At 37.1% G+C, this 72,089-nt stretch overlaps 1 protein-coding gene and 1 pseudogene across 8 annotated transcripts; both read left to right on the plus strand.

The window, feature by feature from the left end:
- The first annotated feature begins 4,849 nt into the window (after positions 1-4,849).
- LOC123834267 (histone acetyltransferase type B catalytic subunit-like) lies at positions 4,850-6,293 on the plus strand (annotated as a pseudogene).
- A 10,139-nt stretch (positions 6,294-16,432) lies between these two features.
- PWWP3B (PWWP domain containing 3B) lies at positions 16,433-42,277 on the plus strand. Of its 8 annotated transcripts, XM_064574446.1 has the most exons (7): positions 16,433-16,572; positions 19,084-19,272; positions 23,074-23,202; positions 23,937-24,035; positions 25,412-25,597; positions 35,894-36,028; positions 38,504-42,277. In XM_064574446.1, exon 7 carries the CDS (start codon positions 38,724-38,726, stop codon positions 40,824-40,826), a length of 2,103 nt encoding a protein of 700 aa, XP_064430516.1. In that variant the 5' UTR covers positions 16,433-16,572; positions 19,084-19,272; positions 23,074-23,202; positions 23,937-24,035; positions 25,412-25,597; positions 35,894-36,028; positions 38,504-38,723; the 3' UTR covers positions 40,827-42,277. The 8 variants fall into 8 exon arrangements, with proteins under 8 accessions (XP_064430516.1, XP_064430513.1, XP_064430514.1 ...); XM_064574443.1 differs by lacking the exon at positions 23,937-24,035 and having other exon boundaries at positions 23,026-23,202; XM_064574444.1 differs by lacking the exon at positions 23,937-24,035 and having other exon boundaries at positions 23,068-23,202.
- Positions 42,278-72,089: the final 29,812 nt, after the last annotated feature.

The following is a 72,089-nucleotide window of genomic DNA, read 5'->3' on the forward strand; positions in this document are numbered from 1 at the left end:
TCAAAAGGAATGAAATCTTGCCATTTGCAACAATGACGTGGATTGAACTGTAGGGTATTATGCTGAGTGAAATAAGTCAATCAGAGAAAGATGTGTATCATATGATCTTAGTGATATGAGGAATTCTTAATCTCAGGAAACATACTGAGGGGTGCCTGAGTGGTGGTGGGTGGGAGCGATGGTGTGGCTGGGTGAAAGACATTGGGGAGGGTATGTGCTATGGTGTGCGCTGTGAATTTTGTGAGACTGTTGAATCAAAGACCTGTACCTCTGAAACAAATAATACATTATATGTTAAAAGAAAAAGAAGAAGATAGCAAGAAGGGAAAAATGAATGGGGGTGGAAACAGAGGGGCTGAAGAACCATGAGAGATTATGGACTCTGAGAAACAAAATGATGGTTCTATAGGGGATGGGCTGGGGGGATGTGTTAGCCTGGTGATGGGTGTTAAAGAGGGCACATACTGAATAGAGCACTGGGTGTTATATGCAAACAATGAATCATGGAACACTACATCAAAAACTAATGATGTAATGTATGGTGATTAACATAACATAATAAAATTTAAAAAAATTGCAGGAGACCTCAATATTCCACTCTCAGCAATAGACAGATCATCTAAGCAGAAAATCAACAAAGAAACAAGAGCTTTGAATGACACACTGCACTAGATGGACCTCATAGATAGAACATTCCACCAAAAACAACAGAATACTCATTCTTCTTGAGCACACATGGAACTTTCTCCAGAATAGACCACATACTGGGTCACAAATCTGGTCTCAACCGATAACAAAAGATTGATATTTTTCCCAGCATATTCTCAGACCATAATGCTTTAAAACTGGAACTCAATCACAAGAAAAAATTTGGGAGAAATTCAAACACTTGGAAGCTAAAGACCACTCTGCTGAAGAATGTTTGGGTCAACCAGGAAATCAAAGAAGAACTTAAATAATTCAAGGAAACCAGTAAGAACAAAAACACATCGGTCCAAAACCTATGGGATACTGCAAAGGTGGTCCTAAGTGGGAAATATATAGCCATCCAAGCTTCACTCAAAAAAAGAGAAAAATCCCAAATTCACCAATTAACTCTACACCTTAAAGAACCAGAGAAAAAGCAATAAACGATGCCTAAGCCATGCATTAGAATAGAAATAATTCAGATTAGAGCAGAGATCAATGAATTAGAAACCAGAAACACAGTAGATCAGATCAACGAAACTAGAAGCTGGTTCTTTGAAAGAATTAATGCAATGATAAACCGCTAGCCAGACTTATCCAAAAGAAAAGAGAAAGGGCCCAAATTAATAAAATTATGAATGAAAGGGGAGAGATCATGACTAACACCAAGGAAATAGAAACAATTATTAGAAATTATTATCAACAACTATACGCCAATAAACTCAGCAATCTGGATGAAATGGAGGCCTTCCTGGAAACCTATAAACTGCCAAGACTGAAACAGGAAGAAATTGACAACCTGAATAGGCCAATAACCAGTAACGAGATTGAAGCAGTGATCAAAAACCTCCCAAAAAACAAGAGTCCAGGGCCTGATGGATTCCCTGGGGAATTCTACCAAACATTCAAAGAAGAAATAATACATATTCTCCTGAAGCTGTTTCAAAAAATAGAAACAGAAGGAAAGCTTCCAGGCTCATTCTATGAGGCCAGCATTACCTTAATCCCCAAACCAGGCAAAGACCCCAACAAAAAGGAGAATTTCAGACCGATATCCCTGATGAATATGGATTCCAAAATCCTCAACAAAATCCTAGCTAATAGGATCCAACAATACATTAAAAGGATCATCCACCACGACCAAGTGGGATTTATCCCCGGGATCCAAGTGTGGTTCAACATTTGCAAATCAATCAATGTGATAGAACACATTAATAAGAGGAGAGAGGGGAACCATAGGGTCCTCTCAATTGATGCAGAAAAAGCATTTGACAAACTATAGCATCCTGGGGCGCCTGGGTGGCTCAGTTGGTTAAACAACTGCCTTCGGCTCAGGTCATGATCCTGGAGTCCTGGGATTGAGTCCCGCATCGGGCTCTCTGCTCAGCAAGGGGTCTGCTTCTCCCTCTGACCCTCTTCCCTCTCGTGCTCTCTGTCTCTCATTCTCTCTCTCTCAAATAAATAAATAAAATCTTAAAAAAAAAAAAAACTACAGCATCCTTTCCTGATTAAAACTCTTCAGAGTATAGGGATAGAGGGAACATTCCTCAAGTTCATAAAATCCATCTATGAAAAACTCACAGCGAATATCATCTTCAATGTGGAAAAGCTGAGAGCCCTTCCCTTAAGATCAGAAACACGTCCAGGATGCCCACTCTTGCCACTATTGTTCAACATAGTACTAGAAGTCCTAGCAACAGCAATCAGACAACAAAAAGAAATAAAAGGTATTCAAATTGGCAAAGAAGACGTCAAACTCTCCCTTTTTGCAGATGACATGATACTTTATGTGGAAAACCCAAAAGACTCCACCCCCAAATTACTAGAACTCATATAGCAATTCAGTAATGTGGCAGGATACAAACTCAATGCACAGAAATCAGTTGCTTTCTTATACACTAACAATGCAACTGTAGAAAGAGAAATTAGAGAAAGGATTCCATTTACAATAGCACTGAAAACCATAAGATACCCTAGAATAAACCTAACCAAAGAGGTAAAGGATCTATACTCTAGGAACTACAGAACATTCATGAAAGAAATTGAAGATGCAAAAAGATGGAAAAACATTCCATGCTCATGGATCAGAAGAATAAACATTGTAAAAATGTCTATGCTGCCCAGAGCAATCTATACCTTCAATGCCATCCCGATCAAAATTCCAATGACATTTTTTAAAGTGCTGGAACAAACAATATTAAAATTTGTATGGAATCAGAAAAGACCCCAAATCACCAAGAAAATGTTGAAAAAGAAAAACAAATCTGGGGGCATCACGTTGCCCAATTTTAAGCTATATTACAAAGCTGTGATCACCAAGACAGCATGGTACTGGCACAAAAACAGACATATTGACCAATGGAACAGAATAGAGAGCCCGGATATGGACCCTCAACTCTATGGTCACATAATCTGCGGCAAAGCAGGAAAAAATATGCAATGGAAAAAAGACAGTCTTTTCAATAAATGGTGCTGGGAAAATTGGACAGCCACATGCAGAAGAATGAAACTCAACCATTCTCTAACACCATACACAAAGATAAACTCAAAATGGATGAAAGACCTGAATGTGAGACAGGAATCCATCAAAATCCTAGAGGAGAACATAGGCAGTAACCTCTTTGACATCGGCCACAGCAACTTCTTTCAAGATACATCTCCAAAGGCTAGTGAAACAGAAGCAAAAATGAAATTTGGGGACTTCATCAAAATCAAAAGCTTCTGCACAGCAAAGGAAACAGTCAATAAAACCAAGAGGCAACCCACAGAATGGGAGAAGATATTTGCAAATGACACTACAGATAAAGGGCTGGTATCCAAGATCTATAAAGAACTTCTCAAACTCAACACCCAAAAAACAAATAATCAAGTCAAAAAATGGGCAGAAGACATGAACAGACACTTCTCTGAAGAAGACATACAAATGGCTAACAGACACATGAAAAAATGTTCATCATCATTAGCCATCAGGGAAATTCAAATCACAACCACACTGAGATACCACCTTACACCAGTTAGAATGGCAAAAATGGACAGGGCAAGAAACAACAAATGTTAGAGAGGTTGTGGAGAAAGGGGAACCCTCTTACACTGTTGGTGGGAATGCAAGTTGGTACAGCCACTTTGGTAAACAGTGTGGAGGTGCTTCAGAAATTTCAAAATAGAGCTACCCTATGACCTAGCAATTGCACGCCTGGGTATTTACCCCAAAGACACAGATGTAGTGAAAAGAAGGGCCATATGCACCCCAATGTTCATAGCAGCAATGTCCACAATAGCCAAACTGTGGAAAGAGCCCAGATGCCCTTCAACAGATGAATGTATAAAGAAGATGTGGTCCATATATACAATGGAATATTACTCAGCCATCAGAAAGCGTGAATACCCAACTTTTACATCAACATGGATGGGACTGGAGGAGATTATGCTAAGTGAAATAAGTCAAGCAGAGAAAGTCAATTATCATATGGTTTCACTTATTTGTGGAACATAAGGAATAGCATGGAGGATGTTAGGAGAAGGAAGGGAAAAATGAAGGGGGGGGGGGAATCAGAGGGACAAATGGACCATGAGAGACTATGGACTCTGAGAAATAAACTGAGGGTTTTAGAGGGAAGGGGGTGGGGGGATGGGTTAGCCCGGTTATAGGTATTAAGGAGGGCATGTACTGTATGGAGCACTGGGTGTTATACGAAAACAATAAATCGTGGATTACCACATCAAAAACTAATGATGTTTTGTATGGTGAGTAACATAACATAATAAAATAAAATTTTAAAAAATCATAGGAAACAAACTGAGGGTTGGTGAATGTGAGGGGGTGGGGGATGGGATAACTGGGTGATGGACATTAAGGAAAGCACTTGTTGTAATGAGCACTGGGTATTATATCAGACTGATGAATCATTGACCTCCACCTCTGAAACTAATAATACATTATATGTTAATAAATTGACTTTAAATTAGAAAATAAAACAATATAGGAGTAAAAAAAGAAAAAGCTTTTGCACAGTGAAGGAAACAGTCAACAAAACTAAAAGGCAACCTACAGACTGGGAAAAGATATTTTCAAATGACATATCTGATAAAGGGTTAGTATCCAAAATATATAAAGAACTTATAGATTCATCCTTCTTCAGCCATAAGTGCTTGTAGCTCAGAAATGGTCAGATATGGTAGTATGGAGAATTTGTTTTTATACGAGAGTATAGTGAAAAAACTGGCAGAATTCAAATGTGACACCAACTAAAATTAATTCATTTTCTTGAAGATCTTGAGAATGACATTAGAACTTTCCTTCTTGAATATACCCATCAACTCTTTGGAGATGACGAAACTGCTTTCGGTTACAAGAGTCTAAAGATCCGGGGCACCTGGGTGGCTCAGTCGTTAAGCATCTGCCTTCGGCTCAGGTCATGATCCCAGGGTCCTGGGATCGAGCCCCTCATTGGACTTCCTCCTCAGCAGGAAGCCTGCTTCTCCCTCTCCCACTCATCCTGCTTGTGTTCCCTCTCTCACTATGTCTCTGTCAAATAAATAAAACCTTAATAAAAAAAAAAAAGTCTAAAGATCCTGTTAAACTCTAATGCTGGTAGCCTGTCAACAATGTTCTGTGTTGAGTGTGCATCTAAAGTTGATGAAAACTTTGATCGTGTAGAAGCTAATGATGTAGAGGGCAAAACTAGACAAATAATTCTACCTGGGTTTTGTACAAACATGAATGATTTTTCTCTCTTTACTGGAAAAAGAAGTTGATTTCACGCCATTTGGAACTTTACGCCATATATATTCTGTTCTCAGTCCAACAGGAGGGGAAATTTACCTTTCAGATATACAAGGCTGACATGACATGTAGAGGCTTCTGAGAATATCATGAAAGGCCTCAGACCTTTTTGATGTGGTTTATTGAAACTGCCAGTTTTATTGACATGGTTGATGAAAGACGGCACTACTTTCTAGTATTTGAGAAGTATAATAAGGATGGAGCTATTCTCTTTGTGACCATAGGCTACATGAGTCTGTAAGTACTATGTGTACCCAGACAAAACTCAACCCAGTGTAAGTTAGATGCTGGTACTGACTCCATTTCAAGGTCTAGGTCATGGTGTTCAACTTTTTGAAACAGTTCATAGATACACAATTGCATCTTCTTCTCTTCTTGATATTACAGAGGAAGATCCATCCAAAAAGTATGTGAAATTAAGAGACTTTGTGCTTGTGAAGCTTTGTCAAGATTTGCCCTGTTTTTCTCAGGAAAAGTTGATGCAAGGGTTCAACAAACATATGGCAATAGAGGCACAACAGAAGTTCAAAATAAAGAAGCAACATGCTAGACGGGTTTATGAAATTCTTTTGACTACTGTTAACTGACATGAGTGATGCTGAACAATACAGAAGCTATAGACTGGACTTTAAAAGAAGACTAATTAGCCCATATAAGAAAAAGCAGAGATCTTGCTAAAATGAGAAAATGTCTCAGACCAGAAGAACTGACAAACCAGATGAACCAAATAGAAATAAGCATGCAACATGAACAGCTGGAAGAAAGCTTTCAGGAACTTGTGAAAGATTACCAATGTGTTATTGAATACCTCATTCAAGAGTAAAGATTATCCTGCTCTGTACAGGAAGTTTGCAAATTTCTGTACATTGTGTTGTGGAAAAGCTAATGATGACTTTAATTTTAAAATCTTCTTTTTTATTATGTTATGTTAGTCACCATACAGTACATCATTAGTTTTTGAGGTAGTGATCCACGATTCATTGTTTGCATATAACACCCAGTGTTACGTGCAATACATGCCCTCCTTAATACCCATCACTGGGCTAACGCATTCCCCCACCCCCCACCCCTCTAAAACATTCAGTTTGTTTCTCAGAGTCCATAGTCTCTCATGGTTATCTCCCCCTCTGATTTTCCCCTCTTCATTTTCCCCTTCCTTCTCTTAATGTCATCCATGCTATTCCTTATATTCCACAAATAAGTGAAACCATATGATAATTGACTTTCTCTGCTTTACTTATTTCACTTAACATAATCTCCTCCAGTCCCATCCATGTTGATGCAAAAGTTGGGTGTTCATCTTTTCTGATGGCTGAGTAATATTCCGTTGTATATATAGACCACATCTTCTTTATCCATTCATGTATTGAAGGGCATCTTGGTTCTTTCCACAGTTTGGCCATTTAAAATCTTGTAACATTTACTTATATTAAAAGTTATCTATCTTATCTTTGGTTGAATATTTTCTTTTGGAGAGATTGTATATTTAAAATACTGCTTAGAGTCTATGCACATATATTACATTTAAAAATATATATAGCTTCTGATATATCAGTGTAATTGCTTTCCTTCTTAATGGTATAATAAATGTTTAGTTGTGATAAAAAGAACTTATAGAATTCAACACCAAAAAATGAATTATCCACTTAAAAAATGGGCAGACGTCATGAATAGATATTTTTCCAAAGAAGACATCCAGATGGCCAACAGACACATGAAAAGATGCTCAACATCACTCATCATCAGGGAAATACAAATCAAAACCACAATGAGGTATCACGTCACAGAATGGCTAAAATCAATAACGCAAGAAACAAGTGTTGGTGAGGATGTGGAGAAGAAGGAATCCTCTTGCACTGTTGGTGGGAATACAAACTGGTGCAGCCACTCTGGAAAACAGTATGGAGGTTCCTCAAAAAGTTAAAAATAGAACTACCCTACAATCCAGCAATTGCACTACTAAGTACCTACCCAAAGAATAAAAAAATATTAATTCAAAGGGATACACACACTGCAATGTTTATAGAAGTATTATCTACAATAGCCAAATTATGGATACAGCTCAAGTGTCCATTGACTGATGAATGGATTAAAAAATGTGGTATCATGGAATATTACTCAGCCAATAAAAAAGAATGGAACCTTGACATTTGCAATGATGTGAATGGAGCCAGAGAGTGTTATGCTAAGTGAAATAAGTCAGTCAGAGAAAGACAAATATCATATGATTTCACTCATATACAGAATTTAAGAAACAAAAGAAATGAACAAAGGGGGGAAAAAGAGAGAGAGGCAAAGCAAGAAACAGACTCTTAACTATAGGGAACAAACTGATTGTTACCAGAGGGGAGGTGGGTGGGGAGGATGGGTGAAATAGGTCATAGAGATTAAGGAGTGCACTTACTGTGATGAGCACCCACTGTTGTATGCAAGTGTTGAATCACTAAATTGTACACCTGAAACTAATATTATGCTGTGTGTTAACTAACTGGAATTTAAATAAAAACTTTTTAAAAAATTCCTTCTTTGATATAAACATTTCTTTGCTGATTCTTCTGCTCTGTCCTGTCCTTAATCCAGTATCTTCAAATATTGCCCATTCAAAACAAAGTTTCAAGCCTCCTTGGAGTTATAGGAGGAAATGACAAGGCCACCAAAGGTGAGAGCAATTAGTAATCCTGAAACAAAAGAGTCTTATTAAAAGCACTGCTTTAGTAGAAAACCAGGAATTAAGCACAGACAAATACCCCAAGGACTTTTTCCAGAGCATAGAAAATCCATGCTGGATTTCTCATCTCTATTCACATTCATTAATAAACTATGTGTACCTTCAGATACCCTGTAGTTCATTTGGGGCTTTGTTTTCTCTTTCTTCTACTCTTGTTATGCCTTCATTAGCCTCTTACTATATACCTAGGTAGGTTAGTACTAAACACTTTTAATCATTGTCACTTTGTTTATATGGCTTCATATATGATGGCATTAGTCTTCCCCACTTCTTTTTCAGAAGTTTCCTGGAAATTCTCAGATGTTTTCATTTCAAGTGAACTACAATATTGTTTTGATTACTTGTATCAACCCTAGAGGTAGATATTAAGATTACTCACATTTTATATTTATGTATTCAGGAAACTAAGGTAATATACAAGTTAAGGAACTTACTTACAATCACATGACTAATATGTGGCAGAGCTGAGAAATAAATTCTTATCTATCAAATTGCCTATTATATTGAGAATATCAAATATGTAACCATCCTGGAATAAACCTCCTTGACAATTTATAAAGGCTTGACAGTGGGCCTTGTGAATAGTCTCACACATATATTTTTATGAGAAAATGATGATAACCTCTATTTAATGTACATATAAGAATAATTCTGATACGACCTAGTCCTTCTTTTATGGGTCTCCTAGAGAGTCAGATGGCTCCTTGTCACTTTAGAGTCCTCAAGAAAGACCACAAAGGGTCCCGCTCTTGGCTTGTTAATCCCAAGAAGAGCTGTGTCTATACTGCAACTCTAACCTGCTATCTCAGAGTGGGACAAGAGCTGCTTGTTGTTGTTGTTGTTTTTAATTCCTGTGCACTGTGATAATGCAGTTGTCAGATCTTCAGCAGTTTTACTTTTTTTTTTTTTCTAAATCTTACTATTAAATCACTCCAAGCAGTCTACCTCACAGTTTCACTAGCCATTTGTTGTAAGTAGTCTTTTAGTATCAACTCAGGAACACAAAATCCCCCAAATGAAGCAAACTCAAACTTGTATCCCTGTGTGCAATGTGTCAGAGGGAGTTCATTTCTCTCCACTGGAAACACTTTGTCCTTTACCACCATGTTCCCACACATTTGACCAGAGATTTGTCAGAGGGAGTTCATTTCTCTCCACTAGAAACACTTTGTCCTTTACCACCTTGTTCCCACACATTTGACCAGAGATTTGTCAGAGGGAGTTCAATTCTCTCCCCTGGAAACACTCTGTCCTTCACCACCATGTTCCCACCCATTTGACCAGCAATTTCTCAGCCCCTTTTGGCCCTGGCAGTGACTCACTGACTAGTTTGTTTTTCTCTATATCTGAGTGGAAGTTTTTTCTCTATATCTGAGTGTTTTTCTCTATATCTCCAGGAAGTTCTTTTCTCCTGTTCTTGCACTAGAGGTGGGCAGCCAGTATACATTCTTATGGCCATACTATTTGCTTATAGCCAGTGTTGGTTATTGGTCTAGACCTATGTCTTAACAACTGTTACATGCTTTGTATATTATCTGATAAAAATTTGCTTTAAATAAATTTATCTCTAGGGTGTCAAATTTTATTAACTCACCAGCAAGGGAACCAAGAAGATGACAAAGTCATTTGAAAGAGAGTGTGCCAGGTCGGAAAGGATTTTGAAATGAAATGATTACAAATGTGGGAACTAGAAATGCTTACATAAACAAGTAGATTTTTATACTAATTAACATTTCCTTTCACAAAGTTTTAAACACATAATGTCCTTAAACACATAATGTTCCAATTATTATCAAGGAAGTTTGTAACAGGATGGTACATGCTATCAGTCAGAAGATAAAAGGCAGGTGCATTTAAGTAGCAAATGTTCAAAATATATCTGCCTGATATTGGGGCTTGGTTTTGTCTTCCAGCAATAGTGCGTAAATAGGGACATCTATCAGGAAAGCATGAAACATAGTCAACAGAGATTGGAAACAGATCACTAAGTAATGTTAGTGCCAGTAATTTTTTTTCAAGCTGAAACAAAGATGCAGAATATATAGTTTGCCCGTTCCTTAGTTTGGGGACAATTTCTTTTCTTTGACTGTCACTCCTCTGGTTTCCTCCTCCAAAAAGCAATAATCATTCTCACTTTAACTTACTGTTTGAGTAATCATTTTCTATACAACTTTTAAATATAGCAAAAAGTAGACATAGTCTTACTTTATATACCGCTATTACCATCATGATTATCAGAAAGGTTTTTACTTATATTATTCCTTTAAATCAGTTTCCAACATCTAGGAAAATTTTCTAAATAAAATTTCAAAGTAAATCAATCTTAATGGTAACAAATTAATTTTGTTTATGAACCTGGGCTTTCAGAGTGTGTTCTTTTCACACACAACCTCAGATAGTCACATAAGTGCATCAAAAACATCACTAAATATACACATTCCTTCTTATTGTATAATTAACAACTTTCAGGGTGAGAAGCTACCGAGACCTGATAACTTTTGCTGGAAGATTATGAAAGGAATACAAAGCTCTGTTTTATTTTTTTTAAGATTTATTTATTTATTTGAGAGAGAGAGAGAGAGAGAGCACATGGGTGGAGGGGCAGAGGGAGAAAATCTTCAAGCAGTCTCCTGACTGAGCATGGAGCCCTATGCAGGGCTCAGTCTCATGACCCTGAGATCACGACCTGAGCCAAAACCAAGAGTCAGACACTTAACCAACTGAGCCACCTAAGTGCCCCCAAAGCTCTGTTTTAAATGGTCCCTATTATTTCAGAAATGCCCTTTACCATTTTTACCTTACCCAGAGCTATAGAATGTGTACCAAGAAATTCATCTCCATCTGTTTGCAATACCTTACTGTGCAGAGTTGCCCCCAAATTTCCAAGGTTCCTGACCTGCCAGAAAAGATATTCTTTCATATCTGCAAGGCAGAGACTCTTTAGACCACAAAACAAGCACCAGTTACCTGAAAGGTCTCTTTAGGTATTGTTATCAAATATAATATTTGTTTCTTGATGGTAGGCTTGTTAATTCTAATTAGGTGATTTTACCTTCAAATGTGACATTTCTTATATGGGTGCAGTAACAAATTTGATTTGATATCTGATAAACTGCAGTATTGTTTCAATTACTTTTGTCAACTTTAGATATAGACATTAAGATTACACACACTTTATAGATGAAGAAAATGAGGCACCCCAAAGTTAAGGAACTTATTTAAGATTATACAACTAATAAGTAGCAGAATTGAGAAATAAATTAATATCTAACAGTCTGCTTGTCATACTGGAAATATCAAACATGTAACCATCTTGCCATATGCCTCCCTGGCAATATATAAAGAGTGGGCATTTCGAACAGTCTCCCATATATCTAGAGTCACCATCTTTAAGTCTTTTTATTCCCCTGAAAATTCACATTTATGGCCTGTTTTTACATTAAAATGTAATAAACATATAGGAAATTTTATGTTTCTGAATTCTAATGGACTATACTCCATATTGCAATATTCTGAAGAATTTAACCTGTTGAATCCCAAAGTCTGATGACATGAGCTAAAACATAACATTCTTAACATGGAGTTTTTGGAGAATCACTTGAATTTCATACCACTTGAGGAGTGTGATACTTCCGTTACCCTGTGATTTTGACAGTTGGAATTTTTTTAAAGATTTTATTTATGACAGTTAGAATTTTAAAGAGGAGGATGAAGAAGAGAAGAAAAAAGGAAAAGATAAAAACTTTGTAGTATAAGACTGTCCGAATAGAAAATATCAAGCACAATACCTAAAACATCCCAATGCAAACAATCACAATTAGATTTTTCTTATAATTTCACTTGGTCCTCCAATTGTCACTAACTAATTCTTGTTCCATTCCTCTTGGATCAGCAGTCTACCTCTTGAAGTTTACTTTTGGGCTGAAGCAGTCTTGGAAAACTTGAATTTCCTATCTTTTATACAATCCATTTCATTGCAGCTCTAAGGCTAACTTTCTTGGGACTTTCTTCCATTATACCCAACCATCAATCAGTAGCTTATGGCAAGAGCCCTTAGGTTCATGTGTGCAGGGGAGGAAGATACAAGAATGACAGGCTTTGGTTAATTTATTAGAGTGATTGAATATATCAGGATAGGAGCCTGGATTTCCCTACTGGGTAAAATATGTAAATATATGGACCTAACCATGACCTTTTCTTAGAGACTTAGGCAATATTTGTTAAAAGTTAGTGTAAAACATTTTATGAATTGTGATTGACAAATCTCCAGGGCTTTAAAAACCTTCCCATAAAGTGTGGACCACAATCATCACTAATAAGCAAGGAATAATGACCTAGTATAAAATCTTATACATAAATTTGTAAAAAGTTTTTGTGTCTGCCCATGCACATAAGAGCATGCTTCTACATACCCTGAAGAGGCAGTTGCTGAAACATATTTATATCAATAGTACTTTAGCTATACAAAATTAACGTAGGAGTTGATTTTCTCTCTTTGATTTGACAGTTTTTCTATAATGCATATCTGAAAAAAAATAATGGTTCTTCTAACACTGTGAATTCAGTTACAAAATAAAGAACACACCAAATATAGTTTAGTCTGTTTTTATTCCTCCTTTTATAAGGTGAGGGAATAAGCCTTTTGTATTATGTTCTAGCCATCTAGAAACTGCCAAAAATGATTTGTGTGTAAGAGACATCTTGACAGTTTTATTACTCTAAATTTAGGGTTAGATTTTGGAGAAGAAAATAACAAAAGGGTCTGTCTATTAGGGGAATCTGGCTGCTCAATTAAAATTAGAACATAGTTACCTAAGAACAAGGAAGAGTTTTAGTATTGGCTACCTTGTTAACCAGAGTGACAATGCAACATTTAAAATAAACATAGCACCTGAAGTTAATAGAATATTATATGTCAACTACACTTCAATAAAAAAGAACTATAAAATAAAATTTAAAAATAACAAAAAGAAGCACAGCAATAACTAAAAATTTTAGCTTTTCCTTAAATGCAGAATTTATGAATATGATAAGAGACTGTATAAAAGGACACAGAGTAACTATTTTGAGTTGACAATATACATACACGTGAGACATATTAAATCTTTTTGCAATCTGGATAGAATATATGAAAAATAAATAATAAGTCTATATAATCTCATTGTGAACGCAAATTATATATTCTAAGATCATTTTTCATTTTAACTGTTTAGTCCTCTCCTTTCTGTTATTCCTAGGTTGCTCTTCTTTATATTAATGTATCATTATATGTATATATTTAAACATACAGACCCAGATACACACAAATGTATTCATATTATAGAAAGGTTTAACCTTAAGCTTTAAAATATAATTAACTTCTCAAAATATAAGGTGATGCATATACCATATTGATTTTACCATTTTAATTTGAACTTTGTAAAAAATAAATACTTTTATATGTAAAACTCTAAATAAAAATTATTGCATTGCAACTTGGTATGTCTGATGCTTTGTGCTTATGGATTCTGATTTTCTTAGGAATTTTCCAGGTATCCAAAAAATATTCACTCATTATTTTTGAAGTCTCAAAGTCAATTAGAGAATTTAGAAATTAAGTCGATATTAAAAAAAGAAAACCACAATCATTGTCATTAAAATTTTGGCTTTGTAATATTTCGGTGAAAACCTATATTATAATATAATCCAAATGGAATAATTGTAGGCCCACATATTTTGTAGCATCGTCTGAAGTTGGCAAGAACCAATCCTTTTATAAAAACTTGGCTTACAACAGTTCAGTTTCTCATTATTATCTTAAACATTTAATGATCAATGGCAACTTCTGTGAACAGCAAAATTAGTTATATAGGCAATCTAGGAAGTTCAGATTAGTCTTTTATAATATTATAATCCCAAACAATGCAAATCAAGGAGAAGACAAGTGGGAGAACTTAGGTAGGTTATGAGTCCCATAAAGCAGAGATTTCTATTTTTTATTGTCACTACTGTGAAAAATTTGTTGATACCCCATATTTTTATAAAATATATAATATGTTAGAGTATAAGTGATTTATTATAAGCATTTAAAAGTGTAAATAAATGTTTATAAATAAAATGAAAAGAAATGAATTTTGGATATTTACTTCCTAGGCCAGACTAGATAGTCTTATATGTGCCCCGGAGTATACGTATCTCTCTCTGTGGAGATCATTTCTCCACTATCTGTTTAGTCATGCCACTCTGCTATGAAAAGCATTAAATGTTCTCTGTTAACCTCTGTAATGTTCAACTTTAGGGGATCATGTCAAACATTTCCCAAAATATTAGTTCCAATTTATACTCCAGCAGTGTACAAACCTTTAGTTTCTCCTCATCTTCACCAATAGTTGGTATATTCAGTATTTTATATTTTGGTATGTTTACTTTTTATGTTCCACTGGTTTCTTTTTAAAGCATTTTTCAATACTGAAGAAAATTACAATAATATCAAAAACAATAAAAGAGCAACCCTCAGAGTAGAACCTTTTTGTTTTTAATAACAATTTCTCAAGGTCTTCCCATTTTAAAGAACAAAGTTTATCAGTTCTCTGTTGTCAATGTTGCCACGTCTCAAAGAACAATGTTTCTTAGTATTATGTCCTTGATAAACAGCAGAACTGATTCCGCAATTTTGCAAAAATTCTCACGAACAGAAACTGTTTTTATAGAATTGCAGTATTGAGAAGCTTTGGTTTCTGAAATTATATTAGAGCCCTTGAGAGAATGTGCTGTTAGAAATCATATCAGATAGTATAAGACCAAAATAAATAGACTTTAATCTGGGAGAGATCAAAATGCTTTGTATGCTAAAAGAGCCTCAGGAAGAGCTGACCAGCATTTTCTCCTTCTGTTAGAGCTAAACAAAATTTTCTTACTTGTCCAACAATGTATTCCTATCCATTTTGGCATTATTATAATTTTGATGTTAATTAGCAGATACATAAAAGTCTCTACAATTGTCACATCTTGGAAATAATGAGCAAATTGCAACAACAAAAACAAAATAAATGAAATAGTAGATGAAGCCAGGATGTCAGCTTTATTCAGGGGGAAAGTGAATTGCAGGGTACTGCTCATTATTAGAGTGAAATTATACTAACAGAACCCAAGATTTAAGCAAACTATCCATCAGCCTGGAGGCCTTTCGAGTCTAGAAGCAGAACCTTCAAGTTGCACTATTCATGCTTTCTTCACAGGGAAATGAATATCAGGGATAGGAAAGAACATTGTGAATTGCTTGTGTCTTTTACCAGTTTCTTTACCCTGGTGTTCATTGCTTTCTTATGGAAATATAAGAACCAGTTTAGGGATATTTTTGTTTATCCAGTCATATGCATTGAAAAATATTTCTATGGGGGCGCCTGGGTGGCTCAATTGGTTGAGCGGCTGCCTTCGGCTCAGGTCATGGTCCTGGAGTCCCTGGATCGAGTCCCGCATCGGGCTCCCTGCTCGGCGAGGAGCCTGCTTCTCCCTCTAACCCTCCCCCCTCTCATGTACTCTCTCTCTCATTCTCGCTCTCAAATAAATAAATCTTTAAAAAAAAGAAAAGAAAAGAAAAATATTTCTATGTTTGTGGTTGATTTTTTACTTTGGCTTATTGTGATTTTACTATTGACACACACACACACACACACACACACACATATATATATATTTCAATTTCGGTATAGCCAGATTTTGTTTCAGGATTTTTGTTTAGAAATGACTTAAGGAAGGAAGTATTTGACCTAAGTGAAAGGAGAGATAGATATATTATGTCCCAGGTTCAGATTCAAAATTGTAAATAATTAATTCCACCTAAAATGAAGTATTCATTCATAACAATCCCAATCAAGACACTTAGCATTCTTTTGTAGCGGAGCTTGACTAGCAGGCTTCAAATTTACCAGAGACAAAGTATAAGAGAAGGCCTGAAAAAAACATGTAAGGAAAATTTTACTGCATCTTTATTATATGAAAAAGAAATTTGCTACTTCTATTTCTTTTCTTTTTTTCTTTTTTCTTTTCAGGAAATCACCCACCTTAGGGGTTTGAATGGAAATTGAACAGACATATGTTGCCATTACGCTTTAAAATTCTTTTAAAAAACCAGTTCTTTCTTTCAACTGTATTTCTGTTTGACTTGTGATTCTCCTCCCTCTAAATGAGGGAAGGACCTCCTGCTTTCTCCATCACAGGGAGGGGGCGGAGCATTCTCCAGAAGCTTGGATGTGAGCTGTGGATCGGCAGTCCTGAGGGAGGAGCCGCATTACATACAGACTTGGAGGCTTCCGCCGAAGAGAAGAAGCTTGGAGGTAATGGCTGTCGTAACAGCTAGTTATTTTCGGTGATTTCTGGAAACTTTCAAGTAAAGGTGAGAAAAGAAGGGACTGTTGCTTTGGAGTAAAGGGAAAGGAGTGTCGTTTCGTGGGGGTCGTTGTTTCTATAAGGGAATTAATGTCTGGATTTTGTATTCCTTCAGATATTTTAAAAGTCCACATTTTGAAAGTGGGGGAGGTGGTGATCAGATTACACCTGCGGAAAAAATATTTCATGAAGTGGCCAAAGCTAACTTCTGAATAGGGCATTTTAGGTTTCAGACAAAAAGCAGTGGTAACAAGGGATAAATGATGAAACAAAAGTTGAGAAATTAGTCTTTCTTATTTTGAAAAAAAAAAAAAAAGATTGTGATAATCCCAAATGAAGTTAGTTGGGGGTGTTGGCTTTCATATTAGTTTGGTTTTATTGTGTTTCTAACAAATCTTACTGTTGTGAAGGAGTTTATATGGTAATAATCTGAAGTAATGTATAACTGTGCGGATTTAAATACTTCTGAAAATTAGGAGTTTGGTTATTTGTCAGGGGGATACTCAATGCCTTAGAAGAATTGCTTTTTTATGGATGTTCAGAGGGCTATCTTTGTCTACATCTCTACCTATCAGAAGAATATGTATTCCTATTTTTACTATAATCAGAAAAATATCTGAAAAATCATAAGCTAAGGAATAATGGACATGTGTTAATATAATAAAACACAACAAACAGTATGTCTAGTAGTAAAAGATATCTAGGGGAAAAAAGAGAGGAAATTTTCCACTTCTTTCTTCCCCATTTCACTTAGCATGTAGTACCTTGTCAGCATAAAGAAGAGAATTTTAAAACATGGGGGAGAAAACTACCTTCTCCAAAATGTGTAAATATATATAAACATGGAAAAATCTTCAAATATATGCGTGAATAAATGTAATCTCAGATAGTACATTCTAGTATATCTATGATGAGGTTAACAATCAAAGGGATTAGACTCAAATGTAAACAATTCGGTGGTTGGAGTAATGATGGCTTGTATTTTCTTCTTTAGATTCTATGTATTTTTAGGGTTTTTTGGAAACATAATGGAGCTGAGAGGGAGTAATCCATTTTGTTACAAATATTTAAATAGACACCACACACACTCCATTGTCTTTACCTGGAGGTGGATCTGAGAAGGCTGTTTATCTGGTCGCTTGGGCTTTTCTTGCAATTCAGATATTTAGACTATTGTACAGACTTTGGTTCAAGCAGAAGGTATGTATTTGTATATTGATGTATTCTTGAGAAATAATTCAAAAAATGTTTTAAACATATTATAGAATAGCCACATAGGATAGTGCATCCATAATGCTGAATACTATGCAGCTGTAAAAAGAATAAGTTAATGCAATGAACTAAATAATAAGAAAAGGTGTCCATGGTATATTCCAAAAATAAGCAAATTTGCAGAATGACCTGTATTATATTAATACAATATATGCCAGAAAAATCTGGAAATATGCATGCTACTTTATTAATTGGGGATATAGATGTAGTTGGAGAGACAGAACACTTCAGTGTTCTGTATATCATATTTCTCCATTTAAAAAAATCTTACTTTGAAAAGAGTAAGCTTGAACCATTTTCATTATGAGAAAATGAGATCAAATTTTAGAAATATAGACAACTCTTGTAAAAGTAATTCACAAAAAGATGATGCAAGAAAATATTTATTGATGTGGAGAGGTGATAAAGCGTATTCTTGTTTAAAAACCATGCACATTTATAAAATCTGTAGGAAAAATCTAGAAATATGGAGAGCAAACCCTTATATTTTGACCATTATTGTGGAGACTTGCTTTCTTTGAAAAATTAAAAGATGAAGTAAGATATACAATATGCATGAGAGATATTATAATAAAGACATTAAAATGAGGAATTATTATTCCATTTTTGTCCAACACAATTCTTAAATTGAAAATAAAAAAGCATAGAAGCCCAAGAAGGCTACTGTCTGGATAACTGTAGTTCCCACCCTTCCCCACTAAGGACCAGGGTATCTGCAGTTCTGTTTCTAGCCACAAGATGGCGCTTGCCAGGTGTCCTAAATTTTCTCCAGGCAACCATTTTTATGAAGTGGACAAACAAAGGAATGAAACATATTTTTCATTAGCAGATTACGAGACAGTATGTGGAGTGTGATTGCAGTTCTGTTGAATTTTTTCACATGTATAACAGAAAAAGCACCCACACTAGGACTGATACGAAATTCAAACAGAACACATTTTTTGAAAGGTAACTACAGAGGTTTAGATATAGAAGACGCAAGGCAACTGTTATTTCCCTTCTTTCCTGTACCCAGATCATACTTTTCATGAGAGAGCTCATTTCAGTATGAAGCAAGTAACAACTATATCACAGAGAACATTTCAAATAAAAACCAAAAGGGTGATAAATGTGGCATCTACATCACAGATGAAATTTCACCTCCTTCTTGTGTTTCAGAATGATGCGCCTGCTGAAGTTTTGGTAGAGAAGTTTCTTTATACCTTTTCCATTGAATTGGTTCGATTCACGGTCTCCTTTGGGTTAGTCTCCTAGGTTAATATCAAAGATATACATGACCTGGGGAATCTGCATGTGATACCAGTTGAGCCCCAGAAAGGCAGTGCAACCTCGGAAGTGCTGAGCAGGAAGAAGGCTCTGCAGGACAGGCAGCTGGAGTGAGAATCAAGACAACGAGATCACAGGACCAGACCTTCCATAATCCACGTGATACTGGGTAAAGTTCTTCCCATTTCATGAAATGTTTCACGTTGAAAATGCAAGGAGAACCTTAAAAGCCGCATTCATACTAAAATTATGTTAGGTTGAGAATTAGCAGTACAATTTATTTTGTTCCCCATCCTGTAATTAAGAGTCATAGTTTCTCATTTGGGAGGAAAAAAATCTCATGTGTTAAACCACTGTGAAGAAAATTGTGCAAGAGTCTATTCGGGTATCTACCTGAGCTTTCAGCCAATGGCCTGACTCTCCATTGCTTGACACCTAGGTTGTTATCACCACATACTAGATAACAGAGTTACAAAGATACTTTAAAACCTGCTTAAGGTCTTCTGACCCTCCTTACATAGACATCTGTATACTCTCTTGAATAGTATATTATAGTGGTTTAACACATTTAATTCTTCCCCAGCAGCCATCAGGAATCTCTCACTCCTGAAGTCATACTCTTAATGAGGTTGGTGCTGAACCCTACTGTCTGGGTCCATGAGATCTTTGGTTGCTTTGGACAGATGGGGCAGCACTAGCAGTAAAGAAAACACAAAGCCACACATTCCCTCATGATAACCTAGTGGGGTCCAAAAGGCCCAAATTGTCCAGGAACACAAATAATGTCCCTGACACTGCCAAAGCCTCTCCGGCACACATTCCCTTCTTACGGTACAATAGAAATGATAAAGACAGGATATTGGCTTTGTTATCATAATCTTTCTTCTCTGTTTTTGTTCCTCTCCCCCCGAAACATGTTCCGTGTCTCTAACCTCAGCTGATACTCACTATTCATTCTTCTGATTTTTATCTTATCTTCATTCTCATTGTCCACATTCTTTCTTCTTAGCAAAGTAAACTTTGTATCTGATCCCTTTTCTTTTCTGCCATGTTTTAATCTAATTCAGTTGTCACCCATTGAACATATTTTATTCAGGCTCTTTTGTGAAGTTTCAGAAGGATAAGAGTCTACAAGCAGGTGAGAACCACTCACTAGCCCTAATAAGAAGAGTTCAGGGTTCTTTAAAAACACTGCTTTTCTAGAAACCCAGGCAGCTACAACCAGATGAGTGACATAAGGATTTCCCTAGCATATTGTGTATCTGTTGATTGATTTCTTGTCTATCTGACTGCACTGATTGAGCATGTGCAAATTCAGTTTCTCTGTGGTTAAATTAGGACTTCTTTTGCCCCCTTTCCTGTACTTCCTGTCTCATCTGTCTCTTACTACACACTTAGACAGGTAATAAACTCGTTTTTATGTACCATTAAATACGATTTAATATTTAGACAACCTAGGTTACATGTGACTCATGCGTCTCTCTTAACTATGCTATCTACTGTGGGGAGATGACAACTTAGCATAGTTGTCAAGGATTTGATATGTTTCCCTCCACTGAATTAATAAAGATCTCAAACCCACACCTGTCTGCCTGCCTGCCTGCCTATTCGACCCCTTCAAAAACGTGACTCTGTCATAATGCCTCCCTGACAAATTCTTAAAAGCTAGACATTGGAGTCTGCCGATAGAAATCCATATCTCCTCCCCAAAGACCCCTTGATGTCCTTTATTCAGATTGGCTAACAGAATAATTTTGACCCAGTCTGACCCTGCATTATGTGTCTCTGGAAGAATGGAAGAATGATGGCTTCTTCTTCCTTTAGAGTCCCCAGTGCAGACAGCTAGCTTTCTTTCTCTTGTTTGCTAATTACAGGAAGAGCTGTGTCATACTGAAGTTCTGTTTCTCCAACCTGAATAGTCAGAGGGGGCAGGAGGCAGCAGTTGTGTTTACTTGTTCACTGTGATAAAGGATGGGGTTGTGAGGGTCTCACCAGGATGACTTACGTTTTACTTTGTTGCTGTTGTTTTTAAACTTGGCATAACATTATCTTAAGAGAACTAACCCTCTGAATGATCCATTGGCACCGTGTACGTTTTAGCACTTCCTGGGAAACCTCAAAGTTAAAAATCTAAGTTTAAATCTTACTTTCTGGCACGTTTTGTGAACACAAAAGCTCAGTAAGAGAGGGTAGAGAAACAATTTTCTCATATTGAATTAGAAGTTGCAAACAACGAAAGCACAAGAACAAAGAGTTGTCAAATGTAAATGAGGATGGAATGAACTGGGGCATTTCTCTACCTAACAAACGACTGATTTTTCAGCCACTGCCCAGGGATAGCTATATCTTCAGGAGAAGGTACTGCCAGGCCCTGCGACACAAAAGAGATATGTCATAACTACTCCATGGCCAAGTGAATGCTATCATGCAGATAGGATCAGTGTGAAAACATAGTGCAGAAAAATATTTTTTAATTTGTGTGGAAGTGTGAATGTACATCAAAGATGGAGAGTTCATAGATAAGTACGGTAGTTACTGAAGGCGGTTGTAGTTCACCAGTGTGTTCACCAGAAGGGACATGAAATTAAGCAATGCTCACTCTGGGGTTACATTCACCAATTTCCTCACAATCTGAAGGTAAATGACACCATCCTTGGTTCAACCAAAGAGTCAGTATTCCAAGCCCAGGAGGCAGTGAATACTGGTGGAGAAAGAACACATTCTTTTGTTTGGGAGTCAGATAGACTTTGGCTTTAATTCTCTTTTGCCCTCTTCCCAGCTTCATGACCTTGCACATGAGCCAAAGTGCCCATTTCCTCATTTTCTGGTCAACTGTCCATTGTATCATTTCTTCATTTCTTTGTAAGTGAAACTAGGTAGAAAAATCTCATTGCTGTTCACGTTTGCATCCCTGATTATTAGGGAAGGTGAGTATCCTTCATGTATCGTTCACTTTTAATTTTTATTTTGAATGTTTGGGTTTTGAAAAGCCCCACCGAATAGCACTTTCCTTTCTCCACTGAACAAATTGATATAAAACAAATAGAGTTGCAGATGGCAGCCAAAATGTCAGCTTAAGATAAATTGCAGTCAAGATAAGTGGCAGGGCATTGATTATTGTGAGAATCAAGTGGGCCTTATAACACCACATTTAAACAAATCTACCGAACAGCCTCTAGGCTGGCAACTGCACAAAAAGGAGAGAGATACCTGTAGTTGAATTACTTGAGCTTGCTCACAGGAAGTAAATAGGAGCAGGGAAAAACTATTCCCTCAGAATATTGTGAATTACCTATTTATAGCCCTTGCTCAATTTTTTCCACTTTGCTGTTTATTTCTTATTAATTTGGAAGCTCTGCTTTAGATTAGAGATTTTTTTAATTGAAAACGGTTTTATGAAGTGTGTTCTTCTGTTTTCAACTTTGGTTTGTTGTGTTTTTACCATATTTTTGTATTTCAGTATATTCAGATACAGATCTCTTTTCTTTAAGGATTTTGATTGATGTTTTATGTTTAAGGAATGACTGTACTTGAAAAAACTAGAAAACATTCTGAAGGATAAATGAGACAACCTGAGTAAAGAGACACACCATGTCCCAGGGCCAGAGGAATAAAACTGTAGAGATATAATTCTTCACAAATTAATGTATTCATTCACTGCGATCAGAAACAAGGACCTAACAGGTCTTTTTAATGGACAATGACCAGCTGTGTCTTAAAATCTTGTAGAAGTAAGGTGCCAGAAAAGGCAAGAAAAATATGCAAGAGCTATTTTTAACTGGGTCTTTGTTTTATGATAAGTGGATTTGCTAGGTCTTTTCAGGAAATCACCTTACCCCTGTGGTTTGAATGGAAATTAAAGAGACACATGTTGTCACTTCACTTTCAAGTCTTTTAAAAATGAACGTTTTTCCCCTTTAAGTGAATTTCAGTTAACTTGGCGATTCTCCTCCCTCTAACTGAGGGACAGGCCCCCTACTTTCCCCATCACAGGGAGGGGGCGGAGCATTCTCTGAGAAGCTTGGAAGTGAGCTGTGCCTGGCCAGTCTTGGGGGAGGGGCTGCATTTCACGAGGCTGCAGCTGACAAGAAGCTTCAAGGTAATGGCTGTCTGAAAGCTAGTTATTTTCTGGGAATTTCTTCGGGTTTTGGTGTTACAGTGGAAAAAAACAAAACAAAACAAAACGTTGTTGCCTGGGAGAGGTGGGAATGGAATACGGTTTGGGGAGAATTGTTGTTATTGTTACAGAATCAATCCCATGAAAATTCAGTTTCTCTCGATATTTTATGAAGTCCACAATGTGGGAATGGGCGATCAGATTACAGCTTCTAAATTAAGACTTCAGTGAGGCATGCTGTTCATGTTAATTTTTACATGGCATTCCATGTTTCTATTTTTGTTACAGATTGTATTATATTTTGTGTGAACATTTATTATTGTACACAAAAAGTAACTGATAGAAAAATGTAAGCATAAAAAGTGATTGACATGTACAAACACAAGTATAAATGTAGACGAATGAATGTGGAAGAGATTCAGATATGCTGTTGAGTGATAACATTTGTGAAAAATATATGCATTTTCCTTAAAGAGAACTAGACTCCCATGCTAGCAGTCAGCATCTCTGAAGTGTTCAGATTACTGGGATTTCAAAATACATTTTTATTTGGTTTCAGCATTTTTAGAATTGTTTTATTCCGTGATTATTTTTATAATGAGAAGAGCACAACGAAGCTGCAACAGTGTACCTGTTTGGTTTCAGACACATAAACATTCACAGACACGACAGACATGCAAACATACCCCCCCACCCCCCTTGTCTTTTGTCGATAGTGGAAATTTTCCTGGACCTGATCAAGCGCGTAGCCTGGTTGCTGTGTTGGCTACCGCCCTGCATGTGTCCTCCTTGCAACTCATTCTTTCAGACCACAGGTATGGCTGTGGTCAGCAAGAACTATTTTTCTGTATCTTTTAAGTTTATTAGTGAGACAGGGGATTTGGTTTATTTCTATTAGCAGTTTTAAAAATATCATGTGGCATGGTGCATCCATACAATTGAATGTTCTATAGCTGACAGATGGGAAGTATGAACATGTAGTGATTTGAAAAAATGTCTGAGAAGTAGTATTAGGTGAAAAATGGAAATTGCAGAATGGCAAGCACTATATTATATCATTTAAAGATAAAAGACTGCCTTAATACTATACGTCTAACAAAATCACAAAAAAAATAGAAGGCTGCCTGCTAATGGGATTGTGTGGTTGGAGACATAAGACAGTCTTTACTATCTCTATGTAAAAATAATCATTAATATATATTTAGTCATTTTTTTAATGGTAGCAGAAAAAAGTTTGGAATAAAATGTTACAAATTAGGGGGAAATTACATTTAAAGTGATTCATAGTCAATGAAAATACTTACTGATATGGGAAAACTTTCAAACCATGCGCTTGAGCATGGTGAAAAGCTGGTCTGAAATTATATGCATCCATGTGTATTTGTAAATAAGGATTGTGGAAAAATATTCAGGAAACAATATTAATTATTTTTCTAGAATTATACTTTCTTTTTATAAATCATGTCTTTTCAATTTTCAGTAGGTACGCAATTTTTTATCAGACCATTGGAAGTAAAGACATTAGCATTCCATGTTTTGCATAATGCATAACAAAACTCTAAATTTGAGCATGGTATATTCTAGAAGCCTGAGAAAACTGCTGGCTTGGCAGCATGTAGTTCCCACCCTTCCATAAGAAGTATCTGGTAGTAATAAAGTGCAGTTCTGGCACTGGTCACAAGATGGCGCTTGCCAGATTTTCCAAATTTTCTCCAGGCAACTATTTTTATGAAGTGTGCAAACAAAGCCATGAAACGTATTTTGTATTACCAGACTATGAGACGACATATAGAGTGTGATTATAGTTTCACTGAAGAAAACTACGTGTCTCGAAAAAAAGCCCCACCTGAGGACTGATGTGAGAACTCAAACAGAAAGCATTTTTTTAAAAGTAACTACGTAGCATTCGGCCTATGGAAAAAACACAAGGCAATTGTTATTTCCCTACTCTTCTGTCCTCACCTCACCTTTTGCTAATAGAGATGATATCGGCATGAACCAAATAACAAGTGTATCACAGAGAACATTTCAAATAAGAACAAAAAAGGAATATAAGCATGGCATCTCTATCACAGATGAGATTTTGTCTTATTCCTGTATTTCAGTGACATGCCTGCTAAAGTTTTGGTAGGGAAGTTTCTTTACACCTTTTCCATTGAATTGGTTTGATTCCCTGTTTCCTTTGGGACAGCCTAGGTTAATATCAAAGATACACGCGACCTGGGGAATCTGCATGTGATACCAGTTGAGCCCCAGAAAGGCAGTGCGACCTCGGAAGTGCTGAGCAGGGAGAAGGCTCTGCAGGACAAGCAGCTGGAGTGAGAATCAAGACAACGAGATCACAGGACCAGGTCCTCCACAATCCATGTGACATTGGGTAAGGCTCTTCCCATTTCACATTAAAACATGGTTAAGTTGAGAATGTACAGTACAATTTTATTTTTTCTGGCTCGGTAGCCATAACATTTAAAATTTTAAATCTAGTGTTAGGAAAGAATTGTCTTAAACTTCTAGGAAGGAATTATACAAATGGAAATCTACTTATGGAAGACTTGCAGGTCTCTGCCAACTGCCTGACTCTCAAGAAATCCTTGAAAACTACCCTAATTGGTAGGTAGCTATGGCAGCCATTCCAAATATCTAACTCTTAAGCTCATCTTCTTAATGAGGTCATTGTGCTGTTGTCTGAGTCCAGGAGGCACAAATGCCAGTATCTGTGTCTGACTGCCTTGTGTAGATAGGACAGCACTGGCAGCCTTAAAAAGTTAAGATTACCCTAAGGGCGCCTGGGTGGCTCAGTTGGTTAAGCGTCCGACTCTTGATTTCAGCTCAGGTCATGATCTCAGGATTGTGATCTCAGGGTCGCGACCTCAGGGTCGTGAGATTGAGCCCTGCATCAGGCACTCTGCTCAGCGGGGCGTCTGCTTCTCTCCCTCTCCCTCTGCCCCTCCCCCCAGTCGTGTGCTCTCTCTCTAAATATAAACTAAATAAATAAATCTTTTTTGTAAAGTTAAGATTACCCTAGAATAAACCTCAAGAGGCCCCAAAGTATCAAAATATCCAATAATAGAAATGGTGTCCCTGACACATTCCCCAACACCCCCCCCATCTCCTACCATATGCACCCTCATTCATTTCTTACATGTAATAGCTATAATAAGGATTACATAGTGGGGCATTATAGAACTACTTCTCTTTTTCTGAATTTTCAAATATTTTTCCCCAACCGCAGTGTTTCTTTGGTGCCAGGTATATATTCATCTTTTTGTATGTCTTCTCTGTTTTCATTGCCCACCTTCCTTCTCCTTTGACAGAAGAAATCCCTTTGCTTATTCTCTTTTCTCTTTGCCTTCTCTTTAAGTGACTATTTTCTTACTCCCTCACTTAAGTGAATATTTCTTATCTCCCATTCAAATCACTTACTCAAGCTTCCCCCCAAGTTTTCAGGAGGATATGTATAAACACTGAATGAGAAAACTCTTTTGTAGCCCTAAGGCAATAGAGGCCTCTAAAATCGCAGTTTTTGTGGTTACCTGGGCAGTCAGACACAGCCCAATGACCTAAGGATTTTTCTAAATGATTCAGAGTTCACTGATTGATTTCTACTCTATATCCAGATGTACCAATCAATCACACACACATTCAGATCTTCAGTGATTCATTTTGAACTTCTTTTATTTTGCCTTGCTCATGTTCTTATCTACTCCTTGCTGCACACTTTGACTGTTACTGAAGTTTTGTTGTTTTTTTTTTTAAAGATTTTATTTATTTATTTGAGAGAGAGAGAATGAGAGAGAGCGAGTACATGAGAGGGGGGAGGGTCAGAGGGAGAAGCAGACTCCCTGCCGAGCAGGGAGCCTGATGCGGGACTCGATCCAGGGACTCCAGGATCATGACCTGAGCCGAAGGCAGTCGATTAACCAACTGAGCCACCCAGGCGCCCGACTGTTACTGAAGTTTTTACAAATTATTTTAACTGGTCCTTCTCTTTTCTTGTTAATCCCAAGAACACTATAGCTTAGTCTTTCTACTTCAGTACTTAGATTGTAGTCAAGCTTTGTTTGCTATGTGCTCTAATGATGCAATTGTGAGGTCCTCATCAACTTTATTTTATTTCTTTTAATATATTTCCCATTCCATCATCCTGAATCTTAATTTCCTAGCAGCTTCAGCCATTGGCACTATGTAGGTCTTAGCATTACCTGGAGAATACAAAATCTCCAGACATGGCAGGTTTATCTTCATGTGACCTCTAGGTCACTGTTTGGTATTTTTTTCTTTTTTCCCCTCTCTGTCACGTTCACATACATTTGGCCAGAGATTATGGAGTCCCTTTGGCTCTGGCAATAATTCACTCTCTGGCTAGCGTTTTCTTTTACCTAGTAAGCTTTCTTCTGATGTTCTTCCTCTTCCGGTGGGCTGACATTCAGCCAGAGAACATTAATAATAAGATTTTAACTTTGTTTATAGCCGTTTTCAGTTGTTTGTTTGTACCTATGCTTTAGGGGGTCATTCAATATTTTGTATATCCATTAAGTATCTATAATTCCTTGCTTTACCAGTGCTCATGTCCTCCTCATGGTTTTTACGAGTGTTCTAACTGAACCATTTCCACTCTTTTATATGAAACTTCTACACTAAAGATATTGATATTTGTTTGTTCTATAACCACACTGTCTCTCATATGTTATTTGGCTTTTGCTTTCTCACTGGGGACATAATTCTTAACTGGATCTCTGTCTCCAGATTATGACACTGTGGCTTCTACTCCTTCCTTTCTTTCCATCCTCATAGTTGAGTGCTATGTGAGAACTTCAGTGTAGTTAAAGGCTCTACCAATAAGGATAAGTTTCACAAACCATAAGGTGCTGATGTCATCTGGATTCTTGACATTTGTCCTGAATTAACTAACTTCTAATGAAAGGGTGAGTATATAAATTTATAGAAAGAGATACATAACTGCATTAAAAGTCATGTGTCTTAGGTGACCCCCCAACATTTTAAAGTAAGTTCAGAAATAAAGTTAGCAAAAATTAAAGATATTTAAAAAAACTGAATTTCTAACATATTCTTTGTATGCTCCAGAAGATATTTTTACACATACCTTGTGTAACCCACAACCTTTTTTGGTATTCATGACCCAAAGTACAAATCAAACTCCTATATATATTCCCATTACTCTCTCAGTAAAATATGAACTTCTTATGTAGCTTATATTCTGATTTTGGATGCCTTTTTAAGGCTCAGGTTTATTGAGGTGTAATTTACATAGAGTTAAATTCACTCTTTCAGGCATATAGTTTGATGAGTTTTGACAAAGGTCTGTAGTCATGTAATGACAAATAGAGTCAGGCTATAGAATATTATTGTAATTCCAAAATGTTCTCTCTTGCCCCATTGTAGTCAGTACTCACTTTACCCTGATTCCTGGTGACCACTGATCTAATTTCTGTCCCTATAGGTTTTTATCTTCCAAAATATCTTCTACATGGAGTCATATAATATATAGTTTTTTACATCTGGCTTCTTTCACTTAGCATGATGTTTCTGGCATTTACCCATATTGAAGTATGTATCAGTAGTTTATTTGTTATTCTGTTATTCTACAATTTGTGTATCTACTCATGAGTAGATTTATAATTTTTGGTAATTATGATTAAAGTTGTTATAAACATTCCAGAACAGATCTTTGTCTGTGCATAAGTTTTTATTTCTCTTGGGTAAATACCTAGGAGTGGGATTCCTGGATTACATGGTAAGCATATGTCCAACTATATTAGAAACTGCCATAGTGTTTTCTAAAGTAGCTGTGAGATCTTGTATTTTCAACAGCAATATATGCATTCTAGTAGCTCTGCATCATTGCCAGCAGTTGATACTGTCATGTGTTTTCTCTTTTTGATATTAGCCATTCTTATAAAGGTGTTAGTGATGTCTTACTGTGGTTTTGCTTGCATATCCCTAATGATTAATAGTGTTGGGCATCTTTCGATGTGTTCATTTGATATTCATATATCTTCTTTGATGATGGTCTATTTAAATTGGTTGCCCATTTTTTACTAGGTTGTTAATCTTATTATTGGATTATAAGATTTCTTTGTATATTCTGAATAAAAGCTGTTTATTAGATATGTGTTTTGTAAATATATCCTGTGGATTTTCATTTTATTTTTTAAGAGAAGTTTTCAAGTGCAATTTATCAAATTTTTTATGGTGCATACTTTTTGTGTCTTAATAAATCTTTGTTTAAATGAAGGTCTCAAAGGTTTCCTACTTTGCTTTCTTCTAGAAGTTTTATAGTTTTCACTTTTACATGTAGGTCAGTAATTCATTTTGAATTAATTTTTGTATATGGTCTTAGGTAAGGGGTCAAGATGAATATTTTTACATACAATGTCCAATTTTTCCAGCACTATTTGTTGAAAAAAAACATCATTTCTCCATTTAATTACCATTGTTAAAAACCTATTGACCGTATTTGCAGGTCTATTTGTGTTCTATTTATCTGTGTGTCTATTTTATAGTGTAATACACTATAATAATAATTGATAGCTAATAATATGCTTGATTGCTGTAGTCCTTTTTTTAGAGGAGAAGGAAGAGCAGAGGGAGAGGGAAAGAGAATCTTAAGCAGGCTCCACACCCAGTGCAGAGCCCAACGCAGGGCTCAATCTCATGACCCTGAGATCACAACCTGAGCTGAAATCAAGAGTCAGACACTTAACCAACTGAACCACCCAGGCCCCCCTTGATAGCTGTTGTCTTAAAATCAGATAACATGAATCTTCCACTTTGGTATTTCCTTCCCAAAAGTAGTCTGCCTATTCTAGTTCCATTATTTTTCCGTATACACTGTAGAGATATCTTTTCAATTTCTACAAAAAGTCTGCTGGGATTTTAGTTGAGATTACAATGATTCTATAGATATGTTTGGAGAGAAGTTACATCCTAAAAATAGTTAATCTTTCAGTCAATGAACATGATATATTTCTTCATTTATTTAGGTCTTCTTTAATATTTTTCATCAATTTTTTGAAGTCTTCAGCATACAAATATGTATATATTTGTTAGATTTGTCCTAACTTAGTATTTCCTGTTTTTTGATGATATTATTATAAGTGGTATTTTTTAAAACATCCAAACTTTACTATATAGAAATAAATTATTTTATATTGATCTTACATCTGATGATATTGATAAACTTCCTTATTAGGTCTAATAGCTTTTTTTTTTGGTAAATTCATTGGGATTGTCTACATGGATCATCATGTCTGCAAATAAAGACAGTTTTATGTCTTCCTTTCCAATATGTATGCCTTTAATTTACTTTTCAGGCATTACTGTATTGGCTAGTATCTCCAATATAACGTAGAATAGTAGGGGTAAGAGCAGACATCCTTTCCTTGTTCCTGATTTTAGGGGAAGAACATTCCATGTGTCACCATTAAGTATGATGTTAACTTCAGGCTTTTTAATAGATACCCTTGATCAGATTGAGAAAGATCCATTTAATTCCCAGCTTTCTGAGCTTTTTTATCATGAGTGTTTATAGAATTATGTCAGATGCTTTTTCTGCATCAATTGAGATGATCTTTTTTCCCCCCCTTCAGTCTGGATATGGTGAATTACATTGATTTGCAAATGTATAACTATCTTTACATTCCCAGGATAAACTCCATTTGGTCATGATATATTATCCTTTTTCCGTATCATTGGACTTTTTCTAGATCATTTTCTGTATCATTTCTATATCTAACATCATTGGATCCATGTATTTATTTATGAGAGACATTGATCTGCAGTTTACTTGTTATGTTTTTTTTTTTTTTTCTCCTAGTTTTGGTATCGGGTTAATGCTGGTATTAAAATATGTTGGAGATTGTATCCTTCTTTTTTCACTATTATCATCTGGCTTGCATAGGGTACATTATTTTGCTTAGAGTGGAGCCTGGTGTGCCAGAAGATTTTTTTCAATGATTTTTCTCCACCCTATATTCAGCAGTCTCTTCACATCTGTGCCACTAGAAGGGGGTTCTCTCTGCACACTCTTGCCTATTTTGCAGCAGTAGGCTCCTGTTATTATTAGGTGCTAGCCTCTTGGTGAGGCAGGGTGTGCTCTTTGATGTCCTGTCCAGACTCAACCTTATGGAGGCCTTGTGCAACTGGACCTTGAGACTTGTCCTTTCTCAGCATTCTCTCCTCTCAGCATGGTAGCTAACCTCGGATTTGTACCTGGAGTTGGTCTTTGGTGAGAGATATGACCACTGCTTTTATTCATGTAGGACCGTGGGCCTAAGGGTTTCGTACCCCACCTCAAGGGCAGAGGTTTTTTACTCCTACTCCACACCCCACCCCACCCACTTCCAGCAGCAAAGGATCTCTGCTTTTGTCCTGGGGATGGGAAGATTTCCTGTCTCCCCCTCCCTGGGCACATGGGTTTTACTTTTACCCCTCCCCCAGAAGCAGTGGATTTTTACCTGTACCTAACAGGGAAAGGTTTGTTGCTTCTCTTCTAGTGACTTAAGGCTTTTGCTTCTCACAATAGAAGGGTTTGGATAAGTGTGTGGGGCTGTCTGTCTGCCAGCAATAGCTTATTGCCCCCTGCATACCTCAACCACTGACATGGGCTGTTTTTGATCTCCTGCTTTGTCCCTAGTCATGTATGTGTGCTTCTGGTTAAGGACTGTGAAAAAGAACTTGGCAGTGAGTGAGTGTATAAGTGTCTGGGATGCCAGATATTCCAAACTACACTAGCCCAGTAAGAATTTAAGAATTCATTAAAATTTCAGCTGATTTCTTTTTACCTGCTTGCATGACAGCCACCTCTGTCCCATGTTTTGCCAAAAGTGAAAGAGTGCATGTGTCCCTCTAGTCACCCTTTGTAAGTCAGTTTACCAGAGTTCTCTGATGGGCTCAAGGAATGTTACAGTTTTGTAGATTATCTAGATTTTTATCATTGTTTACTTATGGGTGATATTCTCTTGTGGTTTTTCATATCCTAATTGGAAATAGACCTGGTACTTTCTAATAATGTTATGTATGGGTTATTTTTGTTTTCTTTGTTATTAAATATGCTTTAGGAAGAAGCAGATGGTTTCTAAAGCATATTTATAAAAAGTAGATTTTTATATAATGGTTATGAAATGTTTCTACTTAAATTTTATTTTTTAAATTATCCATTAAAACCATATTTTATAGTATCATATATAATACATCACTTCTTTGTATATACTTCTTTGGATTTTACACAGGTATAGATTCATATAATCACTACCACAGTCAGAATACAGAAGAGTTCCATCACCCCACATCTTTCTGTGCTATCCTTGTATATAGTCACACCCTCACCCTACCTATAATTCCTGCCAGCCAATGATCATGTCACCATCACTATACTTTCCTCTTTTTGAAAATTTCATATAAATGGAATCATACAGTATTGTGGCAGACAACCTAGGCGGCCCACCTCCTTCTGTAATCTCCCGCTCTTGAGAAGTGTGGGTAGAACCTGTGACTTGTTTCTAATCAATAGAATTCAGCAAACGTGATGTCTCTCATTCCCATAATTATATTAGGTTATATAAGACAACTTTATGTTAAATTAGATGCAGAACCAGGTACAGAATTTTAAGTTCCAGTGACTTCCAATACATAACTATTTCAAATTCATTAATTAACTCACCTATTCATCCAGCCACATTTACAGAGCCTTTTCCATTTGCAATGAGGTAGGTACAGTGTATCTTAGTGATTAAGAGCATGGACTCTGGAGTCAGAGTACCTGGATTAAAGTTCTGTGCACCACATGCTCTCTAGATATCCTGGTAAACATTCATTAATCTCTAAAGCCTTATCTATGCAATGGGAATACTCGTAATACCCACCTAACGAGAGTCTGTGAGGGTCAAGGGAGATGGTGTATACAGAGCCCCTGGCAGAGCACGTGGCACATGGTTAGAAACAGTTTTGGCTTCTATAATCTTTGTCATTATTATGAATAATACTGCTGCTGTTATGCAGAATGAGTTGGTTATGGAACTCTTCTCCATGAAATAACTATCTGATTATTAAATGAGATAATATGTCAAGTGCTGGGAACAGGTTTAGATACTATTAGATCTATAATTATTTTCTATCTTCATTATAATAATAGTAGTAACAGCCTTTATTATTATTGATTATCATTCTTCTCCCCTTCTCTCTACAGAACAGTGAAATATAAAATATTGTCCAAGGAATTAGTTTTTTCCTTTGCATTTTGTTTGGAAAATAGCAAGGTAGCGTAGCATTTCCTGGTTTATGTGCAATATAGAAAATAGACAAAGAAATTATGGTTTTGATGTAATGACCTTACTTTATTTGCATTTGTTTTTTTTCCAAACATGTGAGATGAGACGACAGAATAAGAAATATTTCATTATAAAATATATATAATTGAATATATGTCTTTATTTAAATAAAGACATATTTACATTGGCCTGATAATCCTCTTTAAATTATATAGTAATATTTTGAAAGCTTTGAAAAGATTAATTCTGTAATACTAATGATATCACTTTTGTTAATGATTGCAAGATCAACTATTTTGTTCTATACTAGAAGGAGAGACTGGAAAACACAGTGACTTAGATAAGATAAAGTTTATTGTGTCACTAAGTTAAAGTGTTTGGAAAGAGCTGGCTCCACTCAGGGGTTCAGGATCTAGCACCCCTAGTGAGTTGCATCCTTTTTCTAAGTCACTTGGTCCAGAATGACTATCTGAATTCTATCATGGTCAAATTCTAAGGGGGAAGCAAGAGAAAGAGGCAAAGTGAAAAAAGCCCTAGTTGGCTCTTTACCCCATTTGGAGGTACCTTCTCTGGAATCTTTACAAATATTTCTGCTTACATTCTTTGGCAAGAAATTCCCTATGACAGTGGCTTATATGGTAAAGGAGTCTGGGAAAAGTAGTATTTTAAGAGTTTATATTGCACCTTGAATGCAACTGGGGTTCTGCTAATGAGGACGAATGCAAGCAGTAGACTTAGGGTGAGCAACTAGAAGTTTCTGTCCCAGTCATTATAACTATGATACATGGTTGTAAAAAACAAACAAACAAAAAAAAAAAACAAAAAAAGTATTAAACGAATAAAGGAAATCTATAAAAGATTGAAAGGGAAAACTTTCTGTGGCAGAGAGAATGCTACGGGGTTCACCAAACGGTTTCATTTTCCTCCTGGGACACAGGGAGACTGCTTTCCCTGGCCTCTATGGCAGTTTTATCTACTTGACTGTGACCAGCAGTCATGTTTGCCAGCCCTGCCCCTAAAACTTGCCACAGGATTCTCCAGCCTCCCTCTCCATAAGATTGCTAGCCACGTGCAAAAAACGCAGTGGAGGACTTCAAGGCTAAAGAAGATGGTACAGTCATAGATGGAAGAAGTTTGAATCTCTTAATGACTGATAGGAATAGCGATCCCTTCCCGTTCTAGCCACTTGATGACCTACATTGTACTTTGACATCAGGAAAATAAACTTCTGTGGCTAAGCCACAGAGATTTAGGGGTTGTTTATAGTATAGAACATTACATACTCTAATTATTAGAGCCCTCAGTAATAATACCAGTCTAGAGATGATCTTCACTAATTTATTGGTACTTACTGTTCCAGTATTAAAGCTTATATAAAGGTGGATTTTTATAATATATATGTTTTATGCTACATGATACAGAGGCCAAATAAAACACTTCATCCTTAAGTATCTTCGTTCCCAAAATTATCACTAATGATATAAAAAATTGGCTTTCTAAGTTAAGTCAGAAATTCAAATTTAAATTCAGACAGGAGAATTTTAATGAACAAAATCTACAAAATACATTTCAGACATACAAATAAAGACATGTAAATTTTTCTTAAAAATTAATTATCACCACATTGAATTGCCTGAATTGAAAAATACCAACAAAATATAAGAAGGAGGAATTTCCAATTATTGATGAGGGTATGTGAAATGGGTACTTTCTGGCCAAACCAGGGATTTTTCTGCCTTTAGTCAAAAATATCCATGTTTGTGAAGAATTCTCTGAAACTTTCCTAAAGCATTTAGAAGAACTGAATAAAAGGAAAGACTTACTATGTCCTAGAAACAGAAAAAAAAAATTATAAAGAAGCCATTCTCTCTAAAATAATGTGCAGGTTTAGTGCATTCCCAATCAAGATCTTAATGAGCTATCTTTTTTTTAATTCATGAGAGACAGAGCGAGAGAGAAAGGCAGAGGGAGAAACAGGCTCCCAAGGAGCAGGGAGCCCGATGCGGGACTCGATCCCAGGACCCTGAGATCATGACCTGAGCCGAAGGCAGATGCTTAACCATCTGAGCCACCCAGGCGCCCTCTTAATGAGCTATCTTAATGGAGGTTTATCAGCTGGGTTGTAAAATCTACCTGCAAAGGTAAGGTGCCAGAGAAGGCAAGGAAAAAAATATGTTAGGAATATTTTAAACTAGATTTTTGTTTTTTAATAAAGTGGTTTGCTAACCTCTTTTTATAAAAAAAATCACACTCCCTCAGACTTGAATGGAAATTAAACAGACACTTGTTGCCATTTCACTTTAAACTTTCTTGGGAAAATAAACCATCTCTACCCTTTCATACTTCAGCAGTTTAATTTGGCAATTCTCCCTTCTCCAATTCAGGGAGGCGCCTTCTGTCATCCCCATCACAGGGAGGGGGCGGAGCATTCTCTGAGAAGCTTGGAAGTGAGCTGTGCCTGGCCAGTCCTGAGGGAGGAGCTGCATTTCACCAGTCTGCAGCTGACAAGAAGCTTCAAGGTAATGGCTGTCTGAAAGCTAGTTATTTTCTAGGGGCTTCTCAGGGCCCTAGAGTAAAGATGAGGAAAATAGGGAGGGTGGTCTTAGAGTGGTGGGAAGGGTGTGTGCTTTTGAGAGAATTGCTGATGTTTTGAAGGAATTGATCCTTTGGAAATTTTGTATCTCCCAATGCTTTAAAAGTACACAATAAGAGAAGGGGTGATCAGATTACAGCCTCTATATTAAGGCTTCTGTGCAGCATGGCTGTTCATGCTAATTTATTGACTTGGCATCCCATGTTTATATTGTTAGACATTCTGTTACTCTTTGACTTTTTAAGCATTCATTTATTTACACACAAAAAATGATAGATAAAAATATTTGACAGCTTGGGGGAAAATACTGTAAATCAATTGCCATATAGAAAGATTATGTATGTGTCATCTGCACATGCGTATGGAAAGGGGAACATGTATGTAGTTGAGTGAAGCCATTTGCACACCCCATGCGTGTATATATATGTGTGATTAGAAGATAATTTGGGAGAAAATAAACTGCTATATTAGCATTTCTGGGTGGTCAGGTTACTATTTTAGTGTTATTTTTCAGTCTGTTTCAGCCTCTTTAGAGTAGATTTCCCCATGATTATTTTTATAATCATGAAAGAAAAATAAAACTGAAACAACATGCCCATTTTGTTTCAAACACATAAGAACTCATAGACACATGCAGACATGCAAACATACCTTGTTTTTTGCCGATAGTGGAAATTTTCCTAGACCTGATCAAATCCATGTCACCTGGTTGCTGTGTTGGCTACAGTCCTGCATGTGTTCTCCTTGCAACACATTCTTCCAGACCACAGGTATGGCTGTGGTCAGCAGGGCTGTGGTCTGACAGTGAGATAGAGTGGTTTGTTTCTATAAACACTTCTTAAAATGATTATCCAGCTTGGTGTAATCATACAATTGAATACTGGAGAATAGAAACATGAACTTCTACATCTAGTGATTTGAAATGTCTGAGAAATAAGATGAAGTGAGCAAAGCAAATTATAGCATAGCATTTATCATATGATCTCTCTTAAAATTAAACATGTATGTTAGTGACACATATGTATGCTACTACTGGACTTGCAACAAGTCTGGGAAGAACATGTCTGCCACAGTATTAATGGGATTATTTGTGTGGTTGGAGAGACAGGCTCTCTTTTTAAAATACTGTTACTATATATTTATTCATTTACTTGGTTTACATCACCAGGGAAAATATTGACATAAAATGTTGCAAATGTGGGAAAAACCTCATTTAAAGTAATTCATAAAAAGTCATGTGGAAAATACTTTTTTGTGTGGAATGATGTTCAAACTCTTCTTTTGAGATCTGACGTTGGTTTGAAGTGATATGCATTCATTTATCCATGTAAAAAATTCTGGAAAGATAGAAAATATTCCTAGTGAGTATTTGTATAGAGCTGTACTTTATTTTGCATATATCTTTTTGTATCTTTTCAATTTTTAATAAGCTTCTGGATGTTTTTATAACCAGAACTATTGTAGTTGAAGACATTATAATCCTGTTATAATCCCGCACAACAAAACCCTTGAGCCTAGAACAAAAAATTACAGAAGTTTGGGACAGCTCCTAGCTGGCTAAATGTAGTTGCCACCCTTCTTTCTCCCTTGAGAAGGATCTGATCCTGATTGAGGCCTTCCGTACTTCTTGGGGAGGCTGCAGTTCTGGTCTTGGTCACAAGATGGCACTTGCCAGGTTTCCTGAATTTCTCCAGACACCCATTTTTATGAAGTCGGCAAACAAAGCAATGAAACATATTTTGTATTTGTGAATTATGAGACAGCGTATCGAATGTAATTAAAGTTCTGTTGAAAAATTATATATTTAAAGAAGGAAAAGTCCACATGATGATCGATGTGAGGATTCAAACAAAGGTCTACAGTCTGGCTCAGAGTAGACACAGGGTAATTGTTATTTCCTTTTCCTCTTGTCCCCACCTCACAGTTTTCCTGAGAGGAATTCTTTCAACATGAACCAAATAGCATAACAGTATCACAGACAAAGAATTTAAAATAATAAGAACAAGAAGGAAAAAAAACATGATATCTAAATTGCAGATGAGATTTTATCTTAGTGTAGAGTTCCACTGCCCTAGGTAAAACATTAGGGGCACCAAAGTCCCACGGTATCTAATAACAGAGTCCCTGACACACCACTGCAGCCTCTTCCACCTCTGTCAGTATGTACATAAATTTACTCCTTAATACTCATGTGCAATAATAAGGGCATGTTCTTGAATTTGAGATATTATAAAACCATTTCTCCACTTCTCATGCCCCACCTTACATTATGTTGCATTTTTCTCCTCACCAAACATTGTTCTTTCTTTTATCTCTTCTCTGTTTGCAACTGCTCACTTCGACCTTGGCAAAACAATTTTATTTGCTGATACTTTTCTTCTTTTCCTTTTCCCTCTTCTAGTATCCTCCATATTGTCCCCTTCAAACAACGTGTTCACACATCCTTGGGAAATTCAGCTGGAGAAGAACAGGCCACACAAGCTGTATACCTTTTGTAGTTCTAAGACAAAAGAGGCTTTGTCAGAGTATTGCTTTTGGTAGAAACTGCCTTAGCAGTGTCAAGAATAGCCAGACACCTCAAGTTCTGATAGTAATCTCTTGACACACAAACCTAAATCGTAATGGATGCTGAGTATGTCCTGTGCAATTGGAAAGACCAGTTATGGCCAGCAAAAGTTTTGTCTAGATCTGAGATGTCATCAAACAGTAAGAGAAAAAAGACATTTTCCCTAGAAGTTCAAATACTCTCACTGGATGAAAAAATTAAAGTGGAAAGCACAGAAACAAAGATTCTAAGTAAATCTCAAATTGAAGCCATTGCCTCCTCACTAGCAGCACAGTCAGAAGTCAGTGCTCCACCTAGAGAGGAAACAGCCTATGAAAGGTCACTAAAAGTGGCACTGGATCTTCTGAATGAAAGAACAAATTTGAGTCAAGCAAGCAGTTCAGATGAAGAAGCAACCACTACTCTGTCTCAAAATGATCCACAAAAGCTTTCTGATTCACCCCCTCGTAAAAAGTATCGGAAGCATGAAGGAGATGACGGAGATGAAGGAGACTTATCAAAGTGTCTTGAGGAAAGTGAAAATGCAACGTCCCCGTTAGGACCTAATTTAGAGAATAATGATTCCCTGTGTGATGATAAATCACAGGTGCATGCAACCACTGATACTCTTGCAAGTGAAATGGAAACAAAGTCATCAGAAAACTCCAGCTGGTATGAAACTTTTCCTTCGCTTTCAGAAGATGACGATGAAAAGGAAAGCAAGAAAAAGATTGATATCTCAGGAGTTATGCCTCTGTATTCCACAATCAAAGAAGAGGATGTATACGTTAAAGATGAAAAGTTCACTCCAACTTGGCCATCAGACACCTTCACTGTGCCCAAAGCTGTGAAAGAGGAGGCACAGGATATTTGCCCAGAGACCCTGGGTGTTTCCTCTGAATGCTCTACCTTCTCAGAGAATATTGAAGATCCTGGAGAGGGCCCCTCAAATCCGTGCTCAAGTACCAGCCAGAATCAACCTGCGGAATCAGAAGCAGGTGCTGCGGCATCGCCCAGGCGTTGTTCCTGGGAATGTCAGGTTTCACTTAGTGCCTCTAACCGTGTCCTGGATTATTCACTCCTTCTTATGAATAATGAAAGAAATCTTCAGAGACTGGATTTTGAAGAGCTTGGGGAAGAACTTCAAGCTTCTGATAAGTCAGCACAGCTAAATCCTATTGATACTTCCATATTAGATGACAACGACGAAGATGAAGAACTTCCACGCTTTGTTTTTAATTATGAGCCTCGTTCATTTGAAACAGGAATGATAGTCTGGTTTAAATATCAAAAATATCCATTTTGGCCAGCAGTGGTGAAAAGCATCAGGCGAAAAGAGAGAAAAGCAAGTGTGCTTTTTGTTGAGGCAAGCATGAATCCTGAAAAGAGAGGCATTAGGGTGCCTTTTAGAAGATTAAAGAAATTTGATTGTAAAGAGAAACAAGCACTAGTGGAGAAAGCCAGGGAGGAATACAGTGAAAGTATTGACTGGTGCATCTCGCTGATTTGTGACTACAGAGTTAGACTAGGTTGTGGTTCTTTTGCGGGCTCTTTCCTTGAGTATTATGCTGCTGATATTAGTTATCCACTTAGAAAAGTAATCAAACAGGACACCTTTAGGAACTTATTCCCAAAGCTGCATAATGAGAATTCTGCAGAACAGATGGTTGTGACTTCCCAGACCAAGAAAATGTCCTTCCAGAAAATTCTTCCTGACCGAATGAAGGCTGCTCGGGACCGAGCCAACAAGAACCTAGTGGACTTTATTGTGAATGCAAAGGGAACAGAGAATCATCTTCTAGCCATTTTAAAAGGCACGAAAGGGTCCAGGTGGCTGAAGTCATTTTTGAATGCAAATAGGTTCACTCCCTGTATTGAAACATACTTTGAGGATGAAGATCAGTTGGATGAGGTGGTGAAATATTTACAAGAAATCTACAAACAAATAGATAAAAAAATGCTGACTCTGATAAGAGATGATAAAATTAAATTTATCCTGGAAGTTCTTCTGCCAGAAGCAATCATTTGTTCAATTTCTGCTGTTGACGGATTAGATTACAAGGCAGCTGAAGCAAAGTATCTAAAGGGACCATCCCTAGGATATAGGGAAAGAGAATTATTTGATGCAAAAATCTTATTTGAAAAGAGACGGAAACCATTAACAAATGAAGCTCATTAAATCTCTTGAGAGTCCAAACCATAACCGGAAACTTTCATAGGTATTACTTTTAAAAAGTTGTTGAACAATTCTAACATATATTTTCCAGAAATGGGAGAGTTTGGGTACTGTGTTCACTTTTTTTTTTTTGCCATCTCTAGGATTTGCGAGTATTACTACATCTTTGTTTCCTTTTCTTAATGCTCCTTCAAAGTCAGTTTTATTAACATATCAGCAGTTCTACTTTGCCATAAATTTTTAGAGTGCATAATTCCTAAATTATTTTTAAGAGAAAGTACTGTTTTGTTTTTTGACATTTTTTTTTGTGTCTCTGCTGTATAGTTAAATACAGTGTGCACAGTCATTTTAATATTAAAATTGCACTGGTGTTAGATATTAAGGGAGATAATTAGAAAAAAAGTCTAAAGAACATCACATATATTTTTTGCTTAATTTTTATAAAATATTAGGCTTTCTCTTAAGATAGTTGAATTATTTTTCCTGCCATGCCTATTTATTTTTGGAAAAAAAATAACTCTGAGACATGGAACCAAAGATAGAGAGATGCTTTGCTATATATTGTAATTAACTGCAATTGTTTTTGCTAGAAAACAGTCTGGAATTCAAAAATAAATAGATTACCTGCATGCAGTCTGTATGTGTGTGAATAACATCTCAGCATGCAGAAAATAATTTTGACAGCCTTGAACAGGATTGTTCATTTTACGTTTCCCTGAAATTCCGTTTATGAGAGTGTCTGTTATTCAATAGCTGAATGGTTTCTTAAAAAGGCTTTTGGCTGTCTTCATTACTAACAGTGACTTATCTTAATATAGCCTTCTGACCACATGTGGAAGGCAGCTAGAGTCATTGTATTCACAGTCTGGCTACTCCAGATGGATGAGTCCAGGCTGATTGCTTAAGAGCCCATCTAGTTTGATATAAACTATAGAAAATGCAAGCACTTTGTTCTGAGTCTTGTATCTCTGAATACATAGTCATTTGTTTCAAACCAAGCAATATTTATCATCTGGCTTATTCATAAAATAGTTCAAGTTGGTTCCAATAATATAAATGCCAACTGGTAAGTTATTCCAGGCTACTAGAAGAGTAGATGGACCAGAATTTGTGAATTTGGAAATGGGTCACAGAAAAAGCCTCCATTTGGCCAAAATTGACAATTATCTGAATATGTTTTAAAATAAACAAAAGTTAATGTTTGAAGCCAATGAAGTGTTTATTCTAACTTGAAACAAGACTTCAGTGAGAATAACTTTTAGGAGAGCTACTTTATTTTAAAACTTTGACATAAAAATAAATGCTAAAGGCTTAACATGAACCTGTCTGGATTTTTACTGATTGAGACAAGTTTCACACTTGGGGTTTTGTTATGTGGATACATGGCCACATGTTTATGTAAAATTTGCAAATGTTTGATGTTTTGATTTGCAATAAAGCTATTATATCTTTCACCTTGGATGGTCACTTTGTCATACTTCAGATTGTGCAGCTACATAAGTGGTGTTTCTGTGGAAAAAATATATATATACACACACACATATATATATTTATAATCTGTTTGAAATTTTTGCCTGCTGTAGTTGTCATAAGTTTAACACTTGTTATATGTTATCATTATAAATAAATATTCATTATCATGATTGATTTTGTATTATTTTAAAAGAAAGCCATCTAAATTGTATAAGCTTCAGATTCCACAGAACCTTATTTGGACCCTGCCTGACAAAGACCAGGTCTCCTTGGGCATACAGCCTATACCAATCCACATAGCTTCCTCAAGATCCTGAGATATATTTGACAACAGACATCACCACACTATATGTGGATCTTATACCTTGGGAAAACACTGTATTTACTCTATAAAAATGTGTTCCCTTGATTCCAATCTGTTACCCACCTTCAGTTTTCTCAGTGGAGCTAACCCTATCACTTGGTTCTAATATTTTCTTTACTACCTCATTCATTCATTCATACAATTGTGAGTCAGGAGAGCAAACTGTGTGGTTTAAAGCCCAGCTCTGAGCATTTAAGGTGACCCCAATGACAGGGTCAGATTTAGGGTGAGCCAGATGACAATCTAATTTCTAAAATGACTAGGATGCATTACATCATAATAGAAATATTTATTAATCTTGTGGACAGCTCGTATTTGAAAACCAGAGCCAGAAGCTTCCCCATATTTGCGAGTTCCTGGATATATGGTTTGGGGTAAAGGGAGGGTACATGATTCCTCCTGGGATTTCATGTTGTGGCACTTATTGAAGTGAGGGAGATGTGCCTCAGACATGCATCTATATTCTCTTTGGGTTTTTTTAAGATTTTATTTATTTGAGAGAGTGAGAGAGCACAAATGGGGAGGAGAGGAAGAAGTAGGCTCCCCACTGAGCAGGGAGCCTGACATGGGGCTTGATCCCAGGACCCTGAGATCATGACCCGAGCTGAAGGCAGCCGCTTAATGGACTGAGCCACCCAGATGCCCCGAATATTCTCTTTAAATGAATTGGCATTTGGGGCATGGGAGTGGATAAGCTTGGCTTCTAACTCTGTGGATTCTGAAATACCTTTCAGCCTAAGTGGTTGCAGAGGCAGGCTCTAAGACTGCCCTAATCTGAATCTCTAACCTCGGTTTGTATGTCTGGTGGAAATGCCCAACCTGTCATCTACGCTAACCCATTAGGTTAAAGAGACTTTCATCTCCCTCATTCATAAAGCAGACTGCTGAATATAAGGCACAGATTCTAAATGTAAGTTTAGAAGAGCTGCATGGAAACTTCATTCACATTTACAGGTCTCTATATCAATGTATGTATTCTTTTTTTTTTTTTAAGATTTTATTTATTTGTGAGAAAGAGAATGAGAGACAGAAAGCATAAGAGGGAGGAGGGTCAGAGAGAGAAGCAGACTCCCTGCTGAGCAGGGAGCCCAATGTGGGACTCGATCCCGGGACTCCAGGATCATGACCTGAGCCGAAGGCAGTTGCTTAACCAACTGAGCCACCCAGGCGCCCCCTCAATGTATGTATTCTAATAAAGAGTAGAACTCTGAGAACTGGAATGGTGATAAGTGTGAGAATCTTGAATATCTACAATCCCCGAACCCTCAGCTTGGCAAAAGCAGCCCCCTAACCCTTGCTATTGGAGAGCAGCCTCCCTGTTCGTAAAGACAAGGCAATAACCTCATCTAAGGGACCTACCTCAAAAGACATTACTTAATCTTACCCAACATCCATATTTTTCATTGCTTCCAACTCAGAAGGGTAAGGTATCACACAGCACAAGGAGCAAAATACAGTCTCTGTGTAGGTGGAAAATCCAGACTGAACTACATGGACTGGCTAATATGTAATAGCATGGACTGGAATAATATATTTTAAAATTGACTTTGAGGATGACAAATTAGCAAGGAAGGAGGCAGAATATAAGTAAATATAGGAGAGTACTTACTGACTTGGGAACACAAAACTAACTCAGAATTCAGTGACCTGGAGCTGCCTTAATATACTACTCGGGTGACATCTTTAAGTGTGGACAACAACCTATCATAAATGAGGTAGTAATACTGGAACTTTCTTGCCAGATGCTGAAGAATTGGTGAAAAGACCAAAGGGAGTGAAGGTATTAGAAATGATTTATAGTGTGAGACAAGAGGACCTATCTCTAACCTATTTTCCTTGAAAGGGCAGAGAAGAGACTACTATAATGACTCTGTTGGTGAAGGGAAACGCATTTCTTATTTTATTTTTTAGATTTCTTATTTAGAGAGAGAGCATGAGCGGGGGGAGGAGGGGAGGGGAGAATCGCAAGCAGACTCCACGCTCAGCATGGAGCCCAACATGGGGCTCCATCTCACAACCCTGAGATCATGACCTGAACTGAAATCAAGAGTCGGATGCTTAACTGACTGAACCACCCAGGCACGCTGGGGAAACACATTTTTTTTAGAAGCTCAATGTTGGCTCTCCTCTGCAAACCATGATTAGAAGTAAACTATGTTGCAATAAAGATGATAAGATTCCAGAATGACAGGGCCCAGGTGGTGACACAAAACTTTAGGGGCAAGTTGGGCATCATTACCATAATGGAAAACAAGGTCAGAGTGGAGTGAGGCTATTTTGACTGACAGAAATCTGTGGCAATGCCTTACAGATAGTATTCCAGGGCTAAATGTATGTACAGCTGACTGGGGTATTATGTCCTTTGTACAAAAAGAAAAACATGAGAGTTGGCAAGTCAAAGTCTGATGTTAACAGCTGTGGTGTAATATCATGGTCCCCCACCAAGTTTTCAGATCTACAGTGCAAGTTGTCCCACTACTCAGGCCATATGACTTAGCATATCCGATAGTGCTTACAGTATCTATGGTGGAAAAGGATGTACTATCTAGTCATTCTAAGCCACAATATGGGAGTTGCAACACAGAATCCTGAGGTTCTGAACAAAAGCCATACACCCTATACCAGTAAACTACTTGTTATTTAAAAAAAGCTCCTTGTATGCTATTTTTCTTTAAAGATTTTATTTATTCATTTGACAGAGAGAGACACAGCGAGAGAGGGAACACAAGCAGGAGGAGTGGGAGAGGGAGAAGCAGGCTTCCCGCCAAGCAGGGAGCCCGATGAGGGGCTCGATCCCAGGATCCTGAGATCAGGACCTGAGCCGAAGGCAGACGCTTAACGACTGAGCCACCCAGGCGCCCCTCCTTGTATGCTATTAAAAGCTTAGTATCTATAGAGTGCCTAACCAAGAGACAACAGATGACATATACAGGAGCTGCCCACCATAAATGGTATGTTATAAGATTCACCAAGTGATAAGTTTGGCAGGTTTAAGAGCAGTCCACCTTATGATGGAAATGCAACATTCAGGATCCAGCCTGAGAAGGCAGAAATAAATCAGCAGATTTCACAAACCAATATGCCATTGATCATTGTTGTAGTGATGTCTCTCATGAATTATAGGGTGATCTATGACCAGCCAATGGAAGAGAAAATTATCAAGCATAGTGTACAGATGTGTCAGCACATTAAATATTGATGATAGCTGTAAATGAACTGCCACTATACTTCAGCTTCAGTTGGAATAGCCCTGAAGAATAATGTTGAAGGGAAAACCTCCCAGTTGGCAGAGCTGTGAGCATTACATGAGATCCTACACTTTGAATGGAAGGAGTAGTAGCTTGAGGTGATGTCCTGAACTGTGAAGAATGATTTGGTATTTGTCAAGGCCTTGGAAGGAGAAGAGTTGGAAATTGAAGATAAGAAAGTTTAGATAAGAGGCATGTAGATGGACTGTGGGAATGGAAACAAAGCATATGCATCTCTGTGCCTCATATTAATGGTCATCTGTGGAATTGGCTGTAGAGAAGACACTTAACCAAGTGGTTCTGATGGCTCATGCTGTGGATGTGAAACAGCTTCTGTCCTCAGTCATCTTAGTTTTGGCACAAGGTATGATGAATTGTCATGGTGGCAGGGATGGAAACTGAGCTTAAGCTCAATAGCACTGGATCTCTCTCACCAAGGGTGATTAAGCTACTGCCACTGCTGAATGTATAATTCCCCAAGAGCAACATCTGATTCTGGGCCCTCAATTCTGCACCTTCCTTCAAGGATATCATTCAGTCAGTTACCTCATTCCATGTTGAATGCACTGCATTCTATCTTAGAATAGGTAGTGGCAGTTATTCATCCTCACAAAAATGCATACCAACTTTGGACCCATAGGATCACCTCCACTTGCCTGTAGTGGTGTGAAATTTCAAAACACATCTTTGTTTGACTTTTCCAGCTTCCTTGTTTCACCACTCATTTTCCTCACTCTGACTCACTAAAACCATTTGCCAAATGAACTACTCATGCAGAAACTGTTGTATCACACTTTCTTTTATGGGAACTCACACTAAGATAACCAGCAATAATTATTTATATAGTTTATAAAATATAAGTAGGTGCTGCTATGTCAAAATGTGTTAAAGATTTTAAACTTATCCATACATGAAATAAGTTTAAAAGTAAGTGTTCCAGGGGAGCCTGGGAAAATGGCAGAGTAAGAGGACCCTAAGCCAATCTCATCCCATGAATACAACTAATTAACACTCATATCAGTATAAATAACCCAGAAAATTACCTGAAGACTGGCAGAACAAACTCCACAACTAAAGGTAGAGAAGAGGCCACATCAAAGAGAGTAAGAAGGGTCGAGACTCATGGGGAGCTAAACGGACCATAGCCATCTGTGATGGGAGGGAGCCACAAGCATGGAGAAGGGGAGAAACAGACTGTCACACAAGGGGGCACACACAGGGAAGACAAATCTCCATGGGAAAGGGGCCAAATTTTCGTGAGTTCTTAAAACCAGCAAGACTTAAAACCTGGAATTTTAAAAACCAGCAGACTTGGCTCTGGGAGAGTCTAGAAGACAAGAGGAAGCTGAGACCCCAACCTTAAAGAGACAGCAGGACAAATAGCCCACAGAGATACAGCCTAGAAACAGCAGTTTGAAAAACACCTGGGACATACAGGAAGAAGAGTAGTTTATTCATTCCAGAGCATAACTGAGAGGGCCAGGGATCACAGGAAGGCCTCTCCAGGAAAAAAGTAGCTGGCAGGCACCATCTCCCACCCCTGCCTCCCAGCATAAACACATGACCACCTGTGGGAACCAGCACAGTACTGGAATTCACTACCGAACTTACTAACAGTATGCCCCACCCAACCACTCTCGGTTTCCACTCATCTGCCCTTCCTAGTCCTGCTCACCTCAGTCCTACCACTGTGGGTCCCCTCCTCCAAAATACCAGTACAAACCTCGCCGTGTCTCCTGACCCATGACACCGTGTCTCCTGACCCATGCATTTTGTGGGCCGTAGTCCCAGTGGTGGCAGTGGGGGCAGCAGAAGCCAGTCCTGCTGATGACCAATGGTCACCTTGTTGAAATTGTGTGCCCCAAGCACACGGGCTGTGCAGAACTGCCCAGGCCAGCCCTGGTCCTGGGAGCCATAGTGGCAGATATCATTTTGTAAGCAGACCAGCAGTCACCAGGCTAAAACCATGTGCCCCATTCTGGCCCAGTCCCAGTAGCAGCAGCACATACCCTCCAGTACACCCTCAGCGGCAGCCCATTCAAAGCTGTACCATAAGACTGGCAGTGTGTAAGCAGCTCCAACAGGGGCCAGCACTACTCCAAAGTGGCTCTTGCCCAGGGAAGAAGGAAATATAACTACACACATCAGTCACACTGTAGCCCCAGTAGTGGGAAAGAGGTAGACAGCTGGTCTGAATGCAAGTCCCACGCACCAGTGAAAATTTCTCAGGTAATGCCACAGGGAAAGTGCCCTACAGTTCGGTACTATTGCATCTCTGCCAAAAGAGTCTGGTCTGACTCAACTCAAACCCAAGATGACCCCAGACTTGTCCACTAACATGACAGGGACCAAATACTGCCCACACAGGCAAAGAGAGCCACTACAGCTGACTAGACTGAAGGAAAAAGCAGCCAAGACACAATAGTAGGGTACATGCAACATAGAAGACACTCATGTGGTGCCAAGTTCTAGTGAACAGGGGACACTGCATTGCAGGGCACTACAAGACCTCATCTTCATAAGGCAATTACTTTCAAGAACAAGAGACATAGCTGACTTCACTAACACAGAGAAACAGACAAATAGATTTAGACAAAAGAGACAGAGGAATATGTCCCAAATGAAAGAACAGCACAAAACCACAGAAAGAGACATACATGAAGATAAGTATTATGCCTGACAGCAAATTTAAAGTACTGATCATAAAGTTACTCACTGGACTTGAGAAAAGAGTGGAAGACATCAGTGAGACCCTTATCAAAGTAACAGAGAACATAAACAAGAAGCAGTCAGAGATGAACACAATAAATGAAGTTAAAAATATAATAGATGGAATAAATAACAGGCTAGAGGAAGCAGAGGAACAAATTAGCAACCTGGAGGACAGAGTAATGGAAAATAAGCAAGCTGAGCAGGTGAGAAAAAAATATGCAAAATGAGAATAGATTTAGGGAACTCTGCAACTCTATCAATCATAATAACATTTGCATTATAGGGATTCCAGAAGAGGAAGAGAGAGAGAAGGGAGCAGAAAATTTATTTGAAGAAGTAATAGCTGAAAAATTCCATAATCTGGGGAAGGAAACAGATATCCAGATCCAGGAGACAGAGCTCCCCTAACAAAATCAACCCAAGGAGGGCACAAGACACATAGTAATTAAAATGGCAAAAAGTAATGATAAAGAGAGAATTTTAAAAGCAGCAAGATCTCTCTCTCTCATTCTCTCTCTCAAATAAATAAATAAAATCTTTTAAAAAAAAAAGGGGGGGCGCCTGGGTGGCTCAGTTGGTAAGCGACTGCCTTTGGCTCAGGTCATGATCCTGGAGTCCCTGGATCGAGTCCCGCATCGGGCTCCCTGCTCGGCAGGGAGTCTGCTTCGTCCTCTGACCCTATCCCCTCTCATGTGTTCTCTCTCTCTCATTCTCTCTCTCTCAAATAAATAAATAAAATCTTTAAAAGCAGCAAGAAAAGAGAAGTTATAGACAAAGGAAACCCCATAAGACTATTGGTGGATTTTTCAGCAAAAACTTTGCAGGCCAGAAAAAAGTGGCATGATATATTCAAGGTGCTGAAAGAAAAAAAATCTGCATTAAAAAATACTCTATCCAGCAAGGTTATCATTCAGAATAGAAGGAGAGATAAAGAGTTTCCCAGACAAACAAAAGTTAAAGGAAATCATAACCACTAAACCAGCCCTATAAGAAATGTTAAAGGGGATTCTTTGAGGGGAAAGGAAAGACCATAAGTAAAAGAAAAGTAGGAAGGAAAAAAAGTGCTAAAAATAAGTATATCTGTAAAAACTAGTCAAGAGTCTCCCAAAATAAAAAGATGTAAAGTATGACAATGTATATCTAAAACATGGGGGGGAAGAGTAATAAAGAATGTACATGGGGTCCTGAGTGGCTCAGTCAGTTAAGTGTCTGACTCTTGATTTTGGCTCAGGTCATGGTCTCAGGATTGTGAGATTGAACCCCACATCAGGCTCCACACTGAGCATGGAGCCTGATTAAGATTCTTTCTCTCCATCTCCCTCTGCCCCTTCCCCTCCCCCTTCTCCCCACCTCTCTAAAAAAAATGAAAGGGTTCAAACTTAAGCTACCATCAACTTAATATAGACTGCTATATTTAGAAGATGTTATATACAAACCTAATGGTAACCACAAATCAAAAACCAGTAATAGATATCCAAAACAAGGAGAAAGGAATCCAAGTATATCACTGAAGCAAGCCAGCAAACTGTGAGAGAAAAGAGCAAGAGAAGAAAGGATCAGAGAAGAACTACAAAAACAACCACAAAAAAGTAACAAAATGGAAAAAAATACATAACTATAAATAATGATTGGAATGTAAATAGATGAAGCACTCCAAGCAAAAGACATAGGGTGATGGAATGGATAAAAAAACAAGAATCATGTATGTGCTGCCTACAAGAGACACATTTCAGACCTAAAGACACATGCAGATTGGAGAGAAGGATGGAGAAACATTTCTCATGTGAATGGCTGTCAAAACAAAACTGGGGTACCAATACTTATATCAGACAAACTACTTTAAAACAAAGACTGTATGAAGTGACAAAGAATGCCACTGCATAATAATAAAGGGAACAATCCAACAAGAAGATATAACAATTGTAAATATTTATGCACCCACCATGGGAGCACACAAATATATAAAACAGTTAATATCAAATATTAAGGAACTAATCAATAGTAATACAATAACTGTAGGGGACTTTAACAACACATTTACATCGATGGACAGATCATCCAAACAGAAAATCAACAAGGAAACAGTGACGTTGAATGACACACTAGACTGGATGGATTTAAGATATATTCAGAATACTCCATCTTAAACAGCAGAATACACATTCTATTGAAGTGAACATGAAACATTCCCCAGAATACATCACATATTAATCCAGAAAAAATCCTCAACAAATTCAAAAAGATTGAAGTTGTACCATGCATCTTTTCTGACCACAACACCATAAAACTAGAAATCAACCACAAAAAAAATCTGGAAAGAGTAGAAATACATGGAAGTTCAATAACACGCTACTCAACAATGAATGGATGAATCAAAAAATCAAAGAAGAAATAAAAAATTACATAGAGAGGAATGAAAATGAAAACACATGATCCAAAATGGTTCTAAGCAAAAGTGGTTCTAAGAGGGAAGTTTATAGCAATACATACATACCTCAAGAAGCATGAAAAATCTCCAACAACCTAACCTTACACCTAAAGCAGACCTGTACTCTGAAAACTATAATACACTGATGAAGGAAACTGAAGATGACACAAACTAATGGAAAGACATTCCATGCTCATGGATTGAAAGAACGAATATTGTTAAAATATCTATACTACCCAAAGCAATCTATACATTTAATACAATCACTATGAAAATACCACCAGCATTTTCCACAGAACTAGAACAATCTTAAAATTTGTATAGAACCACAAAACACCCCAAATACCCAAAGCAATCTTGAAAAAGAAAAGCAAAACTAGAGGCATCATAATTCCAGGCTTCAAGTTATATTACAAAGCTGTAGTAATCAAAACGGTATGGTACTGGCACAAAAAATAGGCATATAGATCAATAGAACAGAATAGAAAACCCAGAAATAAGCCTACAATTATATCGTCAGTTAATCTTTGACAAAGGAAGCAAGAATATACAATGAGAAAAAGACAGTTTCTTCAACAAATTGCGTTGGGAAAACTGTACAGCTACATGCAAAATAATGAAACTGGACCATTTTCTTACACCACACACAAAAATAAATTCAAAATGGTTTAAAGACCTAAATGTGAGACCTGAAACCATAAAAGTCTTAGAAGAGAGAACAGGCAGTAATTTCTCTGACATCAGCCATAGCAACTTTTTCTAGCTAGGTCTCCTGAGGTAAGGGAAATAAAAGCAAAAATAAACTATTGGGACTACATCCAAATAAAAAATTTCTGTACGGCAAAAGAAAATCAACAAAACTAAAAGGCAACCTACTGAATGGGAGAGGATATTTACAAATGACATATCTGATAAAGGGTTAGCATCCAAAATATATAAAGAACTTATACAACTCAACACCAAAAAAAACCCCCAAAAAACAAACAAAAAAAACCCCACACAAATAACCCAATTTAAAAATAGGCAGAAGACATTAACAGACATTTTCCCAAAGAAGATATCCAGATGGACAATGGACACATGAAAGATGCTCATCATGACTTATCATCAGGAAAATGAAAATCAAAACTACAATACATTATCAGCTCCCACCTGTCAGAATGGCTAAAATAAAAAACTCAAGAAACAACAAGTTTTGGCAAGGATGTGGGGAAAAGGAACCCTCTTGCACTGTCAGGGGGAATGCAAACTGGTGCAGCCACTATGGAAAACAGTATGGAAGTTCCTCAAAAATTTAAAAATAGAACTACCCTACAATCCAGCAATTGCATTATTGGGTATTTACCCAAAAATTACAAAAACACTACTTCAAAGGGATACATGCATCCCTATGTTTATACCAGCATTATTTACAATAGCTAAGATATAGAAGCAACCAAAGTGTCCAACAATAGATAAATGGATAAAGAAGAAGTGGTATATCAACAATGGAAAATTATTCAGCCATAAAAAGAATGAAATCTTGCCATTTGCAATGATGTGGGTGGAGCTAAAGTGTATAATGCTCAGCAAAGTAAGTTAGTCGGTGAAAACAAATACCATATGATTTAACTCATGTTGAATTTAAGAAACAAAACAAGCGAGCAAAGGAAAAAACACAGAGAGAGAGACAAACCAAGAAACACTCTTAACTATAAAGACCAAAATGATGGCTAGCAGAGGGGAGATGGGATGGGTGAAATAGGTGACAGGTATTAAGAGTGTGCTTGCTATGAAGAGCACTGGGTTATGCATGCAATTGCTGAATCACTATATTGTACACCTGAAACTAATATAACACTGTATATTAACTATACTGGAATTAAAGTGAAAACTTAGTAAATATAAAATAAACAAGTGAAGGGGATCAAGTGTTCACTTACCATGATTAGCACTGAGTAATGTATAGAATTGTTGAATCAGGGGGTGCCTGGGTGACTCAGTTGGTTAAGCATCTGACTCTTGATTTCTGCTCAGATCATGATCTCAGGTTTATGAGATCGAGCCCCACATTGGGCTTATGCACTGGGCATGGAGCCTGCTTAAGATTCTCTCTCTCTCCCTCGCCCTCTGCTCCTTACCCCCCCTTAAAAAAATAGTTGAATCAGTATATTGCATATCTGAAATTAATAAAATGTATGTTAATTACACTTGAATAAAAAGTAGTAACAAAGTTATACTATTTTTAAAAACTAAAACTAGTCTACAAGTCAGTAATCACACTGCAGTGTATTTACCCGAAGAATATGAAAACACTAATTTGAAGGGATATATGTACCCCTATGTTTATTGCAACATTATTACAATAGACAAACAATGGAAGCAGCTCATGTCCATCAATAGATAAATGGATAAAAAAGAAGTAATATATATTACTTCTTCTTTATATATTTCCATATATATATATGGAATCTTGCCATTTGTACCAGCATGGATGGATCTAGAGAGTATAATGCTGAACAAAATAAGCCAGTTAGAGAAAGACAAATACTGTATGATTTCATTCATATATCACATTTAAGAAAGAAAATAAATGAACAAAGGAAAAAAGAGAGAGAGACAAGCCAAAAAACAAACTCTTAACTATAGAGATCAGATGGTTACCAGAGGGGAGGTAGGTGGGGGGATTGGCGAAACAGGTGAAGGAGATTAAGAGTACACTTAGCTTGATGATCACTGAGTAATATATGGAAGTGTTGCATCACTATATTGTACACCTGAAAATAATATGCTGTATGTTGACTATACTGGAATTGATATAGATGATGATGATGATAGATAGATAGATAGATAGATAGATAGATAGATAGATAGATAGATAGATAGATAGATGATAGATTTCCAGAACTGGAAAACTTACATATATATAATATACATATATAATACACATAAATAATGTATAGTATTATATATATATGTATGTGTGTGTGTGTGTATATATATATATATTCTAGATAGGATGGAGTCATACATTTCCTCCATTCCTCCTGCCAAAATCAATAACCTAAGTTCTCACCCTAGAAAACTAGAGAAAGAAGAGTACATTATGTCTGAAACAACAGAAGGAAGAAAATATATAGTAGAGCATAAACCAACAAAGTTGAAAACAGGGCAATAATAGAGTAAATCAATGGAACCTAAGGGTGACTCTTTGAAAGAGCAATAAATCTGGTAAGACTTTAACCAGGGTAACTAAGAAAAAGAAGACACAAGTGACCAATATTAAGAATGCAAGAGGGGACATTACCACTGATCCCATGGACATGAAAAGGATAATAAAATATTATCAGTAACACCATACACACAAATAACTTAGATGAAGTGGACCAACTCCTCAAATAATTTGAAAGAAAAATATTTTATCACATTTCTTTTTACTATACTTCATATTTTAAAATAGGATTCTTTTTTTTTTACATGGAAAAGTACTGGTGTCAGATATTAAACAGTAATAATTTTCAAAATTTAATGTATATTTTCCTGAAATATAAATTTTCCTTTTTTTTGCTTCATTGATATAAACTGTTGATTTTTCAACATAATTCATGAATTTTTCCTCTTATGCCTATTTATTTTTGGAAAAATAGCTTTCAAACATTAAGCCAATGACAAAGATGCTTTCTTTCTTTTTTTTTTTTTTAAAGATTTTATTTATTTGTGAGAGAGAGAATGAGAGACAGAGAGCATGAGAGGGAGGAGGGTCAGAGGGAGAAGCAGACTCCCTGCTGAGCAGGGAGCCCGACACGGGACTCGATCCTGGGACTCCAGGATCATGACCTGAGCCAAAGGCAGTCGCTTAACCAACTGAGCCACCCAGGCGCCCGACAAAGATGCTTTCTTATATATTATCACTAACTTAAATTGCCTCTGCAGAACACAGTCTGCAGTTAAAAAATAAAGTTAATGCAGTATCTGTCTGCAGGCTTTATGTGTGTGAATGAAATCTCAGCATGTAATAAATCATTTTGGCAGCCTTGATAAAAATTGTTCACTCTACCTGTCCTGAAATTCCATTTATGGGAGTATCAATTCTTCAATGGCTGAAAGGCTTCTTAAAATAGACAGGCTTTTGGCTGTCTTCCTAACTGACAGTGACTGGCTCCTCTTAACATAGCCATCTGACAATATGTGGAAGGTAACTAGAGTCATTGTATTCAATCTGGCTACTCTAGAATATGAATCCAGGCTAACTGCTTAATATCCTATACAGTTTGCTATAAACTGTAGGAAATATAAGCACTTTGTTCTGACTCTTCTATACAGTTTGCTATAAACTGTGGGAAATATAAGCACTTTGTTCTGACTCTTCTATCTTTAAAACCATAGTCATTTGTCATAAACGAAGCAAGCTTTATCATCTGGCTTATTTCTAGAGTAGCTCTAATAGGTTCTGATAATATAAATGCTGACTGGTAAGTTATTCCAAACTGCTGGAAGGAGTAGATGGACCAGGTTCTAAGAATTTAGAAATGTATTACAGAAAAAGCCATTTAGCTGAATTTGACAATTATCTGAGTATGGTTGAACAATTAAAAGTTAAAGTCCGAAGCTGATTGTTTATCTTAACTTGAAACAATACTTTTTTGTGAAAATAAATGTTTGAAAAACTTTTACTTTTAAAACTTGATGTGAAAATAAATACTAAGGGCTTAACCGCATTTTAATCTACTATCATAGATCAACTGCACTTCACATGTAATATCATTTACATATTTTTTTTCACAGTAATGACTATGGTAGTTGAATTTGTGGGAAGAATGAGACCACTTTTCTGATTTTCCCCTCACTTTATAGAAGCTCCTTTAATAAAAGTTATAGTGCATTTTCTATTAGATGGGTGATTGTCCACTTCCTTTTTAATTAGTAAGTTAATGTTTTAAAAGGAAGACAGACTTTTAGGCAAAATAATTACAAACAAAAATTATAATATGTTATACCATTTTCAGTGTTGATTTCAAAGTGTGATATAGAAATTAAAAAATATTTATTCAAATGGCATGCTGAAATTGTGGAGTGGAGAAGTCCAAGTCTCTTTCAATCTACTGAAGCAACTATAAGCTTGCAAAAACTGTCAGAATCAACATTTTGAAATTCTGGAATCTAATAAATACACAATAGCAACCCAAATGTCCACTGACAGAAGAATGGATAAACAAAATGTGGTATATATATATATATATATATATATATATATATATATATGATTTATTTATTTATTGGGGGGGCAGAGGGAGAGGGAGAGAGAATTTCAAGTAGACTCCCTGATCAGGTTGGAGCCTAAGGTGGGGCTCAGTCTCACGACCCTGAGATCATGACCTGAGCTGAAATCAAGTCAGATGCCCAACCGACTGTGTCACCCAGATGCCCCTAGAAAACACATAATTAAGGGAAAAAGAAGAAAAGAACAATCCTTCATAATCCCACAGCCACTATTGATATATTGGTGATCGTTCTATCAGCCTTTCTTCTTCTATCATATACACATGTAGCTCTCTCTTTCTTTGGGCGTCTGTGTGTGTGTGCACACACAGCACGTATATATGTGTGTTTTGTTTTGTTTTGTTACAAAAATGGGCTATATAGTCAGGAAACAACAGATGTTGGTGAGGATGTGGAGAAAGGGGAACCCTCCTAAATTGCTGGTGGGAATGCAACCTGGTGCAGCCACTCTGGAAAACAGTATGGAGTTTCCTCCATACATTAAAAATAGATCTACTCTATGACCCAGCAATTGCACTACTGGGTATTTACTTCAAAGATACAAATGTAGTGATCCAAAGGGGCACCTGCACCCCAGTGTTTATAGCAGCAATGTCCACAGTAGCCAAACTATGGAAAGGGCCCAGAAGTCCATCAACAGATGAATGGATAAGGAAGATGTGACACACACACACACACACACACACACACACACACACACACACTGGAATATTATGCAGCCATCAAAAAATGAAATCTTGCCATTTGCAATGATGTGGATTGAACTAGAATGTATTGTGCTAAGCAAAATAAGTCAGTCAGAGAAAGAGAATTATCATATGATCTCACTGATATGTGAAATTTAAGAAACAAGGCAGAGGATCATAGGGGAAGAGAGGGAAAAATGAAACAAGATGAAACCAGAAAGGGAAACAAACCATAAGAGACTCTTAATCTCAGGAAACAAACGAGAGTTGCTGGAGGGGAGGGGTGGGGGGAGGGGGTAACTGGGTGATGGACATTGGGGAGAGCATGTGTTACAAAGAACACTGGGTATTATATAAGACTGATGAATCACAAACCTGTAGCCCTGAAGCAAATACTATATGTTAATAAAAAATAATAATAATAATTAAAAAAATGGATCCACACAATATGTGAAAAAAATGAAAAAATAAATAAAGATATAGGAAGATAATCAATATAGCTTAAATGAGAAATGCAAGTCAAAAAATAGACTCTTACCTATAGAGAATAAACTGATGTTTGCCAGAGGGGAGGGGGTGGGGGGATGGTGAAATAGGTGATGGGGATTAAGGAGGGCACTTGTGATGAGCACTGGGTTGTATATAAGTGTTGAATCACTAAATTTTATACCTGAAACTAATATTACACTGTATGTTAACTAACTGAAATTTAAATAAAAACTAAAAAAAAAAATGATAACACTCTAGCCTCACTAATCAAGGAAAAAAGAGAAAAATGAATTACCAATTATCAGAAATTAAAAGTAAAGACATCACTACAGATACTATAAGCATTAAAAATGTAATAAAGAAATAACATGAACAAGTTTATACATTAAATTCAGCAACGTAAATAATATAAACTCATTACTTGAAAGATAGAAACTATCAGAGGTCACTCAAAAAGGAATCTACAGCCTTAATAGTTCTATATGTACTGAAAAAATTATATTCATAATTATAATTATTCCAACAATGAAAACTCCAGATCCAGACGTCTTCACAGGGGAATTCTATAAAATAATTAAAGTATAAATATTATCAATTTTACACAAATTCTTCTATAAAATAGAAAGTAAAGAGTCACTTCACACTCATTTTATAAGAACAATGTTTTACTGAAGGCATGAACAAACAAAAAAATTACAAAAAAATTAAAAGTACAGACCAGTAACCCTCATTGATATAGGTAAAACATCCTTAACAAAATATTAGCAAATTGAATTCAGCAATAATAAAAGGATAATATATCATCAATAACTGGGAACTACCCATGAATTCAAAATTGCTTAAACATTCAAAATTAATTAATGCAATTCACCTATCAACACACAAAAGAAAAAGTGTGTTCTCAATCAATGCAGAAAAACCATTTGACAACATTCAACATCTGTATGTGATAAAACCATCCAACAACTTGTAATAAAAAGAAACCTCCTCAAACTGGTAAAGGGTACTCAACATCATATTTAATGGTGAATGACTGAATGCTTTCCCCCTAAGTTTGGGAATATTTGTTGTGTATCTGAAATTCAGATTTAACCAGGCATTCTATAATTTTATTTGCTAAATCTGGCAATCCTACCAAAATTTATCTTCTATGTTTAACTATAAAGTCTGGATATGTGTCTTGGTTTCCTTTTTCATTTTCCCCTCACTAAAAAATAATTTGAAAATCTTCACTCAGTTTATATACAAGTATATTTCTGGACTCGCCTGGTACATGCCCCATGGATCCCAGGAGGTTTGAGATGGGTTCTTTTTGCTTTTGAGTCCCTCAACTGACTACTTGTTAATAGAAAGCAGAGCTGTGTCCTACTACAGCTCAGTCTCTCTAACCTGAATAAGCATATATTAGAGAAAATGTGTGTGCACTATTCTAATGATAAGTTGGTATGGTCATCAAATGCACCTAAATCTTATTTTTTTTAAGATTTTATTTATTTATCTGAGAGACAGAGATCGTGAGAAAGCAGGAGCAGGGGGAGGGGCAGAGGGAGAGGGAGAAGCAGACTCCCCACTGAGCAGAGAGCCCAATGCGGGGTTCAATCCCAGGACCCCAGGATCATGACCTGAACCGAAGGCAGACACTTAAACAACTAGGCACCCAGGTGCCCCTAAATATTATTTTTTAAATTAATTTTAACATAGTACATAAGTGAAACATTTGCCTATGAATGTATTATCTATGGAAGTCTGTAGATTTTATCATTGCTTAGGAAACAGCATAATCCCTAAAGTAGCAGCCTCATATTTATCTTCTGTCCTGTAATCCCTTGTACCAAAACACTATGGAGTAGTGTGTCTATTCTCATTTAAGTTGTTTTTCATGGTCCTTGGTATGATGAGTGATTTTTTAACAAATCCTTGACATTTTGACTATTATGCTGGAAGATTCTTGATCTTATATCCCATTTCAATAGGTGGTCACCTCTTTTTAGATCTAGCTTATAGAGTTCGGCTAACTTTTGTGACCTTTAGTTCAAATGGCAGTTTAATGTTCAGAGCCCAGTTCAGTGCTATTCTGGCTGACTTTATTCTGGCTCTGCTAGTCTCCCTCTTGATCTCTTCAGGTGCCACCTATGTGCCCAATGCCATTGGGTGGGAGATCATGAAATATTAGGCCCTGGTTGCTGATGCTGTGGCAGACTGATCCATCACTACTTCATGCATGGAGTGTGGAACAGGTACCTGGCTAGGTCCTGATAGACTATGCTGCTGCCACTGCTTCTATTGTTGGGCAGGATGGGTCTCCTCACTGTCTTTGCTAAGTACCCTTTTCCCAGAACCTTTAGACAGAAAGAGTAGACTTCTTGTTTCCCTTTGTTTTTTGTCTATGCCTGTGACAGCTTCCAGGTTGTAGGTCTCTTTGTCACCCAATTAGAAATGTATAAAAGATACAAAGAAAACACAATAGACTCACAGACACCACTGTGTCTTTCCTCAAGTCTTGAGTTCCCTGGCCTGTCACCTTCCTTCAACCTTCACAGTCCTTTTACACCTGTCTGTTGAATTAGGAGAAGGAGAAAGAAAAGTTAGTCTATGTCATTTCATCCTGGAACTGGAGGTCAGTTTTTCTTTCCTGGAATCATTTTCTTCATACTACAGTTTTTGTAAACATTTGTCCAAAAATTTACCAATGTCCTTAGCCCAGGAAAATACTTAGTGGCCATTTTCCCTAATACTATATCTGGAAGGTTAATATTTACTAAATTTTCTCCTCCCTGTGTTGTCCCAAATGTACCAAAAATCCTTGGAGTTGGCCTCAATATATTCCTGTTATAATTAGGTATCTCCATTATCAACAAGGATCTTGGTGGGGGGAAAATGTCATTCTCAAATATTACTCTGATTCTCCTTCCTTATTAGAATCATCTCAATGTCCAGATTCTAACATTTTCTGCTCTACCTCATTCATTTATTCATTTAGTTTTAGGACTGTAATAAGTGAACCACTTAGCTATGGTGTAAAGTCATGATTTTGATGATAAATTTAAGATGCACTAGAAAGAATGTGGTAATTTTTGAACCAGGTCATCTGGAGGTATTGACTGCCCTGGGTTTGGGGTGATGTGGATTTTGAAATCCCTTCCAGCACAAGCATCTGTTATTTCAGGTTCTAAGGTGATCCTAATCAGACATTGAAACCAGTTTTGCTGCATCTGACAGGAAATCCAGAACAATTAACTATCCTTTAAATCATCCATTTTAACTCGTTGTTTTAAAATCCTTTTATTTTACTCCAATGGTAAATTTGGGGGGAATTGCTGAAATAATTTCTTCATGGCATTGTTTCCTAGGAGGAATTTGTACTTCATAGCTTCCTTGGAAAGCTAATGTAAAACTGATTGTTATGCTGATACTCTGGTTTCTATGACAACTGGAATGTGCTATCTAATGGTCAGAGGGAGAAACAGTTAGCAAGGATATTCATAGCCAGAAAGAATGGCATACATGCATCCAAAACAAGCCTACTGGGGAGTCTACCATCAATATGACTGTTTTTATGTGCCTTTTTGCATGTGTCTTTGATGAGTGATTTTTTATTGGAGATTTGATGAGTTATTTTATTGGAGAACCTGGGTCTGATCTCCCTTGTAATTTGACAGAGACTGTCAGCTCCTCCTGAGGACAGTGGTGAATGCTGAGTCACCAGTTATTTATTTAATTCCCTTGTCTCTGTGCCCTAAAATAGCCTGACACCTGTGCAGAGAGAGCCAATTTAACCTTTGATTCTTTCATTTGGATTCTGTTAGTGGACATAGAATAAGATGTGGGAATCCAATAGAGGATTAAATTAATTTTATGATTTTAAAAATTGTATGTAATATTTTAAAATTTAACATTGTGGGCGCCTGGGTGGCTCAGTTGGTTAAGCGACTGCCTTCGGCTCAGGTCATGATCCCAGGGTCCTGGGATCGAGTCCCACATCAGGCTCCCGGCTCAGCGGGGAGCCTGCTTCTCCCTCTGACCCTCTCCTCTCTCATGCTGTTTCTCTCTCGCGCGCTCTCCAATAAATAAATAAATAAAATCTTAAAAAAAATTTAAATTTAACATTGTATTAAAAATTCCCCTAACAAAATGGGTATACCTTAGGAAAAAATTGAATTCTAGTAAAAATCTAAATTCTCCTTAAATTGTCGTTTATATTCAATACCAAAATAATTATCAGAAGTTCCTTTTAATTACACAGAGGAATTATAAAATTAATCAAGTGTCAGGTGCCAGAATAACCAAAATATTTTTGTTACATAAAACCATTACAAATTTCTCTTTTAGTATAGTGAAGTTTCCTTGTTAGTTTTAGGAAATACTCCATTCAGTTGCCTCTAAATTTCCACAGGCTACATAGTACAAGAAGCTCTAATGTAATGGGTTAAAATTTTGGTGATGTGAATTTGGGATAAAAGTGAAAAAAATAAATTTCAGACTATGGATGTTGGTGTTCATGGGAGTCATTTTAAGAAACGTGCACTTATTGGGGCACCTGGGTGGCTCAGTCAGTTAAGTGCCAACTCTTGATTTCAGCTCAGGTCATGATCTCAGGGTTGTGAGAGGGAACCTTGTGATGGGCTCCACACTGGGTATGGAGCCTGCTTAAGATTCTCTCTCTCCATCTCACTTCACCCCTTCCCCATCTAAAAAAACAAAATGTACACTTATTAAGAAAGAACTCCATATGAAGATTTATTTTCCTTGAGGTATATATTAATCAATCACCTGGTAAGCAGTTACCAGAGTATAGCTTCCAAAACACTATTTCTATAGAGCATGACTATCAATGGATAACTAAAAACTTTTTGATTAGCAATTTTATTTCAACCTAAGAGTACTTGTGGAAAATGAATCATATTTTAAAAAGCATAGGAAACTCATAACTTGGACATTTTGTTACTGTAAAACATTTTTATTTTATTGTGGTAAGAAATCTACCCTCATAACAAAAATTTTAAGTGTACATTATTGTTGACTATAGGTATGATGTTATATGGCAGATCTCTGAAGTTTATGCATTGTACTTAAACTTTATGCCTGTTGACTAATAACTTGCTGTTTTCCTCTCCTCCCAGACCCTGGAATCACTGTTTCACTCTTTGATTCTATAAATTTGACTATTTTAGATAGTTAATGTGGGTAGAATTATACAGTGTGTGTCTTTTTGTGACTGGCTTTTTCCACTAAGCATAATGTTCTCAAGGTTCATTCATCTTTCCACATATTGTAGAATTTCCTTCTTTTATAAAGCAGAATAATATTCCATTGTATGAATATATTACATTTTTTCTATTCATCCAGCCATTGATGGACACTTAGGTTGTTCCCACATCTTGGCTATTGTGAATAGTGCTGCAAAGAACATAGGAGTGCTAATATCTCTTCAAGATCCTGATTCAATTCTTTTGGATAAATATCCAGAATGGAATTACTACATTATATATTTCTGTACTTAATTTTCTGAGGAACATCATACTGGTTTCCATAGTGGCTGCAATATTTTGCATACCCACCAACAATGTGCAAGGATTCCAGTTTCTCTGCAGCCTCACCAACATTTATTATCTTTAAAATTTTTTTTAAGATTTTATTTATTTATTTGACAGGGGGGAATGGCAGGCAGAGGGAGAGGGAGAAGCAGGCTCCCCGCTGAGAGCCCAACGTGGGGCTCAATCCCAAGACCCTGGGATCATGACCTGGGATCATGATGCTTAACTGATTGAGCCACCCAGGTGCCCCTTATTTTTTTAATAATAGCCAACCTGACAGGTGTGAAGTGACATCTCATTGCAGCTTTGATGACTATTCACATTGAGCATCTTTTCATATATCTGTTGTTATCTATGTCTTCCTTGGAGAAATGTCTATTCAGTTTCTTAGCCCGTTTTTAAGTGAGTTATTAGGGTTTCATTTTTTTGTTTATTGTTCAAGGAGGTTTTTTTGTACAAGGAGTTTCTTGCATATATTGAAGATTAACCTCATCAGATATATAGTTTGCACATATTTTGTCTCATTCCACAGGTTGCCTTTTCCCTCTGTTGATTGTTTGTTTCCTTTGTGGTGCAGAAATCTTTTAATTTGATGTGGGTCTACAAGTTTATTTTTGGTTTTGTTGCACATTTGATGTCAAATCCATAAAATCATTGCCAAGATCAATGTCATGCAGCTTTTTTTCTGTGTTTTTTTCTAGCATTTTTATACTTCCAGGTCTTATATTTAAGTCTTTAATCCATTTTGAGTTAATTTTTTGTGTGTATGGCATAAGGGTCCAATTTTATTTTTTTGCATTTGAATATCCAGTTTTCCCATGACCATTTGTTGATGAGACTACCCTTACCCCACTGAGTATTCTTGGCACTCTTGCCAGTTTAATAGTTTATTTTAAGCTGATAACAACTTAACTTTAATCACATACAAAAACACCACACTTTAATTGCCCCCTCACATTATGTTATTGTTAAAATTTACATCTATTTCTATTGTGTATCTTTTAACATATTTTTAAATTACGATTATTTTTAATACTTTTGTCCTTTATCTTTAATACCAGAATTAAAAGTGTTTTCCCCAACACCATTATAGTAATATACTATTCTCTATTCGCCTAAATATTTATACTTCCCAACAAGTTTCATGCTTTCTCATGCAATTATATTCCGGGTTAGGATCCTTTTGCTTCTACCTGAGCAGCTCTCTGTAGCATTTCTTCTGAGGTGTAGCAAGTAGTAATGGGCTCCCTCAGCTTTTGTTTTGGGGGCTTTTTGGGGGGATGGGAGTCTTTATACCCCCCTTCATTTTTAAAGAAAGTGTTGCCAGTGAATTTTTCAGTTCAATTATTGTGTTCTTCAGCTCCATGAATTCTGTTTGGTATTTTTTATTTTCTCCTTGTTGAAATTCTCACTTTGATCATGCATTGTTCTCTTGACCTTGGTGAGTAATGTTATGACAGTTGATATGAATTCTCTGTCAATCCCTGTAAATTATGTATCTCAATTTTGTTAGGGTTAGTTTCTGGAGATTTTTCTTGTTCCTTTATTTGGAACATCTTTCCCTGATTCTTCATTTTCCTTGACTTTCTGTGTTGATATCTATGCATTAGCAAAAGCAGGCACCTCTCTCAGTCTTTTTGGACTAGTGGCACACAGGAGAAGGACCTTATCCACAGCTTGGCCAGAGATTCTGGGGCTCTCTAGCAACTCCTTCCCTCCTGGAGAGGCAGGCAGCTGTGTTTTTGTCTGTTTGCTTGGTGCTATACAGGGGGAGGATCTATGGCCTCTACCAGTGCAAACTGCTATTCTCCCTCAGGTAGCTAAACTGTGCTAGACCATTAGAGTTCCAACACTGGAACGTCAGATGACATTTCTTTGGGCAGGCCTGGAATAGATGGAGTGTTGGATGCATGGATCAACTCCTTCCCTCCCAGGGGGAAGCTGGGAGCTGGGATTTTTCATCTGCTTACTCTATGCTGAGCAGGGGGAATGGAAGGATCTTTGGCATCTAACAATTCCATTCTCTCCCAGGTGGCTAGACTGTCAGATTCATCAGAGATACAAGACTGGAAAGAAAAAAGACAGTCCTCTGGGGAGCCCCTGAGGAAATGCTGGTGTGTGGAACCCATGAACCAACTTCTTCCTTCCCCTGGGAGAAGCTGAAAGCTAAATGGTCTTTTCCTGATCATATAGCACCGTGCCAGAGGCAGATACTGAGATGAGAAGGTGTCCTGAATCTGTCTGCTGGCTTTAGTGAGCCTGGTATCATATTCACACAGGGTACAGGAGCATTTCATTTACATTCTGGATTTATTACAAAGGGAATTTGTCCTTGAATTGTTGCTGAATTAGTGTGTTTGTGAAGAGAAGGAGGAGCCAGGACTTCCCACGCCACCACCTTGCTGATGTAACTCCTGGGGATTTTATTTCTTGATAATCATTTAAAAAGTTATGAATTTATGGGTCATGGATTGGCAAGATTAATATTTTCTCTTTATATTAATTTGATTTTTGTATTTAAACATTATACCAAGTTCTAGAAGTTCTAGATCAGAATAAATATTTGGATATTTTAAAAACTGAAAATTTCTGAGATTTGGGAGATACCTCAATAGATAAGGAGTTGTTCAGTGCATGTACTAATGATCAAAGAGAGCAGGGAAAGAAAGAAGAAAGAAAGAAAGAAAGAAAGAAAGAAAGAAAGAAAGAAAGAAAGAAAGAAAGAAAGAAAGAAAGAAAGAAGAAAGAAAGAAAGAGAGAAAGATTTCTATGAGTAAACGAAATGAAATTACTAGAAGTTTATATACAAACTTAGTAGTAGAGAATATATTGATAGGGGACCACTAGGTGATGCGCCAGTTCATTTAGATATTTTTTATGTAAGAAATTCCTCTATTATTTGTTTATATTAAGCCTTTATCATTTTTATCCTCATTTTTAGGATATGTGGGAAATATACCATCAACATGATACATATTTTCTAAGTAGTATACAAATATGAACAATAAAATATATTGAAACCTGGTGTAGAACTAAAACAAATAGTCTTTTGGGATTTGAGCCAAGAGAGTGGTATAGTAGGAGGACCCTAGGCTTACCTTATCCCTCAAACACAGCTTGATAAGTATGTCATTCTGAATACCCAAGAAATTGACTTGAGGACTGACATCAAACTGCTTAACTAAAGGGAGAGAAAAGACCACATTGAGAAAGGCAGAAAGTGCAGAGACATGGTTTGGGAGAGGAATGGATTATGGGTGCTGTGGAGGGCAGGGAGCCCTGGTCATGGAGAAAGGCAGGAGAGAGTGGAGTGCACAGGGACATGAACAAGGGGAACTCTACCACAAAGCCGTTGGCTGTGAAAATGAGAGGGGTTGATTTTTGTGAGGTTTTTTGTTTTTTCTGTTTGTTTGTTTGTTTGTTTTTTACAACCAGCAGAGCTCAAAGATCAGAGTTTTAAAAGTCAGTGGCATGGCTGGGATAGAGCCCTGAGGGTGCTGCCCTACTCTTGAAGAGAGGGCAGACAAACAACCCTGAGGTGGACAGCCATATCTAAGGATCACCTAAAGAACACAGGGAGACTGTACACTCTTCTGGGAGGCCATCAGTGAGCGGTGGTATTCAGAGATGCCTTTCCAGGGACAAAAGAAACAGTGGGCACCATTTCCTTCCTCCACCCCTCAGCAAAGGCACAGGACACCTGCTGAGGGTGAGTAACCCAGACACTGACTCCCTAGCCTGCTTTGCTCCAAATTCCATGCCCCTGGGCTCTGGCATGACTGTCTTTCTTGGTCAGACCTACATCTGTCCCAGTGCAGTGAGACCCTGCCCCAGAATAGCAGTGCAGGCCTCTGCCACAGCACATCCTTAATGTTTGGAGTTTTAAAAGTCAACAGGCTTGGCTGGGATAGAGCCCAAAGTGCACTGTGCTGCTCCAGGCAGGCAAGAAACCTGGACACAGACAGCATGAAAATAGTGATCTGAAAAATGCCTGGGACACAGGAGGGGAATTATTCACTCTTCTGAGAGTACTTCCCTGAGAGCAGCAAACCCAGAGACTTTCTGGGGACAAAGGAGCTGGCTGGTGCCATTTCCCTCCCCTGCCCCTCCACATAAACCAAATTCAGTAAGCAACACAGTTCTAACGCTGGCTGCCTAACTTGCTTACACCAAGTTCCATCCTCCTGCACTCTGCTGGTACTGCTTTTCTCAGGCCAGTGTGCCTAAGGCCCAGTGCAGTGGACCCTTTTCCCAGAAGACCGGCAGAAACCCACACCACACCATGTCTACCAACCATAGAGTTCTGCAAGGCTTCAGTTCTAGTAGAAATAACATCAGGTCGCATTTAGTAAGCAAACCAGAACACACCCACTTAAAACTTGCCATGCTCTGGCCAAGGTCCAAACACTCTTCATTGCAGGCAAGGAGAGTCCCTGCAGACAACTGACCTGAGGGATAGAGCAGCCAAAACACAGCAGCAGAGTGCATGGAGCACACACCAGAGACACTCCAAGAAGCACCAGGCCCTGGACAGTATATGACCTCTTCTTCATAAAGCCATTACTTTCAGGAGCAAGAAACATAACAGGCTTTTCTCACATAGAGAAGAAAGACCTAGACAAAATGCCAAGATGGAGGAATTCATCCCAAAAGAAAAAACATGAGAAGGCCACAGCCAGAGATCTAATTGAAACAAATATAACTAATACGTCTGATGGAGAATTTAAAGTAAGAATCATAAGGATACTTGCTGTGCTTCAGAAAAGCATGGAAGACATCAAGGAGACACTTATCACGGAAATAGAAGAATTAAAAAACAATCAGAAATGAAAAAAATGCAGTAACTGAGATTCAAAACAGACTGGATATAATGACCACAAATGGAGAAGTACAGGAATGAACAAGTGATATAGAAGTAGAATAACAAAAATAATGAAGCTGAACAAAAGAGAGAAACAAAAATTATGGATCATGAGAATAGACTTAGGGAACTCAGTAATTCCATCAAAAGTAATAACATTTATATCATAGAAGTCCCAGAAGAAGAAGGGAGAGAAAAGGGGGCAGAAGATTTATTTGAGGAAATAACAACTGAAAACTCCCATAATCTGGGGAAGGAAACAGACATCCAAATCCAGAAGGCACAGAGAACACCCATCAAAATCAACAAAAGCAGGCCAACAACAAGACATATTATAGTTAAATTTGCAAAATATAGTAATGAAGAAGTCCTAAAAGCAGCAAGACAAAAGAAGTCCCTAACTTACAAGGGAAGACCCATAGGCTAGCAACAGATCTCTCCACAGAAATTTGGCAAGCCAATAGGCAGTGGTATGATATATTGAAAGCACTGAAAGAAAAAATATACAGCCAAGAATACTCTATCCAGCAAGGATAACATTCAGAATAGAAGGAGAGATAAAAAAGTTTCCAGACAAACAAAAACTACAGGAGTCCATGACCACTAAACCAGCCCCACAAAAAACATTAAAGAGGACACTTTGAGTGGGAAAGAAAGACCAAAAGTGACAGAGACAAGAAAGGAACAGAGAAAATCTCCAGAAACAATGAAAAAACAAGTAATAAAATGGCACTAAATATACATCTATCAATTACTCTGAATGTAAATGAACTCAATGCTCCAATCAAAAGACATAGGGTGTCAGAATGGATAAAAACACAAGGCCCATCTATATGCTGCCTAAATGAGACTCATTTTAGACCTAAAAACACCTGCAGAATGAAAGTGAGTGGATGGAGAAATATTTATCACACAAATGGGCATCAAAAGAAAGCTGGAGTAGCAATACTTATATCAGAGAAACTAGGTTTTAAACCAAAGACAGAACAAGAGATGAAGAAGGGTGCTATGTCATAATAAAGGGAACTATCAAACAAGAAGATCTAACAATTGTAAATATTTATGCCCCCAATATGGGAGCACCCAAATATATAAGACAATTAATAACAAATGTAAAGGAACTCATTGATAATAATACAATAATAGTAGGGGGCTTTAACACCACACTTACATTAATAGATCATCTAAGCAGAAAATCAGCATGGAAACAGTGACTTTCAATGACACACTGGACCGGATGGACATAGCAGATATATTCAGAATATGTCATCCTAAAGCAGCAAAATACACATTCTTTTCAAGTGCACATGGGACATTTTTCAGAATAAATCACAAACTAGGTAACAAAACAGGCCTCAAGAAGTATAAAAAGATTGAGATCATACCATGCATGTTTTCTGACCATAACACTATGAAACTTGAAGTCAACCACAAGAAAAAATTTGGAAAGACCACAAATACATGGAGGTTAAGCAACATGCTACTAAGAAATGAATGGGTCAACCAGGAAATCAAAGAAGAAGTAGAAAAATACATGGAGACAAATGAAAATGAAAACATGACAGTCCAAAATATTTGGGATGCAGCAAAAACAGTCCTAAGAGGGAAGTATATAGCCATATAAGCCTACCTCAAGAAGCAAGAAAAATCTCAAATATACAACCTTACATTACACCTAAAGGAGCTAGAAAAAGAACAATAAATGAAGACTAAAGCCAGCAGAAGAAGGGAAATAATAAAGATTAGAGCAGAAATAAGTGGTGTACAAACTAAAAACAAACAAACAAACAAAAAGTAGTAGAACAGATCAATGAAACTAGGAGCTGGTTTTTTGAAAACATTAACAAATTGATAAACCCCTAGCCAGACTTAAAAAAGAAAAGAGGACCCAATTAAATAAAATCACAAATGAGAGATGAGAAATAACCAACACCACAGAAATACAAACAAGTATAGGAGAATATTATGAAAAATTATATGCCAACAAATGGACAACCTGGAAGAAATGGACAAGTTCCTAGAAACATATAAACTTCCAAAACTGGGGTGCCTGGGTGGCTCAGTCATTAAGCATCTGCCTTTGGCTCAGGTCATGATCCCAGGGTCCTGGGATCAAGCCCTGCATTGGGCTCCCAGCTCAGTGGGAAGCCTGCTTCTTCCTCTCCTACTCCTCCTGTTTGTGTTCCCTCTCTCACTGTGTCTCTCTCTGTCAAATAAATAAATAAAATCTTTAAAAAAAAAATAAAAACTACCAAAACTGAAACAGGAATAGAAAATTTAAACAGACCCATAACCAGCAAAGAAATTGAATCAATAATCAATAAACTCCCAACAAACAAAAGTCCAAGGCCAGATGGCTTCCCAGGGGAATTCTACCAAACATTTAAAGAGTTCATACCTATTCTTCTCAAAATGTTCCAAAAAATAGAAATGGAAGGAAAACTTTGGAATTCATTCTATGAGGTCAGCTTTACCCTGATTCCAAAACCAAAGATTCCATTAAAAAAGAGAACTACAGGTCAATATCCCTGATGAACATGGATGCAAAAATTATCAACAAAATAATAGCAAATTGAATCCAACAGTACATTAAAAGTATCATTTACTATGATCAAGTGGGATTTATTCCTGGGTTGCAAGGGTGGTTCAACATTTTCAATCAATGTGATATACCACATTAATAAAAGAAAGAATAAGAACCATATGATTCTTAAGCATTTGACAAAGTACAACATCCATTCATGATAAAAACCTCAACAAAATATGGCTAGAGGGAACATACCTCAACATCATAAAGGCCATATATGAAAACCCACAGCTAATATCATCCTCGATGGCAAAAAACTGACAGCTTTTCCTCTATAGTCAGGAACAAGATAGGGATGTCCATTCTCACCGCTGTTATTTAACATAGTACTAGAAGTCCCAGCATCAGTGATCAGACAACAAAAGAAAGAAAACACAACCAAATTGGCAAGGAAAAAGTCAAACTTTCACTATTTGCAGATAACATGACACTATAAATACCCAAAATACTCCACCAAAAAATTTCTAGAACTGATACATGAATTCAGTAAAGTCACAGGATACAAAATCAATGTACAGAAATCAGTTGCATTTCTATACACCAATAATGAAGCAGCAGAAAGAGAAATCAAGAAATCAATCCCACTTACAATTGCACCCCAAACCCATAAGATACCTAGGAATAAACCTAACCATGAGTTAAAATATGTGTACTCTGAAAACTATAGAAAACTTAGGAAAGAAATTGAAGATGACACAAAGAGATGGAAAAACAGTCCATGCTCATGGAATGGAAGAATGAATATTGTTAAAACGTCTATACTACCCAATGCAATCTACACATTTAATGCAATACTTATCAAAATACCATCAGCATTTTCACATAGCTAGAACAAACAATACTAAAATTTGTATGGAACTGCAAAACACCCTGAATAGCCAAAACAATCTTGAAAAAGAAAAGCAAAGGAGGAGGGATTGCAGTACTGGACTTCAAGTAATATTACAAAATTGTAATCAACACAGTGTGGTACCAGCACATAAACAGACACATAGATCAATGGAACAGAATAGAAAAGCCAGAAATGAAACCACAACTATATGATCAACTGAACTTTGACCAAGCAGGAAAGGATATCCTATGGAAAAAAGACAGTCTCTTCAGCAAATGGTGTTGTTAAAACTGGACAGTAACATGCAGAAGAATGAAACTGGACCACTTTCTTACACCATACACAAAAATAAACACCAAATGACGGCTCCAGTGGCGCAATTGGTTAGCGCGCGGTACTTATAAAAATAAACACCAAATGGATTAAAGACCTAAATGTGAGACAGGAAACCATTAAAATCCTAGAGGAGAACACAGGCAGTAACCTCTTTGATATCAGCGGTAACATCTTACTGGATACATTTCCTGAGGTAAGGGAAACAAAAGTAAAAAGAAACTATTGGGACCTCATCAAAATAAAAAGCTTCTGCAGTGAAGAAAACAGCCAAACTGTGGAAGGAGCTGAGATGTCCTTCAACAGATGAATGGATAAAGAAGATGTGGTTCATATATACAATGGAATATTACTCAGCCATCAGAAAAGATGAATACCCACCATTTCCATCAACGTGGATGGAACTGGGAGGGATTATGCTAAGTGAAAAGTCAAACAGAGAAAGACAATTATCATGTGG

The sequence above is a fragment of the Mirounga angustirostris genome, unplaced genomic scaffold, assembly GCF_029215605.1.
Source record: "Mirounga angustirostris isolate CCGP_5_RB_7025 unplaced genomic scaffold, mMirAng1.0.hap1 SCAF_11, whole genome shotgun sequence".
Lineage (NCBI taxonomy): Eukaryota > Metazoa > Chordata > Mammalia > Carnivora > Phocidae > Mirounga > Mirounga angustirostris.

Coding starts and splice junctions, on each gene's coding strand:
- PWWP3B (XM_064574443.1), top strand. CDS start 38,724: ATGGATGCTGAGTATGTCCTGTGCAATTGGAAAGACCAGTTATGGCCA.